The sequence below is a fragment of the Lactuca virosa genome, chromosome 4, assembly GCF_052849685.1.
Source record: "Lactuca virosa cultivar CGN04683 chromosome 4, Lactuca_virosa_CGN04683_v6, whole genome shotgun sequence".
Classification (NCBI taxonomy): domain Eukaryota; kingdom Viridiplantae; phylum Streptophyta; class Magnoliopsida; order Asterales; family Asteraceae; genus Lactuca; species Lactuca virosa.
In genome coordinates, this window is record NC_136429.1 from 327,840,662 (window position 1) to 327,912,750 (window position 72,089).

At 35.1% G+C, this 72,089-nt stretch overlaps 1 protein-coding gene, 2 long non-coding RNA genes and 1 pseudogene across 11 annotated transcripts; 1 reads left to right on the forward strand and 3 right to left on the reverse strand.

Annotated features, from left to right (window-relative positions):
- Nucleotides 1-2,246: 2,246 nt before the first annotated feature.
- On the reverse strand, nt 2,247-7,471 carry LOC145108541 (uncharacterized). Its single transcript, XM_079045578.1, has 13 exons — nt 7,050-7,471; nt 6,818-6,942; nt 5,653-5,956; nt 5,363-5,560; nt 5,048-5,290; nt 4,620-4,978; nt 3,841-4,098; nt 3,478-3,752; nt 3,243-3,413; nt 3,041-3,163; nt 2,724-2,819; nt 2,506-2,632; nt 2,247-2,409 (listed from the first exon to the last, which is right to left on the reverse strand). The coding sequence occupies exons 6-11, from the start codon at nt 4,722-4,724 to the stop codon at nt 2,795-2,797; spliced, it is 957 nt and encodes a 318-aa protein (XP_078901704.1). The 5' UTR covers nt 4,725-4,978; nt 5,048-5,290; nt 5,363-5,560; nt 5,653-5,956; nt 6,818-6,942; nt 7,050-7,471; the 3' UTR covers nt 2,247-2,409; nt 2,506-2,632; nt 2,724-2,794.
- Nucleotides 7,472-8,619: 1,148 nt separating this feature from the next.
- LOC145106114 (protein FAR1-RELATED SEQUENCE 5-like) lies at nt 8,620-12,654 on the forward strand (annotated as a pseudogene).
- A 38,734-nt stretch (nt 12,655-51,388) lies between these two features.
- On the reverse strand, nt 51,389-54,519 carry LOC145108542 (uncharacterized). 8 transcript variants are annotated; one of them, XR_013708377.1, is made up of 8 exons: nt 54,304-54,518; nt 53,961-54,169; nt 53,834-53,872; nt 53,498-53,610; nt 53,271-53,319; nt 52,379-53,073; nt 52,026-52,188; nt 51,392-51,635 (listed from the first exon to the last, which is right to left on the reverse strand). It is a non-coding gene; the product is annotated as an uncharacterized LOC145108542 (long non-coding RNA). The 8 variants fall into 8 exon arrangements; XR_013708376.1 differs by having other exon boundaries at nt 51,393-51,635; nt 52,026-52,431; nt 52,678-53,073; nt 54,304-54,517; XR_013708379.1 differs by having other exon boundaries at nt 51,389-51,635; nt 52,026-53,073; nt 53,258-53,322; nt 54,304-54,519.
- A 6,490-nt stretch (nt 54,520-61,009) lies between these two features.
- LOC145108543 (uncharacterized) lies at nt 61,010-63,922 on the reverse strand. Of its 2 annotated transcripts, XR_013708381.1 has the most exons (3): nt 63,583-63,922; nt 63,343-63,501; nt 61,010-62,417 (listed from the first exon to the last, which is right to left on the reverse strand). It is a non-coding gene; the product is annotated as an uncharacterized LOC145108543 (long non-coding RNA). The 2 variants fall into 2 exon arrangements; XR_013708380.1 differs by having other exon boundaries at nt 61,010-63,501.
- Nucleotides 63,923-72,089: the final 8,167 nt, after the last annotated feature.

A 72,089-nucleotide genomic window follows, 5' to 3' on the forward strand; every position in this document is an offset into this window, starting at 1 on the left:
ACTTAGATCTTCATAAAAACTATGAGAAAAGTATATTTTTTCATGTAAACTTGCAGATCTGAGGTTTAAACACTCAAAATAGCAAAAACAAGTGTTGTGTTCAAAAATCTATAACCTCAACTCAAAAATCTGCTTTTAACAGAAAGGTTTTGGTCTAGTTACGGACTGTTTTTACCACCTTGATGTTAATATTTTGCAAAACTGTTTTACATGCAAAACGTTCAGGTTTGTACCTTTAAAATGACTACGCTCACGCATTCATATGAGTTTTTCACAATTTTGGACGAGTTTTACAAAACTGGCTATCATTTCAGGAAGGATTTCGGACTAGTCTGTGAAGATGTACATTTTCACACTGGTTTGAGATAACCAAAAATTATGAAGAAAGTAGACTCATTTCCAAACTCTCAGAGTTTAAGGATCCAAATTTCGACTTACGATGATTTTCTATAATTTATCTAAAAATAGGGACAGAAAGGCCAAAAATCAGAAAATTGTTTTAACTTACTAAAAGTGCTTATACTTTTGTCAGATGCAAGTTTATATGACTTATACATACTTTTAAAAACATCTAGACATGTTAACTTATGTGTGTGTGTATATATATATATATATATATATATATATATATATATATATATATATATATATATATATATATCAAAAGTGGTCCTTCAAACACAATTTGGCAAATACTTGGTATAAAACGAACAAAACAATAAGAAACGGGTTAACCACGGCAATTACTTTCGTTTTAGACCTGAAAATAATATACAAGTTTAGTGGGCCTTAGTTGTGTCACACCCCGGTCGGCGGCGGAAACACCGGGCGATGCAATGTCATTTCTCGTATCACAGTTATAAAACATACATTGAATTGTACAAAAGAATTTCATGGAATACATACCTTTATTGATAGTTGAAAGTTACATTATCATAGTTTTCCTAGTATCTATTACATAATATCCGACTATGGCATACGTCTTAACGAACAAACAGATTAATAGTAAAACTTCTTCTATTCGATTAACATACCAGTTGGCCAAGTTCCTAAAAACACATGCATTTTAAAATACGTCAACATAAAGTTGGTGAGTTCACAGGTTTTGACTCCATATAATGTAACACTATTTCTCAAGTTCGAAAGTATAGTTTTGAAAGTTTCGTTGGACTCTCCAATATTAGATATAATAGTTTACTTATCAAATAAGTGATATTCCTAACAATATTTGAACCTAAGGTATAAGTATGGGGAAACTTATACTTAACATTAATACTTGTATAACGACAAAGTATAATGTTTCTAAGAAATTGCTACCATAAGTTTGTAACTGCTGCTTGACAACAAAACCTCTAACAGCCACTCATGCTATTCATGAGAATTTCCACACACATACACACAATATCGCGTACTTCATCGACGCCGGAACAATAACAAATAAAAGGAACGGATCGTCACCCGCTTATGTTTGGTTGTAATTAGCAACCACGAGTGGGGTTGTCAACCCGTATCTTACTCATACATGACTTCCTCGCTCACACGGGATTAACGGTTATAGGTCAGAGGACTTCCACTAAGATCCTTAATCTTAGATGATGAATACAGTAGCTCATGTAGACTTTGACGACGTTCTATAGTTCTAACAACAAAAGCATTTTCATGTCTAAAACCCTAAGTTACTAGACTACGCTTTTAAACATTACTCCTAATTTCATAACATTTAGGCAGTATAACAGCTATAACTTGAAGTAAGACCAGGTTTTATGTTGACAAAAAACCAACAATAATAACATATAACATACCAGGTTTATCTTGACATAAAACCATCAATAATCACATATAACATATTTAACAAATGATATATATATATAACTTCCAAGTATAACTTTGGGTCTATCACACCACATAGTATAAATAGAACCCCGAAGTATAACTCACAAGTTACATCACACACACACACACACACACACATATATATATATATATATATATATATATATATATATATATATGTTATAACATTGTGGGATTGAAATACCTATGTACTCACCAGGTTTTTCAAACCTGACCCACTCAGTTTTCTTTGTATCACAGGTAGTGGCACAAGAGCATAAGTTGGTTGACATGACAAGAGATTTTGGATTATAGATCAGTAGTTATAAATAGCTGTTGTAAGGTCTATTTTATACTGTTTATGCTTTTGGTCTGTATCGGAACATGACATCCCGAGATTTTGTTATTTAATGAAAATACATTTCTTTAAAGAAATGTTTTGATAAATTCTTATCACGTTTTGTTTTGGGAACAAATTCCACAACAGTTTTCTTTAAACGATTACTCTGATTTTAAAACAAAGCATAAACAAATCGGTCTTTTCTGACCTCGAATTTGGGGATGCACGTAATCTCACTGAAAAACAAACAAATGAAAGTAAAAAAGGTAAGAAGAACTCCAACAAAAAATAATTAAACTAAAATTAAGAAGTTTTAAAATTCAATAACTAACCATATATGCTTTTTTAGAGGACCACATCCTTCATATAGTTATTCAAAAACTCTCTAGACCAGGTAGCAACAGTTGCAAGCAACGCCTTTTCCTCAAAGGGACTTTTGTCATCCCAAATGCTACCAGACTATATTAAATATATAATTAAACATATTCATTAACAAAACACATATTTTGTTGCAATAGACAAAATGAACAAATATTAAAAAGGTACTTACTTTACTTGGAAATCCATGTTGTCTTGTCGTCAAGAAATCAAACATCCATCGCATTACATAATGCCCACTCTCTAAACCACCAAGTTGTTGGTTGCACTAAAAATTGTAGCAAAAAGTGAACATTAATCAAATAAATGAAACTACAACAATTATTTGTTTTCGTATATAACAAGATGAATTGCCTCAGCAAAAATCCATCCAATTGGAGTTGAAGTGTCTTTATCATACCTCATGAAAGCCTTTAAAAGAAATAAACAAGTGTTGTGTTCAAAATAATAAAAATAACTATATCTTTCTATAAGTAAGTAATTTCTTACATGTCCACATGCTTTTTGAGCAGGTAATGGTAGTCGGCAGAGTTTTCTATACGATCCTTAAGAGAATCTAAAATATAGACAATGCGATTGCGAAAGGAAATCACCAAGAGCACCCAATGCTTACTAGAAATGTTTAAACATTTAGCATAAATAATAAGCAAAAAAACAAAAGAATAATAATAAAGATAACAACTTATTGTACTTTTGCAAATATGGTGCAACGAGAAACAATTTTCCGTGGTGCAGACGAATGGAATCAACAAGATATCTAACAACACCCTCTGGGTTTTTCTGGCATGCCTCCCCTAGAATATTATAAGGGTTCAAGAAAGCACATTTGTTCATACGTGTCCGAACCATTGAATGAAGAATCCTACAAACAAGAAAACAAAAAATGTTATGGTCAACTAATAATAGCAAAAGTTTAATGGACTTACAGTTGCCAAGCAGTCAAGATGGAAGCATCGGTTGTTTGTTTTCTCAACAATCGAAAATATTCTTCACTTGTAACCGAAAAATCATATGTCCCGACTTCCAAGATCCCAGAATTGGCTACAATGTTAACCAATGGGTTGGTCTTCAAGCAATCACGAATATATTCAATCGGCCTTGCCTTGCTGGCTGTTTGGTTGGGTATGTTCTTGTTTGTACCAGCCCTTGCATTTGTTGGCACCAAACTTGTGGTTGGAATTTGTTTCTTAGTTCTTTGTTCCTACATTTTAATTCATTTTACTATCACATACCATTATAATTTGTTGTTTATATAGTAGCTTAAAAAGTAAAGGATAATGCATATGTACCTTTGCGAGAATAATTGCAATCTGGGGCCATTGAATTAAAGTGCCAACCGCCTTTTGTAGGTTAGCAACTTCTTTTGTCATCACAGGAACAGGAAAATTTTCATATCTACAATCGATGTCGTGTACCAGAACCTTCAGGTGATTTTCTCGTAAAGGCAATGTGTGTATTAACCCATTCCCATATGGAATGACCAATCCCTTGGCATATTTTTGGTCTAACTCCCCATAGGGTAACACCAATTCACAAGGGGTAGGCATCTATAAACAATTAAACATGTAGTAAAACATAAATAAGAATAAAAGATCTTTGAAGGATAATAAATAAAAAAAGTACATAATAATGTAATAACTATATTTGAATTTTTAACCTATATCCATTATAGTTCAAACCCTTATAACAAAACATTTTAATTAAAAGACTAGAGTCTTTTGTCTCAATTATACAACCAAAATGATGATATTAAGGTAAACTCAAACACAATTCTTACAATGTTGCATTTTCTAACACAAATATTATAATAAAATAATTTGTGCAAATATAAGAATAAACAAATAAATACAGTACCACTTCTGATGATATGGAATCAAACAATATTTAACATCCAAGAAAAAATATTAGTTAAATCAGTTAAACAAGTATATTATCACTAAAAAATGATTAGAAAAACACTAGTAATCAGTTTGGTTACTCATCCCTAGTTCTGAGCATAATTTCTCTACTAACAGGGTTAGTTTTTATTGTTTCTATATGTTACTGGAACATAAATACACTCATTTACCTTTATCGCATCCAAAGCATCTAATGTTGAATTCGAGCCACGATTAGTTTGTTGAACCCCTAAGCTTAAATCATCTGGGGCATGGTTCCTAGTCCCCTGCTGCATATGTCAAACTGTTCTTGTAGCTTTCCCAATTGGGAGCCCATCAGATCTATCGTTGCCTGCAGCTTATCAGTAGTTTCTTTTTCATGTTTTTTCCTCTTTTTTTTATCAGTCCCTTGCATCCCTTTTCTCAATCCAACATCATGACCAACAGCCCTGGTACGGCCCGGGTGCTCCGGTCCTATTACCTTTGTCAACAAGTCCTCTCCTGAACTGAGCTCCAAATCTCCTTCAGAGATTTGAGTCTGGACATCAACCTGTTAACGAAAACAACAAACCAGTGAGAGTAATTAATTAGATATAAATGATTAAAAGAATTTACTTACAAGCTTGTCCACTGTGGGTTGTGTGGTAGGCGGTATTATGTTTGACCCCAACTCATTTTTAGATCTTCTACCCATAACATAATGCAGTGAACACTCGCTTTTTATCTGATAAAATTGGGGTGTCAATTGACCAGATGCCATCTTTTGTTCCCACTCAGCTTTCTTGCCTTTGTAACCAAGTGATCCTACTCGGGCAGGATTCTTATTATGCATTGAACTCGCCCTCGCTTTCTCACTTATCTCCTGCAAATGAAATTAATTAACACAGTTAAAACAATAAGTAATATAATTATGTGCAATTAAAGTCCAACACACTTAGAACTCCTCTGATGATATTCTCTGTCAAAAGCTCTGCAATGTACTTCTTTCCAAATATGAGTAGGTCTCAAGTGGATCTCTTTGGTTATCACATTTCTTTTTAAGCCTTTTCTTGAAGACTCTCCACTGGCTGTTGCATGTTCTAAATACATCTTTTTTACGGTTGTCATTCAGAATACTCCAACGTTTCTGTTTCTGTTTTTGTTTTAGAATAAGGATACTAAGTATTAATAACATATCTTGATTAGATGAAACTACATGTAATGGGTCTTATGTAGATAAAGAACCTTAATTGTCGACCATAGCATATCTTCTTGAGCAATTGGCACTTTCTTCCAACTCGTATATTCAACAGAAATCATCGACCTCGTAATAACACCACACTCGTTAGCAAACTTACTTTGTTTCTTCCCAACATGCTGACCAATATTGTTGAAATCAACTTCTTGTGGCTCTTTATGGTCGATTGGTCTTGTGGTTGTTCTTTTTTTCCTCGGTTGTGGTTGTGGCTGTGGCTGTGGTTCTAGTTCTTGTTGTGGCTGTGGTTGTGGTTCTACTTCTTGTTGTGGCTGATCATTTATCATATTTATTCTGGAGGAAATATATAAAGAATAATATGAGACATCATAAATGTTACACTTCATGTGTTGTTACAGTAGTTGCTTTTTAGACAAGTGTCAAAATTTCAACTGTTCACATGGTGCTCCAAAATGCAGTTTTGAATCAGTTAGCAAATAAATCATATAAAGTTTAGAGTACAAACAAAGTGTTCATCTATATAAGCTCAAATAACATGTAGAAAATCACCTGTCACCTGATACAAATTCATAATCACAAGATATATGCATTTTACTTGTATTTCAATTCATACATATAACATATTTTGATTTTTATTTTTTAGCATCAAAAAAACAATTCACCAAACCTATGGATTCATTAAAAAAACATATAAAATTCTCTTAATACCTAAGAGATATAAAGACCCCTACTAGGTTTTTGTTTCAATTTCAAGTGACTTGAACTTAATAAAACCTTATACAAATCAGGGCAGAACCAGGATTTTTTGACGGGGGTAGCATATTTTTTTCCCGATAAAATATCAAAAGTAATACCAAATTAACAACAAGAAAATTCACTTGTCATATAAAGAGTAATATACAAAGAGGCTCAGTTGCATTCATATTACAAACTTTTGATCCTGAAAAGTTTATAATTTCCTCCATGAACATTAACAATTAAAAAATAGAAAAACAACATTGATCAAAAGGAAGTCACCTTGAAAGGAAAAATTTTATGTATGTTGTGTCCATCCACATCATATTTTAGATATAAGCCGGAAAACACTCAAATATTGTTAGTCGTGATCAAAGAGACACAATTTGTTTCGATCTAGTCCTTTAGGCATAACATCAAACACTTGGAAGGCATAATGAAATAACCCTTAACACTTACCAATTTCCAGCAATAAGGATTGCCCACATGGTTTGCTAGACAACATACAAATTACCATGTTAAGAAATATTTACCAAACATGTTTTGAGTTACCCAATTACTTTTGCACCTTTCTGATTCAGACGCTACAACAACATCATTCACATGTATTAGAAAAATCAACAACAAATCAAGGAAAATTATGATGGAAACCAAGGAAATCCAAAATAAAACATGTAAAAATTGATCTCACATCAGAGATAGAATGAATATTGAAATCCGATTAGGGCTTTTTGAAGCTACACAAATCAACAATAAACAAAAAGATGTTAGAATCAAAAAAGAAATAGAGAAATCACAGGTATGGAGAGGGAGAGAGATGATGGAAGTCATTGTTGTCTCTATAAACCAAAAACAAATTTGTAAAAAACAACCATGATGTGCTGTCTCGTAAGAATCCACATTTAAAAAAATAAAGATCCTGAATTGGTGAAAGAGTAAGAACTCGAGATGATGGTTGCATGATTCCTCCTACTCGAAAAATATGAAAACAAACACTCGATAAAAATTTTTTTGTAACCGGCAACAAACACAAAGAAAAATGAGAAGGAAACAAATAGGGTGGTGAGTGGTACATGATGGTGGTGCTAAGAAAAAAATGGCACGAATCCTAGATAAATCAAAACCATCGAACATATAAAATTTAGAAGCTCTAATGTAGGTTTTTGTTTCTCTAAAGCCCGTTTTCATCAGCAACAATTTTTTCTAGAATTAATATTTCATGTTTATTCAATATTTGTTTTTTTCACCGGAAACGGGCCCATTTTATGAGCAATAGCGACCATGCGATTTGTCGCCTATAATAACTTTAGTGGCACTTTATGCACGTGTGGCCGCTAAGTCGTTTTCTGTAGAATTCGTGTTTATTTATTTATTATTTTTTTTTAGAGTTGTAAGTATTGTTAAATATACGACACATATCTGTTTGTATTCATTTAGACGACTACAACTCTAAAAAATTAATGAGTGGTGAACACTTTTTCCATGTTCAATGACTTTTGCATGCGTAAAAAAGATTACGTTGAATAAGAACATTTATGAAATTACGTTAAAATCACATTAATTTTTTAAAACAATTACATTGTAACCTGTCGTTATAAAAATAAAATACTATAATTAAGATATAAATAAATTAGAAAACTAATACAAAGAACTCTATAGTACAATAAATAAAATCTAGTTCCTACAACTTGCTGTATGCAAGTCGATCTCCAATAAAAGATTAACTCGGAAAAATAGCTGAATAAATGGATGAACACTTTGAGTAATATTCTATAGTAGAAATATAAACTGGTAACTAATGTCCCTTTCCACCTGGACTTGGACCGGAGTTTTTGATCTCTCCAAGAATCTTATCATTGATGAAGTCGTGTCCCTTCCCTCCAGGACTAGGTCCCGAGTTCTTGATATTCCCAAAATAACCAGCATTGGGGTACTCATGTCCCTTTCCTCCTTCACTTGGACCTCCACCTATTTTAATAGATGCAAGACTAGATATGTCCATGTCATCCTCAGCGTAATCTATAGGCTTACCAATATTTATTGGTCGAGCAACTATTTTGAAGATTAATGAGGTGAGAAGGAGGAGAGAGATGGTGAAAACGTAGTTAATTCTGGCCATTGCTAAATTTGGTTTGGCAATCGATGTAGTTGCAAATAATTAGTTCCGAAAGGAGTTCTTAAATGGAGAATAGAAAACAGTGGTTTGATTGCAAACGGAGCTTCAGAGAGAAAGATGAAAGAATATCTGTGGTGGAATTACCATGAAGGTAATCGTATATATAATACTTATGCATGCATGTTAAAGTAACCAGAACGTGGAGCGAAGCAACCTTACCAGAGGAACCAAGAAAAAAGATTATATTACATCACGTGACAGAATAGAAATTTGAACGAAATTCTGCTGGGGGTTGAAGCCGCCGGTTTATAATCAGTGTAAGAACAATAGCATGCTTCAACCTCGTTTCAACTATAGAAAAGTTGATGGAATATCATATTTAATTAGTCAATCCCATTTCAAAAGAAACATTTGGAAGAAATACATAAAGTAATAATCTTTTGTAGAGTTTAGTTCTTTTGGTTTACAATTTCATGACATGTGAACCTGCGTCGTAGACCCAGTTTGAAAAAAAAAAAAGTTAAATAAATGATCCACTAAGAATATATGTGGCGTAGTTGCTTACGAAATATGTTTAATGTCCTTGGAAAGTTCCACATTTTCCCTATTCATATTCCAAGAATGATCCGAGAGGGTGGTATTGGACTGAAATTGTAGTAACGGTTGGAAACTCTTTTTTTTTATAACGACATTGGTCTACTATTCAATGAATCAATAAAAGTGCCAAATGATGAATCAAAAAGGTAATACCCACCATTAACTATATATATATATATATATATATATATATATATATATATATATATATATATATATATATATATATATATATATATATATATATATATATATATGGGAAAAGTGAATATACCCTTAAGGGTATATAAGGTTAGGTATCCAATGCTTAAAACTACGTAGTTTTGATTGGTGGTTTAATTTAATTGAAAAAAATAACAATTTCCTTAAACACTATTGTTTCCTTATTGAAAAAAAATAACAACTAAAAGTAAAAGTCGATCCCTATTGCTTCCATAATCGCCTATTACCTTTAGCCGGTTGTGAATTTTTTTCCCGTAGGTTGCCGTCATTCTTGCATCACAGGTTCGTGCTACTTCATTCATTATCTTTTTCTTTATTATAAAATTCAATTCATTGTTAATTAGTTATTGTTATCAATTTGAGTATTTAAGTTCTTGAATATAGTATTCTTAAATTCTCTCGCATGGTTCATCCAATGTATATATATATATATATATATATATATTGCAAGTGTTTTTTTATTCTTTTATTAGTTACATAAATCATTATCAAAAGGATTTAGTCATAAATTATGTAATTTACACCCTTCTAAATCTTTAACCAATTGATATAAAAAATTTATATTTTTATTGTGATGACGGTATTTAACTATTTAATGTAAAATTTCAGATTCTTCAAAAACGATTACAAAGAAATCGAAATTCATAGGCAAAACAATTTATAGATAAAATTTGGTGTTAATTTTTTGGTGTATCATATTAGTCGAAAAATTTTGGTGTTAATTTTCTCGTTCAAATTCATAGGCAAAGCAATTCACAATTTACCATTGATTTCACTTTTAAGTATTAATTTTGCATATGTTTTCTAGTTCCGATTGTTTATCAACGGAAATTTTTATTTAATATGTTCTATTATTATCCATGCTGTTTGATCAAATTTAGTATAATTTATTGCTTTTGATATAATGAAAATGTTAGACCATCTCTAAAAAGTTACTGGAATGGCATTAATAGGGTCAAGTTCTTATTGTCTTTTACGTGTGGTTTTGTGCAGGTTATGATGTTTGAAACAGAAGCATCTGATCAGGCTATAGAGCCGTATATAAATGAAAATGTTGATACAAATGATTTTGTAGAAGCAACATATGAATCTGAAGAACTTAACGATTTCGGAGTGAACATTGAATTTGACGAAGATGATGTTAATGATGAAAGGATACTGGGAAAAGTTTTTGATACACCCGATGATGCCTATACATTTTATAATGATTATTCTTTTTTGCATGGCTTTGGAATACGTAGAGATGACACAGTTAAAAATCCTAAAACAAATGAGCCTTTTCGGAAGATATATGTATGCAACAAAGAAGGTTTCAAACGGATGGACAAAAATGCTTCAAGTGAAAATGAGAAAAAAACGTCGTAGAGATGTTAGAACAGGATGCCAAGCAAAACTTCGAATAACAAGACAGGAGGATGGGAAGTGGTTGGTGGACTCGTTTAATGACACACACAATCACGACTTGACCATGACACCTATGAAGGTGATGAAGCATCGATCTCATAGCAATTTCCATCGTTCAATAGAAGGTAAATCTCTTATGGTGCAATTTGGTCAAGCAGGGTTGAAACCTTCTCAAATTAAAAAGGCTGTTAATACAATGAAAACCTCAAATGTAGCTGATGTAACTTCAAAGCAATGTGCTGATGTCTTATCTGAGCATCGAAAACAACATAGAGGAAAGGAGTTCTATGGACTTATAAAACATTTTCAAGATAAAACGTTAGTTGACAGTGACCAATATTTTGCCGTGGATTTGTCTGATGATGGGTATCCTAGAAATATCTTTTGGGTTGATGGTAGATCAAGAGATGCCTATACAAAATTCAAAGATGTTGTTGTGTTTGATGTCACTTATATGACTAACAAATTCAAGATGCCTTTTGCTCCTTTTACTGGGGTGAATCATCATGGACAATCTATACTTTTTGGTGGAGCATTGCTTGAAAACGAAAAGGAAGAGACATTTGAATGGTTATTTGAACATTTCCTCAAATGTATGTTTGGCAAGTATCCGAAGACAATTATTACCGATCAAGACAAAGTTATGGGCAATGCAATAAAAAAAGTGTTTCCAAAGACTCGACATCGTTTTTGTTCATGGCATATCAGGAAGCATGAAACTGAGCACCTTCGATCGTATGTTTCCCGTTACAGTGATTTTCAAGAAACACACAGACAATGGGTAAATAGTGACAGCATTGAACAATTTGAAGCAATATGGGAAGATATGCGTATTAAGTATGAACTGGAAAGCAATTGTTGGATTAGTGACATGTATAACCAACGTATACATTGGGCTAAACCCTTCTTGAAGGATATTTTCTTTGCTGGTATGACCACAACCGGGCGGAGTGAAAGTATCAATTCATTTTTTGATGGTTTTGTTAACTCGAGGACCATGTTGAATGAATTCGTTGTGCAATACGACAAGGCAATTGAGTCACGAAGGGCTGCCGAAGAAGATGAAGACTTCAAGACTATGAACTCGAGGCCGGTTCTTTCTTCAGTGCATCCAATCGAAGCAAAAGCAGGTCAATGTTATACTAGAAAGATGTTTGATACTTTCAAAAAAGAATGGACCGAAGCTATTACCAATTTGACTCATGAGACTCTAACAAAAACTACAGAAGAAAGCACATATAGAGTTGGGCAATTGGATGTTGATAAAAAATATTGGCGTATTGTTACCTTTCGTTCTTTAAATCAAGTCAGCGTCACATGTTCGTGTTGTATGTATGAGACAAATGGGATTTTATGCAAACATAGCTTATATGTGATGAAGAAGAAGCATGTTCAAGAACTGCCGAGTCACTATATTTTACCGCGATGGACCCTTGAAGCTAGGTACAAACTGGGTAGTGTTAGTATCGGACTCGGAGAAATAAATAATGAAAATGGAGTTAGTGCCTACACATTATTTTGTGTTCGTTCGAATTTTACTAAACTAATTGAACAAGCAAGGGACTCTCCTTCGGAGATACAAAAACTCAATACAATATTGATAAGTCTTTTAGATGATCAAGTCAATCGAAAAAAATCTATGCCTTTAGAGAATGCATCTCAAAGTTCTTGTATGGGAGTTTCGCAAGTAGATATGATGCCACAGTTATCTATCCGGGATCCTCTTGGTCCAACTACTACAAAAGGGCGTCCTAAACTTGCAAGCAGAATCAAGTCTTCTTTAGAAGCCCCTAAAAAACGAACATGCTCTTACTGTCAAGGATTGGGTCATTATGCTACTAGTTGTTCAAAAAGAAAGGTAATTATAATAATAATTTAATGATTAAAAAACGAACTCTAATGATTATATTAACAATTTTTTATTTTTTTCATATATCAGGCAGATGAATCGTTGTAAGAGACATAATGATGAGATGTGTTGTTTCTGTGGGCAAAAGAAAAACTAGATACTTCATAACATTTTTCTTGGTTAACTGCACCTTTTTCATGTTTTAGACACAAACAATGTATGAGTAATCTGGAAATTATTGATGTTTCTTAACAATTTTAATGTTTTCCAATGAAATTTGTTGATTGTTTATGATTTGTGTTATTATTGATGCTTCTTAATTATGTCTTTTCTGATTTTCTCACCCACATGGACCTCAATCATTGGCTGTTTGGCATGTTTTTTATAAGAAACTGGAAATTCATGATAAATGGTATTGAGTTTATCAGTTTGGGAAACATAAATATAACATTGCTTATTGTCTTTTAACAAATCATCAACTGAAATTGGTTGCATTTCTTCTACTTCTTTCCTCAACTTCTCAAACAAAACAGATGATAAATAGCTCTCTCCAAAACCTGCATGAATTGTCTGGAAAAATAAATGAATAAAAATCAGTACTTTTTTTTCATAAAAATCGCAATGTTTAATATCTTAATAGAAGTATGTAACTATTGATTGGATCTGTAACAGTAGCTGAGTAGCATGATTAAAATATTAAGTTTGTGTCTCAATGGAGCATGTCCAATAACCAGAGGTACAGCAAGAGGGCTATTTGGTAATTTACTACCTCCACCTGTTATGAAATAAAGAAATAGGACACAGTTGTTCTTGCTTGCCTGTATAAAATCAGTTTCACAACCAAGCATAATGAATTTGAAAATCAAAAGTGAAATTGAGTGTCAAGATTACCAGCACTGTGAACCAAATGGGCAAGCTCATGGTGTATAAAAACATGTTCCTGTTGTACGATTAAAAAACCAAATAATATAATTAGAAAAATACCAATTACAAGACAAAAATTAAAGTTAAACACATAAGAACAATCTTGCCTTGTTGGACGATTTTGCCCCTGTCCATGGCAGGGGACTACAATTGCTTAATTTATTGAGTTGATGAAGTTGAATTCATAGTTGATGTTACTGATCCTAACTTTCAACTATTACATGTGTTTGACTACATCAAACTCTAGTTTTAAAAAAAGGAAATAAAAAAAAAGATGGAGAAAGAATCGATCAAGCATTTGTAGAGCAAAGAGGACCAAAAATAAATAAACTGTGTTGATGTGCTTCTCAAATACGACTTCACAGAGAAAAAAAAGAAATAACTTTTATCCACAAATGAGTTAACTGTGAAAAGTGAGAACAAAAGACTCCATTACTTTGTATTCATCTTAATTACTTTGTATTCATCTTAATAAAGGCTATATATAGCCTAATATGCATACATCATGTGGGAGAAAAAATAAAACAATAAAATACTATTCAAATCCTAAAGTTATGACGGCAACCTACGGGAAAAAAATTCACAACCGGCTAAAGGTAATAGGCGATTATGGAAGCAATAGGGATCGACTTTTAGTTGTTATTTTTTTTCAATAAGGAAACAATAGTGTTTAAGGAAATTGTTATTTTTTTCAATTAAATTAAACCACCAATCAAAACTACGTAGTTTTAAGCATTGGGTATCTAACCTTATATACCCTTAAGGGTATATTCACTTTTCCCTATATACTAGGCGAATCCCCGTGTATATATACTAGGCGAATCCCCGTGCGTTGCGCGAGAATAGAATTATATAGTTAAAATAATAATTTTTACCAAATTATTATTTAATACTTATACTTTGAAACAAAATGTTAGTAGTAAAGCAAACATATAGTTAACATATTAGTTTTATTAAACATTAAAGTTTAATTTTTAAGTCATTCTGATATATACAATTATTTGATAATTTTATAAACCGTTTAAAATTGTGTAAATTATATATCAAATGAATCATAATATAACAGGTAACAAAACGTGTGAACAAAAATATGAACTGCAACTTTTAGTAACATAAAAATAGAAAAACATCTATTATAACATTTGTATTAAAAAAGATATACATACAACGAATAATAAAAAATATGAAAAATAAACACTATAACTTTTAATAACATAAAAACACTAAAACATCTATTATAACATTTATATTAACTCTTCATATTTAAATCACAAATCTCTTCAAATACATTAATGTTTTTAATGAGCAAAATTTTACAACCTTATAAAAGAAAGGAAAATAAAAAGTTATTAGTGATTACTAATTAATAATCATAAGTTAAAAACTCTTGAGTTGTAACTAATAAATATACATAAATTAGAAAACACTTGAGTTGTAGTGTGAGTTTCAAAGGAATTCGGTACTTGGAAATGTATATTTATTATATTTATTATTATTATTATTATTATTATTATTATTATATTCGTCTAAATAATTGGTTTTGATGCATCATTTTAATCCCTTCAATTATTAAACATAAAGATATTTAATTATAAATTTATAACATACATAGGTGCATATACATGTTAAAAAAATCACATATAATATATATATTTTCGTAAATGTCATATGTAATTCTTGTCGTAGTAATATGGATAAATTACTTTCATATGAAGAACATATCATGATAAGTCTATCATAATTACATATCAAATGTTCAAAATTATGTTATCTTTTAAATAGTCTTTTAAATATGTTGTGTAGGATAACCCAACAAAAAAATAATAGAAAATAAACATAATCAAAATAGAAAAACTATAATCAAATAAATAAGAGCATTTGGTGGTTGAATATATAAATAAAGATGTTACATAAACATACATTTAAATCAAAAGAAAAAACTAACATTCGTCAACTTTGCTCAAACAAAAAAACCTATATTCATTTTATGAATCTTCTTTCTTCATTTAACATCATTCAACCATAGAAACTTGATGACAATTCTTCACTGACCTGCAATCAAAATATTTTTCTTGAAAAAGAAGAATCAGAAAGATATTTCAAGCAAAACATTGATGTTTGGAGAGTTACATTCAAGATTGAGTAATACACACAAATCACATATAAAGATTAAATGAGAAACTCAATATAAAGAAATAATAGAAAAGCTTCATTTGTTTTGGTTGAAATAAAAAATCATATTACAATTACCATCGATGCGCCATAACCCATTTATTCAAATCATCATATTTGGATCGTGAATGCTTTAACTATATGAAAACTTTTGAATCACAATATCTTCAAATCCTTCTTACATGTAAGATTTTATATAACACAAAAGACACAAAAGATTGGCCTTTTATAGTAAACTTTTCACTAAATGGTAATTAAACATAATATAAGTTATAAAACTTTTGAGTGTTAAATCATAATTAAGAAAACTTTTGAGTTGCATTACTTAAAAAAGGGGGTTTCAAATGAATGTGGTTTGAGGAAGTTAAAAAAAGGGGTTTCAAATGCATGAGATTCAAGAAAAAATGCTAGCTTTATAAGTATGTATGATATATATATATATATATATATATATATATATATATATATATATATATATATATATATATATATATATATATATATATATAGACAGACTAGTTTATAACCCGTGAGAACCACGGTTATAAAAATAATTAAACATTCATATTAAAAATCAAAATTATTAATTAATTATTTTAAATAAATTATTACTTATGAGATATTTTTTTAGTTATATAAAATTATAATCAATGATTTAAATAAATAGTGAAGTTATATCATCTTATAATCTGTATTAATTTTATTTTTTTTATAATCTAATGTTACTAAATTAATATAATTAAAGTGAAAAAATTTAAAATGGAAAATCAATTATAAATTTAATAAAGTTAGAATGGAAATTTAAAATGTGAAATTTGAAATAGATAATTAATAGGTTGACAAGTGTCATTATAGATGGCATATAATATTAATGAAGAATTCCAATATTTTGACATTTGTCAATAGGAGAATAAACATATTCATTTATTAGAATAGGATATATATATATATATATATATATATATATATATATATATATATATATATATATAGAAAAGTAAATATGTGGCTATCATGTATGTAATATTAGGTATAGATCCATCAAAATTGACATCATTTTATTAAAAAACACAATTTTTTTTCTCACTGTTAGCTTCTTTCTATTGATTTTGAGATCATATTATTTCTGATTTCATAATTTACCCCCAACATTTATGTATTTCAAATGTGTTTTTTATATTAGACCTCTAGTAGGCTTCATAACTTTCTTTGACACCTACCATATGTATACTTGCATGGTTCTTTTTGATGTTTTATGGGAAGAAGTTTATTGAGTTTTTAATGAACAATTTCAATCTTTTACTATAGTTTTGTATATTAAATTTGAATATGAAGATTTATCGGTAGTTGATAATGTATTTTTATGCAAGGTTTGTGGTGCAAAATTAAATATTTAAAACTACCTAAAAATATGTAAAAAGCATATCATCTAGTCTAATAGAAGATACAAGAAACACTACAAACAAAATTACATTTAGTGGCACAAACTTTTAGTGGCACATTTGTTTTTGTGCCATTATATTAAGTTTTTAGTGGCACTTATTTTTATTTGCCGCTATATCTTATTAAAAGTTCTAATTTTGGTTGCACGCGGGTTAATTGCTTCTAATTTTCGTTGCCCGTTGTTAACACGCTGTCGCGCGTGTATTAAACAAGTAAATTATCACTGCTGGTTGCATTAAAAATATAGCACAGGGAAGCAGGGTCGAATCCTCAGGGACACAACCTAATGGTCAATGCTTTTTTACATCAGGCACATCTAGTCAAGAAGCAGAATATTAAAAAGGGGGGTTTGAATTAAACTAAAAACTAAAATTGCAGTGATATTAAACTAAACGGAAATCAAAGATAAAAATGGTTTCAGCTCTGCTGCGACTTTCCTAATCATGCAACTGATCCAGATCTGATTATTTGAGATGCGTTCTATATAACCTGGTACTGAGAAAAATTAACAAGCTCTAGTAATTTCTCTTTTACCTACACTAGTTAATCAAAACAAACTCTTCAATTAACCTAACTTTTTACTGTCTAATCAAATAAGCTCTTAATTAAGATGAGAAAAGTTGCATTAAGATCTATGTAAAATTCCCAGCAATACCCAATACTTCTCACAAGCTCGGAATCGTAAAGATATGATTTTTACAGTTTATATCAGAGTTTAATCCCAAAACGGAACCAATCTGATACTTGTTACTTAGTACCAGTTGACAAGAACAATTACGTATTCTATAACTGATTAACTGGAACGATAAAACCCTAGCTAGGTGATCAGACTAACAAAAATTAAAATCAAACATTCATTAAGAACAAAACTGAAGAATCTAGATAGAAACACAAATCAAAAATCAGATCAAATGATCAATCACATGAAAAGTACTTGTCTTTGCAGAACTGAAAACTATGGTTTAGCCAGACATGGCCAAAATCTGATAAAAATATATGAAAAGAGACATCAAACAACTAATCTTACTAATCTACTTGAAGGAGATGATCCATAGTCTTCAGATCTTCAGAGATTGTTGAAATCGGAGAAGAAACGCCTCCAAAATCGTATTTTCATCGTCTGGTACCTCTGGAATCGCCAACTTAGGTTACTGGAATGCAATCAGGGTCTATTTATACGTCCAGCAGCAAAAACGACGCGCATGCGATCGCATGTACACAACCTGCGATCGCAGGTTTTGAAGAAAACGCGTCTCCTGCATTTCTAATGAAGTAGGATACCATTTTAGCACTTTTTGGACAACCTGCGATCGCATGTACACAACCTGCGATCGCAGGTTTTCATTTTTCACTTCCGGATAAATTTCTGGCACTAAAAAACCTCGAATCCATGCTGCGACCAAACCTGCGATCGCATAAAGGCCCCATGCGATCGCATAAAGGCAACCTGCGATCGCATGTTGTGCCTAAGACGTCCGAAATTTTATCTACTTTCCAGATCATTTTGAATCGCGTCAATCAAAGTTACGGTTCTCGAGATATGGTCAAAATACTGACAGGGGGTCAAAGTTGCCAGCAACATCCTTTAACTTTAGATTGCATATTCTATCTTCGTGTGATCAATTTGATCGGATGTTTCTTGACCAAAGCATCTTCCAATCATTCCGCAACATACTCCATAAGTTCCAAGCTCTGTTTTAAACTCCAAACATGCATCCAACTGCTCCAAAAGCACTGCTCCACTCGAACTATCTTAAATTAACATAAAAACATGAGCAGTACGGGAATTCTAACAAAAGACATGAGTTGAACATTATTTAAACAAATGACATGAAAATGTACAAAATATGATGCTAAAATGATAATGAAACTATCCTAAAAGATGCATAAAATGACATCTAACACCCGCTCTTTATTCCCTCCATCATGAAAAGTGTTGCACTCACCCCTTTGTGCTCCTAAAATCAAAATCCCTAAAATCAAAATTCGGATCCCCTAAAATCAAAATCCCTTCCATTTTCTAAAACCCTCGTCACTCCTTGTAGGTTGAATCTCCGCATCTTGTCGGTTGATGCTTGTTCCAGATTAGATGCATCTCGATATGTCGTTTCAAGCTCTCAATATCTCATATTGAATTCCATCTTCTTCTCTGGCCTCAAACAGGTATGATTCTAGACTTTAATCGACTACATGTTGTCTTCGTTTGCTGCTTCATGTTTTTGTGGTTCCTGACTCTACTGTGTGGATCTGTATTTCAACTAGATCCAGAGATTGAAGGTGACAAACAAAAACAAGTGTACATGGGCTCGTAAGATGGAACAGTGGATGAAAGGGCATTAGAATACCATCGGTTGCCAATAGGATTGCACCGATAATCAAGATTACACTTTCTTGACACCATTCTTCACACCCTTAGTCAATTAATGATTCAACCTTTTAAGATTTCAGTGCAACTTAATGGTATTTCAACTTGCCTCATTTCTAATTTGTATTTGGCCTTTATAGTTTCAGTATAAATCAAAATCGACTTTTCTGATCATCTCTTCTCTTCTAATTCTCTATAATTTATATTTATGCTCATGACTTCTATTCTAACAATTTTGATTCTATGCTCTAAGGAATTGCTATTAGACTTTTCTCCTGTTACAAATTTGATTATTTAAGGTAATTTTTATTTTTTGTAATTTAATAGTGTAGTTCTATAAATTGTATGTGTTATCTAGTTTGGTGTGATTTTCATATAGTATTTGTGGTATGTATTTAATGTAGAGGGATGAATGATCAATAAGCATAAACCTTGAAGGGGCATATATTCTTGCTGTCTCTTGTGGTTCGGTTCAAAGGTAAATGAAAGTTGTGATCCTAACAATTTCATATACGCACATATCTATTGATTGTGTTATTACAGAAAGTTATGCTTGTAGATTATGCATTTTGTAGCAGGTAACTGTCAAAGGGACCATTTTTGTAACAATTTACTATCATAGGGACCATTTTTGTAACATTAAATTGTCACAAGGGCCATTTTGTAACAGTTTGCTATAGCAGGGACCATTTCTGTAACTTCTTGGTATAGTAGGGACCACATGAACCATTTATGTATTTGTAGAATTTACTAACAGTTAGCATTATACGTTAAATTACCAGGTCTGGTAATTTTTAAAAGTATAATGCTATTCTCATACACAAAAAAGAAATGGTCATTTTACAGTAAAAATGAGAAGTGATAAGTTTTTTTTTTATCAACATACACTCAGGTTAATATTTGGGAACTTTGGTATAAATGTGCAAAGAAAATAAGCTTCGACTGAAGCTTTTATAGGCTCAACTCATATTCAAATTCTTGTTAATCTAGTACTTAGAAATTGTAACTATATGGATGGGGTGGTGGTGATATCCAAAATGGGTTTTGATTAATGCATAAGGCATTAGTTTTTTTGTTATTCAAGTGCTTTTGGCGCATTAGACATCCAATTTCCTTTTTCTCTCTTTCTTTATATGTGATTCAACCAAACCTTTATAAACAATGACTAATAAATTTGATTCATCATTGCAGATGATATAATGGAACATGTTTCACCTCTTCAACGATTACCTAATTCACAAGGAATGTACAGTCATATATTGTAGAACTTGGATGAAGTTTTAACAAAACAAGCATAGAAGGATGCAAAAGAAGCACATTAGGCTATTTAGAATTGTCGAAAACGTTTGTATTTTAAGTATTGAGAATATTGCTGTTAAGCAAGTTATATTTTAATTTAAGCAATTATATTGTGTTTTTTCATTTACAATCTTAATTATCATTTTATTATTGTATAATTGATTTAAATTAAAAAAAAAAAAGCCATGCCTAGTTTATAAATATAAAATTTTAAATAGGAGGATAATTATATTTATTTTAGCAAATATATAATGGAATAAGAAGTACCATTAAAATCCAAAAGTCTTTTAGTGGCATAATGTAACACCGTAAATTTTCGAACAAAATTTTCATTTTTAAAATCATATAATTCTCATAACACTTATCACAAAAATCTCTTTTATTTAATTTATAAAACACAACTCCATAATTGTTTGATTAATAATCCTGTATCCTCAAAACATAACTCCTGCTCTGGTGTGTACAATCAAGCCGGTGCCTTCCCGCGATCCTGAGAAAACCTGAAACACATATCACATAACACGGTAAGCACGAAACTTAGTGAGTTCCCCAAAATACCACGCACAAATAATTAGCCACTCGAGGTTATAACTCTGTAAGACCCTCTGGTCAATGTGTCTCAGTGGGACCCTCCAGTCCCACTACTCTGATGGACCCTCCGGTCCAAACTCTGTGGACCCTCTGGTGATGAACAATCCCTATAAATGTTATTGCTACGCTCCGTGTAACAACCCGTTATTTCAGGTCAATGTAATGACTGAAAGTCAACTATTGTAATCTCTTTGTGAAGTAATAAAAATAGCGTCAAAAATGAAATGTTCAAAAAGCTTAGTTTGAGTATACTATGTGGTAGATATCGTAACCAGGTTTCCAAAAATATAAGGAACACTAAAATTCGAGTTATAACGAAGAAGTTATGACCAATCGAAGATCCGTAGCTATACCGGTAAAGCGCTGTTAAGCCTAAAACGCGAAGTCTCAATAAAGTACTTTTTGGCCTTAGGTATCTAAATGAAAGTCGTAGATATCCCTAAACCATGAATCTACATAAAAAGAACGCCCAAATCTGACTTCGTATGAGGAAGTTATGATTTTTCGAATTTTCGGATATAGCAGTAGACAGCTAAAAACTCGAATTAGAGATCGAGCGACTTTTGGCCAACACAATCTAAACGAGAGTCGAAGGTCTCGACAATAGTGATACAACGGTAAAAAGACAGACGAAAACGGACGTCGGATGAAGAAGTTATGGATTTTTAACGGACTTTTCCGGTCCCGGCCTGTTAAAAATATATTAATAAAAATAAAGTCAAAATTAGCCGACAAAGTCTAAACAAGAGTTGTAGAGCATTTTCTCGCCTACGCGTGGATATAAAGAACGTCGAAGTCGGAGCTCGTACGCAAAAGTTACGGATTTTACAAGAAAAGGGCACACTTCCCGAGGCTGGTCCGAATGGAACGCCCTGCGTTCCCTAAAGGAACGCCCAACGTTCGTCCTCGCAGACCTGTCCCTTCGCAATCCCATCCGAGGTTCGTAAGCGATGACGTATTTGGACTTCGGAACATGCTGCGTTCAAGGGAACGCCCTGCATAGGGGAAACGCCCAGCGTACCGAGCAGGAACGCCCCGCGTTCGCATCGTGTTCAGCCCCTATATAAAGGGTGCGAGGGTGACGGGCAAAGGTTGCTAATTCACCAGCTACGCTCCCGATTTTCGCACTTCTAACCTCTCGATACTATCCCGACTTTCCGGTTTCATATCCAAGCCCTGACGGAAGTTTTACGCTCCCGAGATTCCCGAGAAAACAACTTGTTCCAGTCGAAGTTCTGCTCGATTATTGTCTCACCTTCTTCAAAGCTACCACTTCAACCAAGTGAGTTCATACCCCTATAACTACGTTTTAAATACCTTTTTAAATGCTTTTAAGGGGGGGAATACAAGTAAACACATGGCACAAATCGTGTGAAACGTCAATCTTTGATGTACTTTTCATACTGTTGTTGCAACTATCTTATAAAGTTATCATCATGCAAAATATCGCTTAACACAACTTTACTCTCTTGGGAAAACAACATGCTTTATAAATGAAATATGTTTTGTTTATAAGATTGCATATTATATCATATCAAGAGTAAACATTTCAACTACAACATTGTGTATTCACAAGAACATATCAATCTTTATTATGCCTTTGTTAATATCGTTGAAAAGGATAATCATTTCATAAAACAAATGCATTCATTTTAATACGGGACTTAATTGAGAATTCGTGAGTCGTTCATCTTCACTATACCTTTTAAGGTACCGCTATAAGTCCTGTTTATAACCAGAATCTCCCGTCCGGAGAACGTGACAAGTGTGTATAGATCTATACGGGACTAATGATCCCGAATCCTGACTGTTAGCTACAGTCCTTTGGGTGACAAGTGTTATCTCATTTCGACGCCTAAAGAACGTTGCTACAGGAAAAATATGATAGTATGGTTATGAAAACTCACTGGATAGACAATTATTATGGTATTATGTTTCACGGGAAAAGTAACTTTTATAGTTCTTTTCACATACAAATACATTCTTCTTATAGTTTTGTTTTATAAATAAGACTATACATCATTCTTTTAAGCATGTCACTGTTGCTTACAGGTTACGGTCTTGGTCATTTGAGACTGCATTTCACATTTAGGAAAATAAGAGTTTTTCCTGTTTCAAATTCATACGGTTTATACAACGATCTTTCATACTCATTTCATTCATATAACGATTCATGATTTATTTTGTAAGAAAATATCGGATTTTATGGGAAACATACACGAACTTTCGAATGGCATACATTTTCTCAAAACACTACTTATGAACTCACCAACTTAATTGTTGCCACTTTTTCTTGAAATAACTTGTATTCTCAGGAAACCGCTAAGCCAGGTTTGCAACAACTTTTGGGGATTAACGCTCTGCCGTTAATAACATCTTTTGAAGCATGATTGTGTATTTAACTTTTGAAAATGTAACAGTTACAATCATGTAAACTTTTCAAATTATATAATATGGTGGCGTGTACTTTCCTTACTATGCAATTGTTATGATACTGAATATGACGTCCTCCGCCCCCGAACGTTTCCGCCGTTCAGGTTTGGGGGTATGACAGATTGGTATCAGAGCATTGTTTATAGTGAATTAAGTATATCAAAACCATTTTTGGTATACAACTATAAACACAACTGGGCAAAAACACTCCGATTGAGAGTCAAACTTGTAAAATAAAATTTTTATAAAGTATACATGCATTCTTTTCATAACGAAATCAGTATCATAATAGGAACGATATAGAAGTATTATAGATGAGTTGTGCAGTGCAGGTATGCCTTGGAACATATAATCGGAACTCGGATGAATATAGCCTAATCAACTATATTTGTCCGGGAGCCGACTAACATATACCAGGGAATGGCTGCACTGGACAACAAGTCAAAAACTTACCAAACGCATAATCTTCTTGAATCAAACATGACATTTAGAATACTATAGGAGTATTTGATAACATCAGTAGTTTAAACTCAATGCTAAATTTACGTGCTTTAGTTTATAGTCAATTCTTAACCCTATTCTCGTATAGTCGCAATGGCTGGATTCCATCTACCCGGAGACCCCTACTACCCCAATCAAGGTAACGGAGGATGGGTGGAAGACGACCCAGAAGAGGATGAGGAACCCATGGAAGAGGAGGAAGAGGAAGGCTCTGATGGGACAGATTCAGAGCCATAGGTAATCAATCCACCAGCCGTCCGACCTCCTACCCTTAGGATGGGTTTTCAGGGACCAACTCCCGTCTGGGGAAGCCACATCCACCATTGGAGCCAGCAACAAGGATTGCGTCCTCCCTACGACATGTGTCAGGACTTCTACAACATCAGTGGTGGAAGTTCAGCTGACCGAGCACTCCTAGTCGTTGTGGGAAAACTAGCCAACCAGTCCTACCAATCAGGGGTCCAAGCGAACCGGATTCGCGAAGTCAACGTGGAGGTACAAGGTAACGCAGCCGACATCCGTTGCCTTGACAGGTTACAGGAAAATGCCCAACTCCACACCGACACGCTTCAGGAGAAAATGATTGCAGCCCTCTCCGAGTTAAGAGAAATGAGGGAGCAGCAAGCCATCATTGATAGGCGTCTTATGGGAGCAAAACAATCAGACGCAGAGTCTAGCTCCAAGCGCAACCCGCGTCGCAAGTAGTACTTGCCCGACTCCCAAAATTTTGTTATAGAATAGGAACTCGGCTAAAAGTCTTACTTTTCTTTAACTTTTGTAATCGGAGACCTTTAGAGAGGTCGAATTTTTCCTAACTTCGGAATGTAACCAATATATGTTTAATATATAATGAAGTATTTCTTTTGTGTGTTAATCCTTTGCGTACCACTCAAATTCATAAGTTTATCTATTACTACAAAAATTTTTATGAATCAAGCTCAAAACCTTGTGTATGTCAATCTAATTCATGGATTGTTGAAAATAACTAACTCATTAACACACGACTTTCAATCAGCAAAGACTTATTGTCTTCATTGTTATTTCTTTGGCAGTACGATGCCGCCTCGCAGATCTGCTCTCAGAGTAAACAACACAACTCCAACACCACCGCCACCACCTCCCCAATATGACCCCAACATGGTGCAGGCTGCCATTACCGCAGCAGTAGCAGCTGCACTCTCACAAATAAACTCCAACGGAGCTGGAGGTAGCTGAGGTAGTACAAATGACCTAAACCATGGCACGGGCCATGGTCATGTCAGAGAATGCACCTACAAAGAGTTCTCAAACGCCAAGCCGAAAATGTTCAACGGCACTGGATGAGTCATTGCTCTTATGCAATGGTTCGAAAAGACCGAAACGGTCTTTGAAATCTGTTCATGCCAAGTGGCAAGCAAGGTCAAGTTTGTTGCTTGCACCTTCACAGACCGAGCCCTCTCATGGTGGAAGGGCCATGTGAAATCTGTATCTCTTCCGGTCGCCAACGCCATGAGCTGGGAGGACTTGAAAGTCCTACTGTTAGAGGAATACTGCCCGAGGGGCGAGGTTCAAAAACTGGAACAAGAACTCTGGAACCTAAAGATGACCGGGACTGACCGTTGCTGCCGACCCACCAAAGGAAATACAGGACCCAAGCAGACCTTGGAATAAGAGAAGGGGACAAACTCTGCAAGGGAACCCCAAGAAACAGCAAGTGGTGACGGCTCACGCCGTTACTGTCCCTACTGCCCTTGCACCAACAAGTTCATACAACAGCCAACTGCCAAAGTGCCCCAGGTGCAACTTTCATCACCACGGGCCTTGCCGTGACTTTCAGTGCACTCGGTGCAACAAGAAGGGACACATTGTCCGCTTCTGCAAGGAACCAGCCGCTCCAGCCACAAATACCGGAGTAGGCCGCACATGCTACGAGTGCGGAGCAACAGGGCACTACCGAAGGGACTGCCCGAAGGCAAACAACAGGAATGCCGGCGGGAGGGGCCGAGTATTCGCAATGGGCCAGGAGGAAGCCGTTGCAGACCCCACTGTTGTTATGGGTACGTTTCTCCTCGATAACTCATATGCATTCATTTTATTTGATAGTGGAGCGGAGAGGAGTTTCGTGAGCCATAGTTTTAAAAGCCTACTCAAACAAACACCTAAGTCATTAAGTGAAAGTTTTATAGTAGAAATGGCTAACGGGAAAACAGAAGGCGCTAAGGAAATATACTTAAACTGTACCCTAACACTAAACAATAATTCCTTTCCAATCAACCTCATGCCAGTCTCAATAAAAAGTTTCGACGTCATCATAGGCATGGATTGGCTAAGTTCGCCTTAATCTGCCAAATGGCGAAACCCTCGTTATTTATGGCGACAAACCCAGTACCACTCTTCGTATCATCTATTGCATCCAGGCTCAGAAGTATATGCGCAAGGATTGCCATGCGTTCTTAGCACATGTCGTTCATGTGAAACGAGAAGTACAAGACATCAAGAGCGTGCTTGACGTATGTGAATTTCCCGATGTCTTTCCTGAGGATCTTCTAGGAGTACCACCTGCAAGACAAGTCGAATTCAGAATCGACTTAATCCCTGGAGCTACCCCTATAGCCAAAGCATCGTATCGTTTAGCTCCAGCAAAGATGCAAGAACTGTCCAACCAACTGAATGAGCTGCTCAGCAAAGGATTCATCAGGCCAAGTTTCTCGCCTTGGGGAGCACCAGTATTGTTCGTGAAAAAGAAGGATGGATCGTTCAGAATGTGCATCGACTACCGAGAACTCAACAAGCTTACCATCAAGAACCGGTATCCCCTACCACGAATAGACGATTTGTTCAACCAACTCCAGGGAGCAAACTACTTTTCCAAGATCGATCTTAAATCGGGATATCACTAGCTGCGAGTCCTGGAGAGCGATATTCCTAAGACAGCTTTCCGAACAAGATACGGTCACTACGAATTTGTAGTGATTCCGTTCGGACTGACCAACGCCCCTGCCGTGTTCATGGACTTAATGAATCGGGTATGTCGTTCATTCCTGGACAAATTTGTGATAGTATTCATAGATGACATACTCATCTATTCAAAGAGTAAAGAAGAACATGGTCAGCATCTGAGACAGGTCTTAGAGACATTACGAGCTGAGAAGCTTTATGCAAATTTCTCAAAATGCGAGTTTTGGATTAGGAAGGTGGACTTCCTAGGTCACGTGGTCAGCGAAGAGGGAATCCACGTGGACCCTTCCAAGATCAAGGCTATCAAAAATTGGTCAGCGCCAACAACGCCAACCGAGATCCGCCAATTTCTAGGCCTTGCTGCCTACTACCGCAGGTTCATACAGAACTTCTCCATCATTGCAAAACCTCTTACCTCCTTAACTCAGAAAGGCATAGCCTACAACTGGGGAGAAAAACAAGATACTGCATTTCAGACCCTGAAGCAAGCCGTGTGCAGTGCACCCATTTTGTCTATTCCAGAGGGGACAGAAGACTTCGTAGTGTATTGCGATGCATCCAATCAAGAGTTGGGTTGTGTGCTAATGCAGCGAGGAAAGGTTATTGCGTACGCTTCGCGACAACTGAAAACACATGAGGTCAACTACACCACTCACGACTTAGAACTTGGAGCAGTGGTGTTCGCCCTAAAAATCTGGAGACACTACCTATACGGTACCAAGTGCACGATCTTCACAGACCACAAGAGCCTTCAACACATATTCGACCAGAGGGAGTTAAATATGAGGCAACGACGTTGGGTGGAGCTACTCAACGACTATGAATGTGAGATTCGTTATCATCCGGGCAAAGCCAATGTGGTGGCAAATGCTCTTAGTCGTAAGGATTACTCTGGTCGAAGAGTGAAATCATTAACCATGAGGATCCATTTACACCTGTCAACACAAATCAAGGAAGCTCAAATGGAAGCCTTGAAACCCGAAAACATGACAGGTGAAGCAATTAGAGGGATGGATAAGAATCTGGAGATCAAGAGTGACGGAGTTCGTTACCTCATGAACCGAATCTGGACACTGAAGTTCGGTGGGTTCAGAGAAACGGTCATGGACGAAGCACACAAGACCCCATACTCCGTGCACCCAGGATCAGATAAGATGTATCTGGATCTCAAACAACTCTACTGGTGGCCAAACATGAAAGCAGAAATTGCTACCTATGTGAGCAAGTGCTTGACTTGTGCCAAGATCAAAGTAGAACATCAGAAGCCCTTAGGTCTACTCCATCAGCCCGAAATACCTGAATGGAAGTGGGAGCAGATTTCCATGGACTTCAAAACCAAACTACCCAAGACACAGGGTGGTCACGATACCATATGGGTGATCGTCGACAGGTTAACCAAATCTGCCCACTTTTTGTCGATCAAAGAGACTGATAAGATGGAGAAACTAACAAGAACCTACATCCGAGAGATCGTGCGCCTTCATGGAGTGCCGATATCTATCATCTCGGACAGAGACAATAGATTCACTTCAAGGTTCTGGCAGACGCTGCAGAAAGCCTTGGGTACAAGGTTGGATATGAGTACAGCTTATCACCCACAAACTGATGGGCAGAGTGAGAGAACGATCCAAACACTAGAAGACATGTTGTGAGCATGTGTAATCGACTTTGGTAAAGCATGGGACATCCACTTACCATTACTTGAGTTCTCTTATCACAACAGTTATCATACTAGCATCAAGACTGCTCCATTTGAAGCCCTTTACGGTCGGAAGTGCAGATCACCTCTATGCTGGGCGGAAGTGGGCGATACGCAGTTGGCAAAAGGTCTAGTCCCTGATAGCACTCTCACTGGCCCGGAAATCATTAGAGAAACAACTGAAAAGATCGTTCAAATTCGAGAGCGGCTGAAAGCCTCGAGAGATAAACAAAAGAGCTATGCCGACAAAAGACGAAAACCCTTGGAATTCCAGGTTGGTGACTGCGTTCTATTGAAGGTCTCACCCTGGAAGGGCATGATACGCTTCGGGAAGCATGGAAAACTAAACCCAAGGTACATTGGAACTTTCGAAATTACTGCAAGGATTGGTCATGTAGCTTATAAACTTCAACTTCCAATCGAACTTAACAAAGTACATCCTGTGTTTCATGTGTCTAACCTGAAGAAGTGTCTATCCGACGAAACTCTTGTAATTCCACTCGAGGAAATCGAACTAAATGAAAATCTTAACTTTGTGGAAGACCCCGTCGAGATCATGGATAGGGAAATCAAACGAACTAAACAGAGTCGCATACCAATAGTGAAGGTTCGCTGGAATGCTAAGCGAGGACCTGAATTCACTTGGCAGCGAGAAGATCAGATGCAACAAAAGTACCCGCATCTCTTCCCTAGTCCTTAAACACTTATTTGTAATTAATTTCGGGACGAAATTCCCTTTAACAGGGGGATGATGTAACAACCCGTTATTTCAGGTCAATGTAATGACTGAAAGTCAACTATTGTAATCTCTTTGTGAAGTAATAAAAATAGCGTCAAAAATGAAATGTTCAAAAAACTCAGTTTGGGTATACTATGTGGTAGATATCGTAACCAGGTTTCCAAAAATATAAAGAACACTAAAATCCGAGTTATAACGAAGAAGTTATGACCAATCGAAGATCCGTAGCTATACCGGTAAAGCGCTGTTAAGCCTAAAACGTGAAGTCTCAATAAAGTACTTTTTGGCCTTAGGTATCTAAATGAAAGTCGTATATATCCCTAAACCGTGAACATACATAAAAAGAACGCCCAAATCTGACTTCGTATGAGGAAGTTATGATTATTCGAATTTTCGGATATAGCAGTAGACAGCTAAAAACTCGAATTAGAGATCGAGTGACTTTTTGCCAACACAATCTAAACGAGAGTCGAAGGTCTCGACAATAGTGATACAACGGTAAAAAGACAGATGAAAACAGACGTCGGATGAAGAAGTTATGGATTTTTAACGGACTTTTCCGGTCCCGGTCTGTTAAAAATATATTAATAAAAATAAAGTCAAAATTAGCCGACAAAGTCTAAACAAGAGTTATAGAGCATTTTCTCGCCTACGCGTGGATATAAAGAACGTCGAAGTCGGAGCTCGTACGCAAAAGTTACGGATTTTACAAGAAAAGGGCACACTTCCCGAGGCTGGTCCGAATGGAACGCCCAACGTTCGTACTCGCAGACATGTCCCTTCGCCATCCCATCCGAGGTTCGTAAGCGATGACGTATTTGGACTTCGGAACGTGCTGCGTTCAAGGGAACACCCTGCATAAGGGAAACGCCCAGCGTACTGAGCAGGAACGCCCCGCGTTCGCATCATGTTCAGCCCCTATATAAATAAAGGGTGCGAGGGTGACGGGCAAAGGTTGCTAATTCACCACCTACGCTCCCGATTTTTGCACTTCTAACCTCTCGAGACTATCCCGACTTTCCGGTTTCATATCCAAGCCCTGACGGAAGTTTTACGCTCCTGAGATTCCCGAGAAAACAACTTGTTCCAGTCGAAGTTCTGCTCGATTATTGTCTCACCTTCTTCAAAGCTACCACTTCAACCAAGTGAGTTCATACCCCTATAACTACGTTTTAAATACCTTTTTAAATGCTTTTAAGGGGGGGGGGGGGAATACAAGTAAACACACGGCACAAATCGTGTGAAACGTCAATCTTTGATATACTTTTCATACTGTTGTTGCAACTATCTTATAAAGTTATCATCATGCAAAATATCGCTTAACACAACTTTACTCTCTTGGGAAAACAACATGCTTTATAAATGAAATATGTTTTGTTTATAAGATTGCATATTATATCATATCAAGAGTAAACATTTCAACTACAACATTGTGTATTCACAAGAACATATCAATCTTTATTATGCCTTTGTTAATATCGTTGAAAAGGATAATCATTTCATAAAACAAATGCATTCATTTTAATACGGGACTTAATTGAGAATTCGTGAGTCGTTCATCTTCACTACACCTTTTAAGGTACCGCTATAAGTCCTGTTTATAACCAGAATCTCCTGTCCGGAGAACGTGACAAGTGTGTATAGATCTATACGGGACTAATGATCCCGCATCCTGACTGTTAGCTACAGTCCTTTGGGTGACAAGTGTCATCTCATTTCGACGCCTGAAGAACGTCGCTACAGGAAAACTATGATAGTATGGTTATGAAAACTCACTGGATAGACAATTATTATGGTATTATGTTTCACGGGAAAAGTAACTTTTATAGTTCTTTTCACATACAAATACATTCTTCTTATAGTTTTGTTTTATAAATAAGACTATACATCATTCTTTTAAGCATGTCACTGTTGCTTACAGGTTACGTTCTTGGTCATTTGAGATTGCATTTCACATTTAGGAAAATAAGAGTTTTTCCTGTTTCAAATTCATACGGTTTATACAATGATCTTTCATACTCATTTCATTCATATAACGATTCATGATTTATTTTGTAAGAAAATATCGGATTTTCTGGGAAACATACACGAACTTTCGAATGGCATACATTTTCTCAAAACACTACTTATGAACTCACCAACTTAATTGTTGCCACTTTTTCTTGAAATAACTTGTATTCTCAGGAAACCGCTAAGCCAGGTTTGCAACAACTTTTGGGGATTAACGCTCTGCCGTTAATAACATCTTTTGAAGCATGATTGTGTATTTAACTTTTGAACATGTAACAGTTACAATCATGTAAACTTTTCAAATTATATAATATGGTGGTGTGTACTTTCCTTACTATGCAATTGTTATGATACTGAATATGACGTCCTCCGCCCCCGAACGTTTCCGCCGTTCAGGCTTGGGGGTGTGACACACCGGCCTCTAACTTTGTGCCAAACCCACAATTCACCCAATTAGGAACTAAATCCAAAATCTCACTCATTAGGTACAAAGTTAGTCCACCAACTATCCCATCAACAACCTAAAACCCATTGGGCCCACCAAGGCCCAATTATAAATGGGCTCTCTTGAGGCCCAACTCTCCAATCTAAATGGCAAGCCCAAATCAAGGGCCCAAAACACACCTATACGTTATTCCTCTGGTCCGAAACTCTGATGCAAGAAGCCCAAACTCCAGGCCCAACACTCAAGGCCCAAAATGTGACTTAGCCCAAAAATCCACAGTGGGGTTATGCGGGGCGTACCTCCCTTGGTACGCTTAGCGTACTCTCGCATGCATTATACGGATCAGGGACACCAACCCAGTACGTGGGGCGTACTGGACCTTACACTGGGCATACGTTCAGATTTGCTCAAGTCCATTTCTTGGTCTTAACTCGTTAAGACCTTTACTCATTTCTCAGATCTGGACTCCCTAACCTCTATTACTCCATAAATTTAATGACTTTAGGCCTTTGCATGGCTGATTTGGTCATTAACACTCAAAAATCTCATTCTCTATCCTCATAAGGCTCATAACCCATGCATGACTTGACTCTAACGTCCAAGACCTCATTTTTATGAATCCTTTCCACTAGAAACACTCAAAAGGACAGGTAATAAGCTCTGGAGTGCAACAACTCATAAAGTCTCAAGCTGTGGGACCAAAAACCCTAAAATGGACCATATCATGCATAAAACAAAAAGGATGGGAAAGCTTGGAGCTTTATACCTTCAAGTGATGCTCCAACCCCAGAAAAGATTAGATCCAAATCCTGGACTCCAACTCTACTCTCTTCCATTCTCCTTCTTCACTCCAATAATCCCATAAGAACACTTAGAAGCTCACCATGGTCACATATAAGCTCAAGAACGAGGATTAGGTTATTGAGAGGGTTTATTAACTGAGGATGGTGGCCAGGAATACGACCATAACATTCTATATATAGGGTAACTCCCACATTTAGGGTTTCCATTCAGCGCCTAGTACGCCCAGCGTACTAGGTGACTCCAGCTTAAAAACGAAGTGCATTAGTATGCCAAGCGTACACATACGTACGCCCAGCCTACTCTGCTGCCACCTTTCTCAACTTAGGGACTTGTCTTGCCAAATCTTCAAACTGTCAAAGCTTTCTCGGTATAGCTCCAATTCCAATGAACTCCATACCCACGGAAAGGTGTCGAGATGCCATACACTTCTAGCAACTCGTCGCAACCCGGTACTTCTCGATCCCAGGTTACAGCCCGCAACCCTAGTCTCAGATGATCCGAAACAGGATGTTACAATTCTCCCCCACTTGAATTAAATTTCGCCCTCGAAATCGCTCTTTAGCAATGCATAAATCGGACTCAAAAACCCGAGAAGCACCATCGAAAGTACTGTTGGATTAATGTCTAAGTCCATAACTATATTTGGTATGTACTTGACCCGACCCGGCATGGTCCATTTGGGTTGCACTTCACCGGCACAATTTATATGGATAGCCTTTTGAGAATAGTATATTTATGATTTATATTAATATATTATAAGTTCTAATATATTGATATATAATCATATTATTTAACTAGTATTGATCAAGAATTAATTTATAATTAATTAAGTGATCAAAAGAAACTAATTAAATATGGACTCTTAGATATATATGTGTAGTGGGCCAAGTTCATTTAGGTTGGGCTAAGTCTTCATGGATAGTCCATGGAGCTTTAACCCATGGATCATAGGAAATGAAAGGTCATGGGTATTAGGGTTTAACCCTAATCCTCCACACTATATAAAGGGTCTTATGGTTCATGAAATTAGGCTAGTGGCTAGTGTGGATACACTAAAGAGGGCAATAACCGATTTCATAAGTGTGAGCCAAGTATCCATATTCTCTAAAGGTTTTCCAAGGTGTTTTGGTGATTTGTGATTCCACTTGAGGCTTCCACACTATTGGGGCTAAGCTCTTAAAGTTCAAGACTTCAAGCTTCATTAAAAGGTATGTATTCTAACTTGTTATATTACCCAAGTATCAAGGATTGTATACTAGATAGGGATTAACCTTGGAATATTCATATTTGCATGTATAATAGAGAAAACATAGATCCAAGGTATTTAGGGTTGCATGTACACTTAGGAGTGTTAGAATGCTCAAAACCCAACAAGTACCTCATATCATATATCAATCTCTTCCAAAGACACCTGATCCCAACCGGGATTCCCGACTCGCAGAAGGACAGACCCATTTGTCGTTGTGGTACACGATCTGACTCCCCAGAACTTGAAAACTCTAGTGTTTTGTCTCCCTGTCAGACCACCCTCGCAAAAATCATGTTAATCGCTCATCGATTAACAGACTCTAAGAACACTCTACCCAACTCTGATTCTCTAATCGGTCCCGGTCGAACTCAAGAGGGACAGAAAGGTCAAAACCCACTAAGTACCCACCGCCTGAACAACTATCAAAACTCTTCTGAAGGAATGATCCTTGAAACTCTGACCTCAAACACAAGAAAAGACCATGCTCGCTTGGAAGTATCCTCTGACATCTAAAGACACAGCTTCCTCTCAAATCTCCCTTCCAACACCGAGCATCGAGTCAACTCCCGACCTAAAAGATGAACCTCCAAAGATTATTCATTGCAAACCAAAACGTCTCACTGACTTCCTTCTCATGATCGCTTTCTCAACTCATCGCGACACACAAGTCACGAAGTTCGCTTTACCCCAACCGAATGCTACAACTCATCTGAAATCGTCTCACCTCCGACCTCTGTCATCTATCATCCACTGGTTCCCTGCATCTCGCGGTACTTCTCATATCGATGAAACTGATCCACTCCGGCCTAAGATATCAGATGGAGATCAATATTCCTCAAAATGAAACCCACTTACGAATCTGAAACCTCATCTCGCCTATTCAATTACACTAATGGATCCAGACTCGAGCTCGAGAGTCTGATTCAACAACATAATTGGAACTACTCATTTCCAATCTGGTACTCATTCTTGACCCAAAATTCGTGGATTATGCACACACCATCTCTCCAATTTCTTCCGATTACGATAATCCCAACTCAACCTGGGATATAACAATTCTCGACCGACACAGAGACCCTCGTCTCGCCCCTGGTTCTTGCAACCAGGATTCCGAAGACTCAAGTGGTAAGGCTACCCAAGCCTAAGAACTCCTCTGCGCCACACTATGACCAGTGAATACTACAGCTCCCGGCAGAAAAGTATTCATCCTTATCGACTGCTGAGTGCTACGGCCTCCCCCGTAGTCTTGCGATACTCTCTGACTTGTGAATGCTACGGCTCCCCGCAGTATCACACACACACACACACTCTCTCTCTCTCTAACCAGTGAATACTACGGCTCCCCGCAGTATCACGATACTCTCTCGCTGACTAGTGAATACCACGGCTCGCCGCAATATCACAGTCTTTTCCCACTATCCAGTGAATACTACGGCTCCCCGTAGTATCACGACACTCTATTTCGCTGACTCATGGATGCTACGGCTCCCCGTAGCCTTACAACACTTCTCTCGCTCATTGACTCACCATGGGCTCACTCCACAGTTTCTCCTGATAATCCCAAGCGAACACTCCCACCCGGATTCACTTGCTCTCTTATCACCTCATAACCTCATCATCAAGCATCACCACACTGAGTTCACCAACTCATGCTCCGTAGCTCAACATAGATAGGTGCTTACACACCCATCTAAAAATAAGCATCACTACTCCTGACGGCAACCGCCATGACAAAACTCCTTTTCTCGCTGTAATTCCCATTCTTAAATAATCTAGCTTGATGTCAATTAGCCGAAGGGCTCCCACCGGAACCATAGATACTTGCTACACCACTTGTCATCTCTTAACTCAAAACTCAAAATAATCCGAATTTAGGACATCATACTTGGATACCTCGGAGCACCATCACAGAACCTCATGATGTCTTGCCTTATCCACTGATCTCATACTCACGGCATCATACTCAGATACCACACTTCTCTTTCATAACCTCACAGCCGGTCTTCCTCTTGCACCACTTGTAACCTCGCAATATTCCATCTCCCAATTTGAAACATAGAGGCATCGTTAATGACTCAGAACACGTTGGCGAAAACCCAAAGTTCCATCCTCTACTGATCACTACCCATATGAAACTACTGTTGGGTTTTGAGCATTCTAACAATCCTATGGTGTACATGTAACCCTAAATACCTTGGATCTATGTTTTCTCTATTATACATGCAAATATCAATTTTCCAAGGTATTATCCTAACTAGCATATTATGAACAACATGTAATATAAAATCTAGTAGAATTACATACCTCTTTGTTGTACCTTGATTCCATGAAGCTTGAGAGCCTAGTGCCCCAAGTGTGACACCTCAAATGGTTCACAAAACATCATGAACACTTGGAATAACCATGAGAAGAAGATACTCATGCTCAAATCGGCTAGCCCTCATATATGTCTCACTAGTGTCAATTTCTTGAGCTAAAGGGATCCTTATACAGTGTGCACATTAGGGTTACACCATGTACCCATGATTTTACCCATTCCTTATGCTTCATGGGTTTTAACCTCCATGGAGTATCCATGGGTCACCACATGGGTTAAACCCAACATAAGGAATCATGGATCATAAGCCCACATATATAAGAATGAATGATTTACACAATCAATCCCCATATATTTAATTAGTCTCTTTTGATCACTAAATTAATTCCAAATTAATTCTTGATCAATACTAATTAAATAACATGATTTCATATTAATATATTAGAACATATAATATATTAATATGTCATAAAGTATCTTCTTCTCAGAAAAGGTCTACCCAAATGTTCCGATGCCATGCAACCCAAATGGACCATGCTGGGTCGGGTCAAGTATACACCAATTATAGTTATGGACTTAGACACTAATCCAACAGTCTCCCACTTGGATAAGTGTAAAACTATTATTGCAAGTATGACTTCATAACCCTACTAGCAATCGTAGCTCTCAAAAGCCGTTGTCGAACTCTGAACAAATCAATGACGCGTCCATTAGATAAGTAATCATATATTCCTCCATTCTAGATATCATATGGACTGAGACATGGATTATAATCATTCTCTCTATCCATCTGTTGTTTCCCGATTTCCGATTTATGACGACTGACTAATTGAACAAATCAAATCAGTCCAGGCCCGGCCGAGCACTTACGTTTTGTCATCACTAAATCATCGAGGGGCCCACAGATATCGCTTTTATCCCTTCAAGGGTAAAAGGAATGGATAAAATTCGACTCATATGCTTGTTCTACTACTTGTTGAATCATACACAAAGACATGTTTTATAACATCGAGTTACCAATGCGTTTTCGTGCAATCAATGTATAACCAACTCATAGTCAACAAGTCATATCTCTAGGTTTGAAGAATATTAGATATTATCGTCTCATGATTCACTCGTGATAAAATCCATGAAGTGATTCAAATGAGCATGGGTTTAATCCAATACTCGAATCTCATTCCAAGAGCACTCATGAATGTTGCAGCAACCTTTTGCTATGTCTAAACACTTTAGACATCTACAAACCCAATTCATGATAGTCTTGCCTTAATACCTACTTCCAACGTATTATCGACTGTGGATGGTTTGAATAACTTAGTTATTCGGGAAGAATGACCTAGTTATTCTGGAAGTCAAAACATGCAAAGTGAAACACAAGAATAATACTAATCCTATATGGCCCCAACACTTTGAGTGTAAATAAAAACACCTTTTATCTAAGCACCATATTGATTACTCATTATTCATGTAATGTTTCGATTTACCAACTTAATACTTGAATTAAAAACAACAGTCATGCCATGTGCCAAGCATGCATACTATGTTTTTCCAAACAATAGTTATGCTATACTCCAAGTATGCACACTATGTTTGTCTTTGATCTTTACTTTGTGAAATAGATCGACTGACATTATTTCAATGATGCTCATTTCACAATCCCAATCCTTATTGTAAATGTAAGAATACCAAACTCTTGCCATTTACTGTAATCTGTTAGATTCTAAACTTATATGCAATAACCCTCTTGTAATGACTATGCCCAAGTCACAAAGACTTGGCAACAAACATTACAGAGTATTCCAATGGAGAGTAATTCCATGGAAACGAAGTCTCACATTCAAAGTACATTCCTTTGAACATCTTTCTTTGCATTAAGTTTTCTAACCTTACACAGATTCAAAGAATAATTTCCACCTATGGAAACAATTCTATATTACCATTTTAGCTATCACTTCTGAACAAGAGTTGCCTCTTTTCAGAATATGTGAATATTGTCCTAACTATATACTTCCAATTGTCCATAAGCAACCAATCTTTGGTAAACCTCAGATTGTCCTTGACAATTACTTAATCATTTTAGTCATATCCAGTTCTATTCCTTTTTCCCTCTTAATGCCTTAGGCATTTGGAAAATTTTAGAATGGATAAATATTATAGCACATGTGATCAATCCTATACCCGAAGCATATGGGATACGATTCATGCTAAAATTTTTTTTTCCATGTCCTCACAATTCGAACTATGAAGAGGTATCCGTAATCATAATCGAATTTTTGAGAACACAACATATATAGAATTTCCTTATGTTGAACCATTCCAACATAACATTTATATATGACTTTGACTAAAGTTGATTAAAATCTCAATCTAAGCTTGTAGAATTGGACTGAAGGACTGAAGTATAAAATCCTCTCCCTTAATTATAGCAAAACAACTTTTTCAAAGCGAATTGAAACTTCTGTTTTCTATAATTAACATTGCTAACTTGCAACACTTAAGATAATAATCATGCTCCCACTAGCATAATGATTATTATCTTACTAGCATAACACTTATGCTCCCACTAGCTTTGACATGTACCCAGAAATCAACTGGACTTCTAGAAATCAATACTTTATTGACTTTCTTACCAAAGTTCAGATTTCTGATACGAGATTGCTTTGATAAGACTTTATCAAAATCATACACCCTTCCTTAGATAGCTCACATGTGTGTCTAAACAATTATGAAGAGGGATGTCGTAATCATAATGTTTAGACCTTTTGCCATTCTCACAAGTCCATGTTAGTGTGCCGATTAACCACACACGCTCCACTAATGACTTTGAGAATGCAAAAACTACAATTACTATCTACTTAAAATCTACTTAGTGAAAGCGTTTCCTCACCATCATTTTCATGAATCGGAGAGAAACCTTATGACACTTAGATTTTTATGGTGCATGTGTTCCTATCCATATGACTTTGTCATAACCATAATCACAAGACAAGGTTAGTGACAAATCCAAATTCATATGGACTGAACTTGTTCAATCTTAATTTCTTGCCACTTGGTAGCACAAAGGGCCTACCATTGCTTCCAAGTTGTTATGCAAACAATTGAGAACACTTAGAACTCACATACATTGACAACTTTAACTGGAATGGTCACAAAAATAAGAATGTGTCAACACGATAGGTTACAAAACTTAAGTCGTGGGCTAGTGATTAACAATAGGTTGATTAGTTCTTGAAACCATCTCAAGATCTTTTAAGACTCCCACTGTCCTCTTGACATATAGGATTCTCTTGTGAAGAACCATTCCTTGACAAAACCAATATTCAAGAGTTGATTCTTATTAAGTTAAACACTTCACACAATTGGTCTTAGTTGGTCTTTGTTTTATCCAAAACATCACAACTTACCAGATTCAAATGTACAAGAGTAAGCAACATTTTACTCTACATTTGATAAGTGTTATAAACCTTTCTTAAGATTATGTCACTCAAGGCTCAATCTTGGAGTATGACTCTAAGGCTTGATTTTGGAACGAAGTATGATTTATCTTTTGATTTAACCATTTCAACAATTCACGATTCCTCTCCTTAGCCAAACAAATGAACTAAGGTGTCCTTAGAGGATCAATTGTGACATGGTTTTCATAAGCACTAAGATAATCATAAAACAAGATACCCAAGTACTCTCCCATCTTTTCAGATTGAAGAAACTTTTATCTTTCTGCCTAACTTTTATTCTTCTTATTCGTTCTGTCATACATTGAAACTTTTCCAATGTTTCAGAATTACACTTAAACTTGTAAGCACAACCATATTTACTAAACTTTAGTAAATCATGACGAATAATCTTATCGACCTTTGTGGTGGTTTTGACCAATGCACAACCTAGTGTACCCGATCCCTTAGTCCTTTACTTGATTCACATATACATGTGAACAAGGACTTAGTCTTAATTTCCCAAAAATGAAAATTATCATTCATCATGCAATACAACTTGCATGATTCCAAGTTTCTATCCAACTGAAACTTGGGTGATGAGAATCTTTCCTTATTTGGTAAATTATGACACTACCACAAATGAAAGAATCAAATCCATCTTCCAATATTGCTTATCAATGGAAACATATAAACAACAATTTTCATAAATGCCATTGTAAGGATACTTAAAATAAATAAATCAAAACTTTTTTTTCTTTTATTTAAAACTTGCGGAAAAATCTTATCCTTACAATGCAAATACATATGAAAACTGTGTTGTTATCTATTCCTAAGAAATATATCATAACTCTTAAGCATTTGCTCAAAATTCTGATCATCGAACCATGCGATCGAAATCCATCTTCGCGATCAGAATCAACACACTCTTTCTTTAAGCTTCCTTTGATTCTTCCAAAACATCAAAATGTAATTAGATTACATTATGTCTTAAGAATCTCCAAAAGATGCTTAATAGAGTTAGATAATGGACTTTAACCTGAAGCAAAGTCAAACTTTTTTGACTTTTACCATCCTTATGAACTTTCAGGTAAATTCGGCAGCTTCGCAACCAATGCCCCTTCTTTTGGCAAAAGAAACATATGGACTCTTTTGGAAATGGTACACGATACTATCTCAGACTTAGCCTTTCTCTTTACCTTTGGTCAAATGACTTGACCATGGCCGATCCCTTTCCATTGGAAAGAGAAAGCTTTTCTGGACTTCTAATGTCACCATTGTCAATGTCTAAATGGGTTTGGGAAGTAGATCTTCCAATCTAATTTGCTTTACCAATGCCCCAAATCATTGTTGATTTAGCATCATCTAGCAAATAGATAAGATCACTAAGGTTCATGTCGTGATCTGTCATCAGGGAGTGACTGAAGAACCAAGTCAACAGCCAGCTATCTCGAGACTTCGACACCCGACTCTCCCGGCTTGCCAATAGAGATTGAGTGACCTTGAACTTTTTCAAGTATTTGAACTTGTGGGATAGGTAGAATAATATGAGGAGGTGGAGAAATTGAAGAATGATTTCCAGTCCCATTAATGCACAACAAAGGGATTGATCTTTCACCATGATTGCCATTTGGGATATCATCTTCATTAGGAAAGCTTGTTCCTAAGGATTTGGGAAGACCATAGATGTCTTAACTAGACATCTATAATGGGAGAAATTCAAGTTTAGTTGATTTAAAGTCCTTAATATAACACCCAACATGAAATATTAAGGCTAGGACCCAACAACCTACTTATAACTGGAAGAGGGATGCCGTAATCCAAGTTATAAAATAGTTGAAGGTAGGTAAATGACGATTTACCAATTTCCACCAAGAAAATGAAATATAATTAAGTTTTAATTGGATTTGAAACTCCTAGATCCTTTTTGAGATACATTGAACTTTCAATGGCATGTTTGAATCTCGATTGTGCCCTCTCAAGTTTGTGACTGGGATGCCGAGGATCACAAACAAGGTGTGAATAACCATGCAAATATACTTGGTACCCTTAATATTTATCACCTAATCGATGTGCCGGTTAGCCACATACGCTCCACCGATCTATGATAAACTTAAGTTACCCTTTTCCACACTTGGCCAGTCCCAGGTTAGTGTGCCGGTTAACCACACATGCTCCACTAACGACTTAACAAGGGTGCAAAGTGCAATTTCATGGGTTAGCACCATTTCACATTTTCCTAAGTAACTAAGATTGGGAATTTATAAGTGTTTAGTTACTTAGTATTTATCATTATACTTTTACTGAAGGGAGAATTATAGTTCTATCCTACCCGTTCGGCTAACGACCCTCCACCAGTCAAGGAAGCGGTGGGTGAGAGTGGACACCCATTAAACTGCCATTTTATAGGCAGTAACCTTATACCCCCCTTAGAGACTGACTTCGTGAATGAGGCCTACTAATGGTAAGACTGACTTTTAACTTATACAGATCTACATAATTAAAATTATAATAATAGTATAAGGGTTGAATTTTAAACTATTAAAATTCTAAGGTTTGATTTGAAATTAAAGCATTCATAAGTAAATCTTTACAAATTCCAAAACTTGAGGGCAAGTTTTGAAACTATTCAAAACTCTTGGATTTTCATAACTTATGAGTTTAATTAAAGTTTAAAAAAAAAACTTAAATGAAGAGACTCTTGAACATCCATAACTTGAGGACAAGTTATGGAGTTCATAAAACTATTTATGAGAAAAGACTCTTCATTTTTGTAACCTATGGCCTTTTTTATGAGCTTTAAGAATCATAAATGTGTCTTTTCATATAACTTGAGGACAAGTTACAAAAACACATTTTATGAACAATTTGTAGATTAATTTGGATTGAAAACAACTAACACATAAGTTTTTTTCATTAATCTAAATTAACTCATAAAACAAGGTAACACATAAAACTTTTGGTAATCCATAACTTGAGGACAAGTTATGGAGTCCATACAATTTCATTAAGATCAAGAATTACACTAACAAACAATTTGCATATAATTCCTATGATATACCAAAACTCATAAGCACGAACAATCCATGTCAACAATTTTCAAGAATTATATAAACATATATAAAACTTGAAACTATGATTATAACTTTGAAATTGGTTTAGCATAATCATTACCACATCAAAAACAGGTTTTATAAGTCCAAAACAGTTAAAGGTAATGATTCTAGACCAATTTCAGCACCAAAACTGAAAAAACTACACTCAGGAGCACCAACTCGTCGAGTTCATGAACTGACTCGGCGAGTTGGTTGAAGGTGTACATGAACTCGTCGAGTTCCTTCATGGACTCGGCGAGTCCACTGTCCAGTGAGCAGTTTTTCGACATTTTTCAGCAAACAACATCAAGTATAATTGAAAAAAAGCCTAGTATCTGATACCACTGTTGGGTTTTGAGCATTCTAACACTCCTATGGTGTACATGCAACCCTAAATACCTTGGATCTATGTTTTCTCTATTATACATGCAAATATCAATTTTCCAAGGTATTATCCTAACTAGCATATTATGAACAACATGTAATATAAAATCTAGTAGAATTACATACCTCTTTGTTGTACCTTGATTCCATGAAGCTTGAGAGCCTAGTGCCCCAAGTGTGACACCTCAAATGGTTCACACAACATCATGAACACTTGGAATAATCATGAGAAGAAGATACTCATGCTCAAATCGGCTAGCCCTCATATATGTCTCACTAGTGCCAATTTCTTGAGCTAAAGGGATCCTTATATAGTGTGCACATTAGGGTTACACCATGTAACCCATGATTTTACCCATTCCTTATGCTCCATGAGTTTTAACCTCCATGGAGTATCCATGGGTCACCACATGGGTTAAACCCAACATAAGGAATCATGGATCATAAGCCCACATATATAAGAATGAATGATTTACACAATCAATCCACATATATTTAATTAGTCTCTTTTGATCACTAAATTAATTCCAAATTAATTCTTGATCAATACTAATTAAATAACATGATTTCATATTGATATATTAGAACTTATAATATATTAATATGTCATAAAGTATCTTTTTCTCACAAAAGGTCTACCCAAATGTTCCGATGCCATGCAACCCAAAATGGACCATGCCGGGTTGGGTCAAGTATATACCAATTATAGTTATGGACTTAGACACTAATCCAACAACTACTCATACCGACTCCGAAATTGGTTGACAAATCAACTGCTGCCCCTCCTGGAGTATAGATCACATTCTATACATATACCCGCAAATCTCTGCTATTGCACCTTGAACTCAGTGACCCAACCGCCTCGAACTCAACATTTGCAAACCCGAAAAATCCCTAGCCACAATAACTTTTCTGACCAACGGACACCTGTCGCGGATTCACACATCCTTTCTTAAACACATACTCATAAATCTTCCTGTCTTGCACCTCGCCTCATCTACCAATAACCCAGGTCTCATGTGTCCGCACCGTAGACCTCCATAACCAGTTCTTTAACCGCACTTAAACGGATCGCTAATCCTCTCAATAGAACACCCAGTTCTCCTCCACTCGGGGTCCGAACCATCACCAATTGGCATACCAACAGTCTACTCCACAGACTGTTTCTCCAGGTACATCACCCTTGACTCTTGGAACGTACCACATAATCATTCAATAATCTTCCTAATAGAAACTAAGCGACTCCAAATATCCCATAGCTCAGATAAGAATCTCAGAATCCTCCCAACTTGACTACCTCTGGTCGTCTCGAAATCTCAGGCTAACACACCGCCGGATACCTCAATTGTTCTGAAATAACCCTGTCCCTCAGTCCGGAAATAATGCACTATCACACACTTTGTCTCTGACCCCTCGACCCGCGTCCCAACACGGGAATCATCATCAAGGCACAAGACCTCACTCTCACAACCGATACACAACATAACAGCGAGGGCCACCCCCCCTCCCGATATATTCCTCTTAACTACCTGAAACTGCTGCTAAATGCATGCCATACTCAAAAGGCACCTTCCTGGGTCTCTTCCATCTCAGCCTCCACCAATGACTCCATGGCACAAGAAAATACCTCACAGCAGACAAACCGCTCAAATACTCTGATGAAAAGGTCACCACCAATGCTACCCCACAGGGCCTACCTCCAAACTCTAAAACCGGAATCTCGATAGCTCTTTCACTTTTCCAGGAACGGGAACAACGCAACTCTTGCCATAGAAAGTGATGACTCATCTATCAATCGATTGCTCAACTCATCCCTGAGTCTTGCGACTCCAACTGGCATCTCACCAAAATCTCTCGGAAACTAACTCGATTTCCTTCTCAAGGTATGCTCCATTGAAACTCACTTGACATGGCCCTCTGGTCCCACACTCTATCACATCTGATCTCAATGTAATCAATCACAACGGAATAACTGGTAAAACCAGAAGCACTAACCGCCACGAATCATGGTACCCGAACCACGTGATCACCTCTCAGTTTGGTACTTAGAACCTCTGGAATTTTCCTTGTTTCGAGTATGGGTCCTCTGCTTTCAGTAGTACGGGCCCATACTACCTACCACATCTACCCATACTTTCCACACGGATCATCCTAGATTTCCTAAGTGGCTGCTCATCCTCCTCAATCACCAATCACGTCATACCTGGTCACTCTCCTGCGAATACTCTCCTTTATCAGCGTACTCATCTGATAAAGGTCACTCCCTAGGCTCTTTCTAAGTTCTCACACTTCTCTGCCATCAGCTGCTGAAGAACTCCTTATGATACCAGCCATCTACCTCTTGAATATCGTCATATTCATTTAGTAGCTGACTCCCATTATCAAGAGTTCCACAAAGCACGAAGCAAACAGCATTCGTGCATCAAATAATTTCCACCAGCACGCAGAACCACTCTAGGTTGCCACTCCACTTGCTCTACTCTCACTCAAAAGGTATCACTGAACTCAAGCATCCCTACCCCTCACGGGTATCTAACTACTCCCTCAGTAGACTCCTCCAATGCTCATCTAGGTATCTCTCCTAGATTACTCCTCTACTCAAAGCTCTCTCTAAAAGATTCCTGCCGGATACTCTTACTCCGCACATACTCAAAGCACATCACAGATAACAACAACTCCTAGGCTAAGGCATCACAAATCAGGCAACCCTAGCCCTAATATATGAAATACCTAGCCTATCTTCTAGCATGCATCTCTAATATCTCAATAATAACTCATAACACAATTAAGTAAGGGTATTCACAAATAAGTAAGGGTATTTTGGGAAATCACCGTTCGGGATCTGGCTGATTGTAGACACTGCTCCTTCTCGTTTTCTCTTAGAAACTCTTGCTCATTTTAGAAAAACCATTTCCTTTGAAAACTTTTCTCAAATCCCCAGTTTGAGTCCAGACATACCCGAAGGTGCATCCGAATCCCTCAAACCAAGGCTCTGATACCAACTTGTAACACCGTAAATTTTCGAACAAAATTTTCATTTTTAAAATCATATAATTCTCATAACACTTATCACAAAAAATCTCTTTTATTTAATTTATAAAACACAACTCCATAATTGCTTGATTAATAATCCAGGATCCTCAACACATAACTCCTTCTCTGGTGTGTACAATCAAGCCGGTGCCTTCCCGCGATCCTGAGAAAACCTGAAACACATATCACATAACACGGTAAGCACGAAACTAAGTGAGTTCCCCAAAATACTACGCACAAATAATTAGCCACTCGAGGCTATAACTCTATAACACCCTCCGGTCAATGTGTCTCAGTGGGACCCTCCAGTCCCACTACTCTGATCGACCCTCCGGTCCTAACTCTGTAAGCTCAGAATATAGCATATACATATCACATAGACAAAATGCATCATATCACATAACTCATGTAAGCACATAAGACCCTCTGGTCACACATAATTACCACTCTAGGTAAGGTATAGTAAGAAGACTCACCTCGGATGATGAACAATCCCTATAAATGCTGTTGCTACACACCGGCCTCTAACTCTGTGCCAAACCCACAATTCACCCAATTAGGAACTAAATCCAAACTCTCGCTCATTAGGTACAAAGGTAGTCCACCAACTATCCCATCAATAACCTAAAACCCATTGGGCCCACCAAGGCCCAATTATAAATGGGCTCTCTTGAGGCCCAACTCTCAAATCTAAATGGCAAGCCCAACTCAAGGGCCCAAAACACACCTATACGTTATTCCTCTGGTCCGAAACTCTGATGCAAGAAGCCCAAACTCCAGGCCCAACACTCAAGGCCCAAAATGTGACTTAGTCCAAAAATCCACAGTGGGGTTATGCGGGGCGTACGTCCCTTGGTACTCTCAACGTACTCTCGCATGCATTATACGGATCAGGGACACCAACCCAGTACGCGGGGCGTACTGGACCTTACGCTGGGCATACGCTCAGATTTGCTCAAGTCCATTTCTTGGTCTTAACTCGTTAAGACCTTTACTCATTTCTCAGATCTGGACTCCCTAACCTCTATTACTCCATAAAGTCAATGACTTTAGGCCTTTGTATGGCTGATTTGGTCATTAACACTCAAAATCTCATTCTCTTTCCTCATAAGGCTCATAACCCATGCATGACTTGATTCTAACGTCCAAGACCTCATTTTTATGAATCCTTTCCACTAGAAACACTCAAAAGGACAGGTAATAAGCTCTGGAGGGAAACAACTCATAAAGTCTCAAGCTTTGGGACCAAAAACCCTAAAATGGACAATATCATGTTTAAAACAAAAAGGATGGGAAAGCTTGGAGCTTTATACCTTCAAGTGATGCTCCAACCCCAGAAAAGCTTAGATCCAAAGCCTGGACTCCAACTCTACTCTCTTCGATGCTCCTTCTTCACTCCAATAATCCCACAAGAACACTTAGAAGCTCACAATGGTCACATATAAGCTCAAGAACGAGGATTAGGGTATTGAGAGGGTTTATTAACTGAGGATGGTGGCCAGGAATAAGACCATAACATTCTATATATAGGGTCACTCCCTCATTTAGGGTTTCCATTCCATGCCTAGTACGCCCATCGTATCCACTGGTACACCCAGCGTACTAGGTGCCTCCAGCTTAAAAACCAAGCACATTAGTATGCCCAACGTACTCTGCTGCCACCTTTCTCAACTTAGGGACTTGTCTTGCCAAATCTTCAAACTGTCAAAGTTTTCTCGTTATTGCTCCAATTCCAATGAACTCCATACCCACGGAAAGGTGTCGAGATGCCCTACACTTCTAGCAACTCGTCGCAACCCCGATACTTCTCGATCCCAGGTTACAGCTCGCAATCCTAATCTCAGATGATCTGAAACAGGATGTTACACATAAAAAAGTGCCACTAAATCCAATAAGGCTGCAGCGACACAATTAAAAAGTTCCACTAAAGGCCTTTAGTGGCACTTTTTTTTGTGCCGCTGAATGACAAAGGTGTATTTAGTGGCACTTTTTTTTAGTAACTCTTTTTTATGCCACTAAATGTCATTTTATTTGTAGTGAAAGATGGTAAAGAGATTTTGATTGTATTTTGTAGAAAATACGTAGTTGTATACCTAATATTAGGTATATAGCAACCACATATTCCCCAAGCCCTATATATATATATATATATATATATATATATATATATATATATATATATATATATATATATATAGAGAGAGAGAGAGAATAAGTCATCCCTTTAATGTTAATGAAATATTTAGTTTAGGTGGACAAGACACGATTAATTCCATGTTATTTAAGGTTAACTGATATGACATTTGACTCGTTGAATTTGAACTTCCTACACTCCATGATGAAAAACTCGTAGTCAATAAGCTCATTGGTTGCCTTTATAAAGCTCTTGAAAGATTCTTAGTCAACAGACTCAAGTTGGTTATTAGTTTGGTGGTTAGTGAGGTTCAATCGTCTTTCATTGTTAGTCGGAATATCCCTGACGACCCCCTTAACATTAATGAAATATGTAGTTAGGTGAAAAACGTGATGCTTAATTCCATGTTAATTAAGGTTGACTGACATGATATTTGACTCGTTGAATTTGAACTTCCTACACTCCATGATGAAAAACTCATAGCAAATAAACTCTTAGAAAATTATATATAAAACAAATATCAATAATATTAAATATAGGTCTTATTTAGATGTATAGACTATATATATTTCTTTTTATGATGTAGTGTCTTTTTTACTTTATTATATATTTTTGATAATTAAACTAACGGGTAGTGATTTGTACATAACATTTTTTAATTATATATAATAATTTATACATTAGATGGTTGTACTATATAATTACGTAAAACATAAATTGTTATGTATGGTTAAAAAAATATTATGGAGTGATCACCACCTAATATATTAAGTTGCATAGGAGAAAAAAATGAAAAATTAAAATAAAAAACATGTAAGGCTATAAGGAGTATTTTGGAGATTCTTAGGCATAATGCCCACCAAAGACATGGCCACATCATCCAAACAACCTCCCATATGATTCTCAACAAGATTAAGAAATAATGTATAGTAGTAACAAAGTAGTAAGTTTAGAGAGAGAGAGAGAGAGAGAGAGAGAGAGAGAGAGAGAGAGAGAGAGAGAGAGAGAGAGAGAGAGAGAAGGATAGTAGCCTAACTCAGGGAGCATCATAATTCAAAAGGTTGGAGGTGGTGTCCGGATGCGAAGTCACTTTAAGTGTGAAAAATCTAGGCTACTATGTGCTATATGGTAAATTGGGGTGTCATTTTAACCAACCCAAAATCTAATACGCTCCTTATAGCCTAATATGTGTTGTATATGCAAAAGATTAGGGGGTATAGCGCTGAAAACATAAATTCAATTTCCCTAAATATTTGCTAGACGATACAAACCCGTTTGTCCCACGACCGCTTCTTGCCATGTATGGACCATTTTTTTTTTATGAAACTTTTCAATATTACCATAATGGATATTTATGCCTCTACCAAATTAAAACTAGTGTTATACCCGTCCGGTGGACAGGTTGACAAGTGTAAAAACAATAGATTGATTTTACTTTCTTGTATAACATCATTCTTTCATTGTTTCTCACAATTCTTTTGTCTAATTTGTTGAGATACGATGTAAAAAAAAAGGTTAAATGTATACACATCATAACCCGTTTATTATATGCACTACTTGTCAAGAATGTGTTGCTTTTAATGGTTAAAAATAAGACATCATTATTATTGGCTACATTGACAGTATTGGATATAAAGAGAAATATCATGCTATTACCGGTTAAAAAGTTAAATGTGTTGCTATTATTTGTTAAAAGGATAAGTATGTTGCTATTCTAGATTAAAAAGATATTTAAATTGTTATTATATGTTAAAACAAAACTTATGATTTTTATGTATCTATTTCTTATTAGGTAAAATAATATTAGTACATTGCTATAACCGTTTAAATTGGTTAAACAATATAGGTAGAGTTCTAAGAGCACACATTCACATTCATAATTAATTGAAACATAAATGTTAAAAAAATCACTAACAAAAATAGAAAAATGGCCATTTAGAGACTATTACAATAGCAAGAATTGTAAAAAAAACACTAACAAAAGCTTCATAAAATGGTTATATTTCGTTCTTCATTTAGCAGACCATTTAGGAAAATAGTGTAACCTACCTACAGCAAGCCATTTAAGAGCCTACAATGCTAATTATTAGCAGCCCGCCTTGCAGCCAAAAATATGTAAAAAGCAGCAGCCTACATTTGTGTCTTGTTTCTGCCAAAATTAACCACTTTTTCAACAACATTTATGCCCATATAAAATGTAATCTCATTAACAGCCACCACAACATCTTTTAGTTTCTCATGTGATCTTGAGACCTCTGGTGCACCATCTATGGCTGCCTCTGATGCGTACGGTTTGTTTATTGTATATACTTTGTGGTGTACATGGGTTGATATGGGTAGAGTTAAGACGTTAGAAAACTTTTTGTGTTTTTTGAAGCTTTTAGAGATCTCAAGAGTTCGTTATCTTTGATTTCATTGGTTGTGTCCATTTCTTATATTTTTGTCTGACAACTATAAAAAGTTAGATTATTTATTCAAAAAGATTGGAAAATGAACAAGATAATTTTTCTAACTTCTCTTTGGCTTTTTCAAGCTTTTTACGTGCACACACTTCATCTCTCCCCAAAGTGTTGCGCTTCATAAGACCCTAGTCATTAATCCAGAAAAAAGTCAAAACTGAAAGAAAAAAAAAATTGTAAACTGGAGGTTTGTTTCTTCTAGTTACAACTTTAATGCCGCCAGTTCTTTGGCTAAAGCTATATTCCTCTCCTGCAATTTAAGGCGCTCCAGGTCTGATTTATTAAGTTTCTATCACATGCTTAAATGTGAGAGACACACCCTCCTTAGACAATGATTATATGCAAGAAATAATAATGTTCTTTCATTGATTTTTTTATCATAGCATCCCACTTTCATTTCTTCCTATAACATCTTTTTACTTTGAAAATCTTGCAATCATAGCAATGTCATTCAAATACAAATGAATTTTCACTAACATAATTAAGTAGACTTTCAAAGAATGATGTCCTAATAAGAAAAAGTTAAAACTACAATACATTAAAAGGAATTCTACTTTAATTGATGCAGAAAATGATACAAAATTGAAAGTTGCAAACTTGATAATAATCGCCTGATTTACACCATCTGCATGCAGCATAAAAATAGAGTAAAATTACAATCACATCATTGTAATTTGGATATATTTCCCAAAGTACAATCCTATGATTGGAGTCGTTTGGTAATCCAAGCATCTTTTTACTTATGTCAAATTATCAATATGTAAGTTGAAAAAGCAACATGTGAGAATCATTCATAAACATCAAAAGTGAAGTTGTTTATAGAATAAACATATTTTTTCCAATTCATAGCATTTGCATACCAGAAGTCAATTTTAGATATTACAACTTTCTATCTACTTCATGTTCAGACAAATGCCACAATGAAAAACACAAAGTCATCAACTTAATGCTCCAATTAAACAGTTGCCAACATGATATGTATGGAATATAGAAAATTAAGCAAATAAAGTCTCACCAAAGTGATGATCCTGGGCAATTATCATAAATGACCATCCTCTCTTCCCCTACTGATACTGATCTTGCAAGTAAAACACAACTATTATGTAATAAATTTCCTTGTAAAAAGAATTAATCTGCAACTTCCATCAAAATTATTCATCAGCTTTCTTGATGCAATGCTATAAATGAGAAACATAAAACATAGTTAGTGCTCCCTGCATGGATCATTGAAAACTTCTTCCAGTCTAATACTCATCCTACTAGTACCCTCATTTTGATACCTATTAACTATATATAATTATAACAACAAAAAACCCTAAGAATATATAAAAATGCAGATTCACAATAATAGAACACCAAAACCATTACCTTCACTTGTTAAGAAGCGACTCTTGATCATGAGTCAAGTCCATTTCATGTATCTAAAACAACACATGGACTATTAACGAACAGAAGCGGGAAAAAAAACAATTAGGGTCCTAAGATTTTACTATAGCTTCAACATAAGAAAAGTAAGGTATTTCACCATCATTATCAGAGTTGATCTGATACATGACAATCATTCATTGATTCTGGATCAATCAGTTTAGCAATGCCAACAATATATATATAAAGTTATAAATTGGTAATAATCATGATAAGAAATTATGGAACACGAAAAACATTACCTTCAGCACGCTGCATAACGGAATCTATAATCCGATTCCTTTGATTGTGTCAAAAATTAGAAGAAAAACAGAAAATGGTGGGTTTCATGGGAAATAGGCAACCTAGTTCCTTAATCCGACTCTTCAATGTTCTGTTCATAAATGTATTGAGATACATAAACGAAAATTGAAACTTTTTGAAATTTACCAGAGAAGATGAGAATTGAGTGCAAAAGGGAAATTGATAAAGGTTGTGCCCAAAGTTCACTCTCGAGTTCAAGGAATTGAGAGAGCCGATATGTGGGATGGAGTTGTTGATAATTAGGTATGAGTGCTATGTTTATATAAAGAGAGGTCTGATAGAGTAGTCTGGTGGACAGGTTGACTAATTTCATTTTTGGACTCATCATTACCATCCTGCAAGTAAATAGAAAAATTATGTTATTTATATACACAGAAAAAAAAAAAAAAAGCACTGATTGATTCATCACAATTTACTTTCAGTTTCATGCACCAATTGAGAAGAACTACTAAGAATCATCCTACAAGTAAAGCGGAAATCATATAGATACCTACAAAGATGAAAAGAGCGCTAGATTACTTTAAATGTTTACCATATAAGCCCTTGATCAGTAGTTGTCCTCATCTACTGTCATGCCCAAACTACTTTTAAGAAAAAAAAATCAACATGGATTAGATGAATCGGTGGCAATAAACACATATATATATATATATATATATATATATATATATATATATATATATATATATATATATATATATATATATATATATACTAAATGAACAAAAATCAACATGGATCAGATGAATTGGTTGCTACCAAGAGACTCGGATGCTTGATGGTTATCTTGAACATGGTCTGAACCCTAGAAATCTTTAGCCCCAGCTTCACCGGAGCTCCAAAAAACATCATGTCACAGCCATTTCTTGTTCCTATTTACATGTGAGAAAGATGTGCTTTTAGCATTAAAGCAATAGCTTCTTCTACTGGGAGGTAACAAACTGGATCCATAAACAGGAAAAAACAAAGGAATAACTCATATATCCCAAGAAATCATTAAACCATAACGACCACTAAAAACCAGAGATAAAGTTTAAAAAAAAATTGGTGAAATCATTATGTAATTAAACAGTTGAACGACTACAATTATCTTACATTCTTCTATTCATCATCTTGTTCCAGATCATAAGTAAACTGCAATAGAAAAATAAAAAGTGAGATAACAATAAGGAACGTATTAGATATGAGCAGAGATTATTTGAGAATAAGATGGTTCTGAAACCTGGATGAGGCTGGCAATCATAATCATCAATGTAAATAACACAATTAAGTTCAGGGCATTCTCTGAATAGCTTCAATTGCACACCATAAACTCTCTCTCTCTCAGGCTCCACCGTTGTTGGTGTAATGGTGAAAGAACCCACGAAACCATCCTTTATTGTAGCACATTTGGCGGGTACTAATTTGATTATGTGTCGATGAGGGTAACAACTTAATGAGAAAGAAAACAAAATTTGGGTGAAAATCAAGAACGCACCAGATATCATTCTCAAACTTCTTTTGTCGGCTGATATTAATTTGAGAGAAGAAAGCAGGAGATAGACAATTCATGTTGAATAACTTACCTGAAGTGGATTTCGAGACTCTTTCCATGCCAAGTTTTGAGATTACGCCTGACTTTTGTTGCTGATTAATCGAATTGAGCCCTAGGTTTTTGTTCCGCCTGAAGGTGAACACTTTTGATACGAAATTGGAACCTACCTCCGTATCGTGGTTGGTTGAATGAGGACTACATGTCTTGGAAGGAACTTGAAAATCGATTGAACTTGGGAGGAGAAAACGATCGACTGAAGCAACTATTTAAATTTAATTCCTTATTAGTTTCTCGATATTTTATTAAGTTATTAATAAAATAATTTTTGTTATAGTATTTTTAAAAACAATTTATTTGACCATTACGCACCAAAAACACATAAAACCTCATAAACCCTAAAATCCATAATCTTTTGCATCAAGAAAACTAATGGGAAAACGAGGAAGAGATCGTTCTCCAAACGTTACAATCTTCAATCAAGATCCCGAGTTCTTTGAAATCTTCCTTCCAAATCGTATATCACACCAACTGGTACTCTCTCTTCTCGAACGCCTTCTTATTCAGAAACTTCTGTAATCGACATTCATGATGCAGCGAAAATCAAACGCCACCAAAACTTTTATTCCATTGATATCCATCGGTTTAGATTGATCACTTTTCATTTGATGAATTTTTATGTCTTTAATCAATAGCAAGATAACTATGATCATCATGTTTGTCTTTCCGAAGTGAAATTTGTGGCAACTTGAACTCAAAATTTCTCGAAATCTGGACTTATTCTTCTTGGTTGATGAATTTCATGTTTAATGTTTGAATCTGCAGCGGATACCACCGGATTTTATCAAGCATTTTGATCAAAAGATACCGGAGAAGATCGTTCTTAAAGATGTTTCAGGAAGAGTCTGGCATGTGGATGTGAATCGAGAGAAAACTGGTGTTTTTTTGAAGAATGGTTGGAATAGATTTGTGAAGGAAAAGAGCCTAGAGCTTGGCCAATTCATGGTGTTCAGATACAAGAGAAGATCATCATCATTCACTGTTCGACTTTTTGGTAAGAATGCATGCATGGATGAAGATCAAGACTCTAGAAAACCCTTGATCAATAGTGTGAAAGATGAACAAGAATCTGATATGGAATCAACCCCGATGCCTAAAACTAAAACAAAGTACTGCAGAAAATCACCAAATTTTGCCTAAGAGGTTTCCTGATTAAAATTTTGCGATGATAATGAGTTCAATTTTCCATTCTTTCACCTTTTCTTTATGAAAAAGGCTTTAATATTGTTGGTATTTTAGTTTATTATTCTTTTAGATATGTTCCAAACAAGCAATTGTAAAGATTTAGAAAAAAAAAAGTCGTATGCGAAGTAGTTTGAAGAAAAAAGATGATTTCCTATATTCAAGATTCTTTATGATTATTGATCAATGATCAATTATGTGTTTGTATTTTTTAGGATTTATAAATTTGATACCGGATGCATGCAACTTATGTTTCAATAATTTATATACATACGTCCATGGATTTTAGGAATTTGAATGTGGTTGTGAATTTTTTAGGGCATAAAAAGAAAATCACTTTCAACTGTAATGTTCCATTGGCAAGCTGTAGATCGCATTGGTTCCAAAACTTAAATTCACCAAAACCACCATCAAGGAATGAAGATCCACTGCCATTGAAAATGAAAACACAATTTGTAAGGGCCTTAAAGATAGAACGAACAGTCTGAAACTTGAACAAAATGGACTGGAAAAAAAAAAAAACCAAATGGGTTGTGGAGGGAAATGAAAAGTTATGTTTTTTACATGGGCTCGTTAAAAAACAACATGAGTTGTGGAAGAATAATAGGCTAACAATCGATAATAATCAAGGAGGGAGTTTGGAGATTCTTCTTATCAAAATCTTAAAAATCCACACAATCGATAATAATCAAGGAGGGAGTCTGTTTAATACTTGATTCATTTATCCTTGTTTACAAGGAAAATATCTGTGAGAGTCATTTGACTTTCTCCTGTGGGGGTATCAAGGTTATAAATGACTATGAATATTCTTCTAAAGGACGAAAGAAGCCTAAAGTTGTAGACTCAGAAACTATCTTATTTTTAACCAAGATAGAATTTCTGCCTCCCTCCCACTTGTAGAAACCATTTTAAACCAATCATGGTTGGAAGACATCTTGTGCAGAATTTGGTGAAATTACAGATGAGACCTTGAAAGATCCCTTGATTCTCTTTGAGATGAAGCATTTTTTGACAGATGAGGGGGAGAGTAGCTTGAGTCATCGATTTACAAAATGTTGTTTGGCAGTGGGACAATTGGATTTCTTTTTGGGATATTCATCAGCATTATCATTAACTCTACTTCTTAGGCAGATGCAGAATGCTTTCAGTTGGGAGAAAGTACAAACTTCTACTCCATTAGTGAGAGTCTGGGATTGCTGAAATGGAAAAGGAACTGCATAAAGTAATACCAGAAAAGCTTATTGAAGTTGGAGTATGACTGAGAAAGGATAGTTTGCATAAAGCAGTTGATGATATTCACCTTTCTTTTGATTGTAAAAACATTCTACTCTTGGTGTCACCGAATCTTTTAAATGATTCAGCAACAGAGTGCATGCATATGATGGAGCTTCAAGTAACACATCTACTTGTAGAAATTCTAATTATTTTCCATGATTGCTTATAACAACTTTGATTATTTTCTCTGAATTGAATAGAAATTTTTGTTCACTCACTCGATGTTTTTTGTGTGACAGGTGGTTAATAGTTTGATCTTTGCTCTATCAAACACATTGATCACAAGCAACACATCTACTTGTAGAAATTCTAATTATTTTGATACACAAGAGATGTTGCATGTTAGTTCTGGAAATGAGATATTGCTGATGAGTTCAATTACTGGAATGCCCTTGGTCTTTCTGACCACTCTCTATATTCTTAAATGCACATCAGTGGATATAATCATTCACAAGTCAAGGAAAGTCAATGCCATAGAGAATCAAGTCACAATCTCCGAATCCTTTATGAGCCAGAATCTGTGTGCAAACTTGTTGCCTGATAATGGAATTCAGAAAATGCATATGATGTTCTCATACAAAAAGAACCAAGGGAAAATACAAGGGCTTGTTGATCTCCATAATCGGTTAGAGGATATATATATGTGAATCATCAGTTTCCAATTGCAAATTGAATTTATCTTTGACAAATCTTCCCAATGAATCATCATTATCCCACAGAGCAATTGCAATTGGTAGTTCTACTTGTATATCAAATACTTGTTTTAAAGCAGAAATTTCCTCCACTGAACTTCATGTGGTAGGATGCAATGTAATAAATGGAAAACATGAGTCAAGTAAGCTTGAGATATCACTTTCTGTTGAGGGTGGTTTTCAGAAAAGCATCTCTTGCCATTCTCATGACTTACATCTATCGTTTTCTCTCACATTTGACTTTTGTTGGAATTTTTTTTCCTACTATGTTGATTGAAGTGGGATGTGTTAGTATATATGACAAAATGGAATCATGATCTTGCTGACATGGACTTGACAGGGTGGCATTATCTTCCTTGAAACCACATCAGCTGTGATGTGGAGATTCATACATACGTCGTATCAAACATCTATTTCTAATTTCCCATAATACTACAAATATCACTACACTTGAAGCCTCTCCAATCCAAGAGACACAAACTGCAGGCATACCACCATGCATCTCTCTCTCTCTCTCTCATGTTTTCATATTTTACAAAAATATGGTTAACATGTTATGGTGATGGATGTTGTGCAGGAAGACTTGAAGAGCTTCTGTTTAGTGCTGACATGAAATTGGACCTTAAAGTTGTGAATATGAAGAAAAAGTTATCATTTCGTCTTCCCCAATTGTCAATACTTTCTCGACTTCTTCAAGACTCTATCAAACATCAAAATAGTAGACTTCAGATTCCTCTTAGGTCTTCTAGCACAGATCCATCTATCATTCAAGCAGCATTAATTAGTTCCAACAGATGATCTTCCTTCTGTAGCAAATATACAACTATCCAGTGAAGATTCTCATCAATATTCTGAAAACTACATTTTGAGACAATTAACTTGTTTCATAGCAGCTGAAGAGCCTGTAGCTTCTGATACATCAAAATCAAGTCAATCTTGGATTGGCAGTGGTTCTATTTCAGGTTTTGATGTGACAATATCATTCAGGTGAGATTTATATTTTATACATGATGCTTATTTTAAAAAATTAGACAAGTTACAGTAGTCTAAGTTGATGCTTATATGACATATATATGCTATTATGTCTCCAGATGTTGCTGAAATTTCTGGGGTCTCCACCAAAGAGTGCAGCAAAGGCAATTGCATAATGAAGAGGAACCTGGGAGAAATGATCCAAGATGGTATTTTTTTTCTTTTTCTTATTGTCAAGTTTATTAGTTATTACCACAAACTCCATTGACAACTTTTGTGCTTCATACATTATAGGCATATGTACATTGTGGCAGAAGGTGAAGATAGAAATTATCGTTTGTCTGGTTCAATGCATTATTCACTTGCACCACAGATGGCTCTTTTCAAGGTTTGTAGTTGACTAATTATGTCATGAACAAGTTAATAGCATCATTCTGTTGATAAAAAATTGAACCCTTTTTCATTTAGGTAAAGTATCATTACATCATACCAATGGTTTTCATTAACCTCATTGTATGCCAAATATTAATGCAATTAAACAAATTTTGTTGAGCTTTCCAGCTCAAGTAACAGTGGAACATCACTTTGGAGATCAAATCTGCAAGTTTTGAAGATGATAGTGAGCTGGAGTCTGAAAAAAACCTATTTTACTTGATCGATCAACAAGAAGAACAATTCTTCTATAGCTTTTGTTGAAGGAGTTGTAGAGTTTGTAAGCATACCTTGAAATCCATTCAAGTTTAAAGTATTTCAGGATCTTTCCCTTGCCCATGATCCATTATTGCTGCTTTATTGATATCAAGATTGACAAACTTTCTGTGACAATATATCTTCAACTTTCAGATTCAACCGAAAGGGTCCCACTTCTCCAGATGTCTATGGTTGTTCCTGAATTTATAATCACGTGCTAAAACCAGAGTGATAACCAAACTTGTAACTGAGCTATACTCATTTGATGCAAAGAGGAACTTATGGTATGTGTTTATATTATTTTTTTTTAACAACTTTTTTCTTATTTAGCATTCGAATACAGGAACATGTTTCTGCATCCAGTTGAAGTAAACATTTTCTGGAGATCTTCAAACCCATGGTGTTTATGGAGTGCCTGTTCATTTCTATGCTAGAGTTAAAGAGGTAAGCATAATAATCACATAATAATTTGCATCCAGTTTTGTTTGTTATTGTGAATGGTATACTGAGTTATTATCATATTATGGATCAACAGTTTCGTGTATCAATAATCGAGCTTTCACTTCTGTTTGTGATTGGAAAACTGGAATTCAAAGCTCTGTGATTCTGGGAAATTCCTGCAAGGTGTATAATATTTACACATGTTTCTCTCTCTTTATATATATATATATATATATATATATATATATATATATATATATATATATATATATATATATCCAAACATGCATTTTATGGTATGAGATCTTTAACATGAAATTATGTTGCTTTCTAATTGTCAGACCTAGTCCTCCTTTGTCAATTTCCAGATAAACAGTATGCTAGAATAGCCAGAAAACAGTCCACAACTGTTTTCTTAAGGTACTTTTACTGATTAATTAATTACATTGATATGGAAAGAAAAGAATATATATATATATATATATATATATATATATATATATATATATATATATATATATATTACACACTTTCTAACACTGGAAAGAAGAGAAGATGGATACCACTTACATGTGTGAATGATAATAAGGAAATAGAGATAGATTCATAGAATGCTATTCTATATATTATGTGTTAATGGGCTTATATAAAATCACATATATTTTGACTATCACTATTCACTACAAAGTTATTCTATTACCAATTTACCCTCATATAACATTATTTATGTTGTATATTCTCAGAAACTTAGCCTCCAGAATCAGAAGCATCAAGTGTCTCAATCCAAGTTGCAGAGAGAGGAGACTTTTTGACATTTCCAATTAAGTTTTCACTCTTAAAATCTGGAACATTTGCTTGGAGAACACGCATTGTTTCTAAAACTACTAAAAAAAGATGTGGAGTGTCAGTAGTAAACAGAGAAAAGCCTTACGACTTTGCAACAAAACTACTAAAAAAAGGGAAACTATTTATTTATTTTTCATCAAACTTCTTCACATGAAGGACTCAATCTCAATCATGACTAATGTTTTCACTTTTCAGGGTTCAACAGAAGTAGAAACTTTGGGATCTGGAAAGCAAGTTAATTATGTCTGGAATGATTTATCTCTTCCTCATAAGCTAGTCATCCAAATAAGTGGTAATTTCTTCTTTCTCATTTCGTGTAACACCCTACTATAAAATACATTTTTATAATATAATAAGTTAGATTAAACAACCATATTTACATTCCATCATTACCCTTTAAAGTTGACATAATCCACAATATTCATGACTTAATGTTTTATAGTACCATTTATGGTTAGATATTCATCATATAGCTCTAATTTATGGTTAAATACATTTCCATACCATCTTGTTCTTTTAACTTAAGAATATGTAGCTTTTAATTGTGAAACTGGATTCATATTTAACTTTAATCCAACATAATGTTATAATTTCTAACAGGAATTTACTCATGCATCAAGCTATCAAGTTAGCCCCAAATGGGTATAAAATAAACCCTAACTTGACATTACAATTAGTTTCATACATTGAAGGAGGAATCTTCCCTTTAAATCTTGTTATCCTTGCTAATAACCAACATTTACATCTTAATTACAAACATACATCAAGAATCATCTTCATTTTTCAATCTCCAACATTTACCCCAATTTCAACAATGAAGTTTAAATGTAGAAGAGTGATTTAGATTCTTCAAGAATTTGCTCCCAAGATAGACATCCAAAATTTTAATGACACAAGATTCTTCTTCATTACTCAAGCTCCATAAACCCTAATTTCACCAATCAATGTTCTTTCTTGAATATCATCATCTTTCTTACCCTTGTCAAGGCGCGAGAATGGAAACCCTTGTATAAAGTCAGTCAACGTAGAGCATTAGGGTTAAATTTCCCTTTGGATAAGAAGAAGACAGGAGAAAAGGGTAAATTGTCAAACTTGAGTCACGTAAATGAGATGGATATGGTGAATTTGGGGTATGGATGGAGTTTATGCACATGGCCTCACTAGAGTTCTTAGAATTTGTGAACGTAAAGACAGCAGAAAACTAAATAGACAATTCTACCCTGGTGCTAAAATTACATTAATAAAAAAGCAATTTAAATCTCAAAAATAAAAAACCTTAATATGCCTAAAAGCAAAAGAGTAATAACAGCAAATAAGAATATTTTAAGGTAGAAAATGTTAGAGGACCATTATATAAGTTGCGCTTAAATTAATAGTAATTTTTTTTTTCAATTTTGGTCATTATTTGAGATATATGTGATGTTTTTGTTCATGTTTTACGCAAAATGACTATATTACCCTTTTATTTATAACAAAACAGAAAAGGGTAATTATTTGAGATATTTGTGATGTTTTTGTTCATGTTTTAAGCAATTGACAATATTACCCTTTGATTTAAAATAAAAAAAAAAAACCAGAAAAGGGTAATGCAGCCATTTTACTTGGAACATGACCAAAACCATTACAAAAAAGAAAAACTTTTGTAATTTATTTTTAAATTAGAAAAAAAAAACAGAAAAGAGCACGTGGTTAACAGTCGGCTTCAAATGTGATAAACTTACAAAAGTTTAAGCAGACCCCTTTTCATAATCCAACTGCTGCAAAGAGAACAACAGGTGGGTGGTCTTCAGTCAAGAAACATAAAAATTGAAGTTCACTGTAGAAATTGATTTTGCAGTTTTTCAATTCGATTAAGGTATATCAATTTCTTCAGTTTTTATGGATTTTTTTCTATTGCGTTGGAATTTTTACATGGGATTTTTGGAGAGCCACTGGTAATTATTCTTATAAGGGCATATGTCGATGCAAAAAATCAAAATATGTATATCACCTACAAAATACAAACAAAAAAAGAACATGACAACACAAAGTACATCATAATAGAAGTAGAGAATAGACAAATACAAACTTCACAATCGAAGGTAATCAAAGCAGAAGATACATAATCATTAAAAAAGAATGCGACAACATGAAGTATGCAATAGAAGAGCAGATAATAGAGAAATGCGAAGGTAACAATCAAAGGTAATAGAAAGCTGAAGGAATATTGGAAAAAGGGAGAATATGATAATATGACTTTCAGTAGTTGACAGAATCTGACTATAATTTTTCTTACATCATCCATTGCATTCATCAAATAACCATGAACGTCAGTTGAAAAACATAAAAATATAATCTTTTTCTAAATTCCAAAATGAAGAATCGCCAAAAGTTACAAATCTTGAATAATTACACACGTTAAATGACATAAATTAGTCTTTAAAATAATCAATCAGTTCACTTTATGATACAAAATCTTAAAGAAATTTGACCAACAATAAGTTTGTGATTTGAAAAAAAGAACATCCCGTGATTGATTTAATTAACTGAAACTTCTAAACTAAAACACCATGAATTATCAATGATTAAAAAGCTAACTTCTTTTACTTAATTTTCAAGAAGGAGAGATCAAACAATTGACTTCTTTCACCTAATTTTCAAGAAAATTGATCAACACAAAGTTGTTGAAGAAAAAAGTCTGTAATACTGAAAATTTAAAAAAAAAAAAATTAAGAACAAACTTCAATTGGGTGATTGATCAAAATAACCAAAATTTTAAAGCAAACAACGTCATACTAAATTTGGAAGATCAGACAGTTTTTGACCGAACTTTCAAGAATATCGATCAGCAAAATGTTCCTAATTTTGAAAAAAAAAAGATAGAAAGATGTTTATGTGTGCAAGAAACCAACATTTACACAAATTTAAGAACAAACCTCAATTCGGGGTCTGGAATACATTAAATGACTGAAGAATCGGACGTTTATTTCTGATCGGAAAATCTTGTCTTCATCGAAACTGTATCAAATTGGAATCACGGTAATAGAATCAACACATACACACACCTGGCCCGAAAGCATGTTCTTGGGAAGGACCTGCAACCCACAGTGAGGGGAGTAATCCGAAAATTAAAAACAACAAAACACAAATTAGAAAAAATTAGGGCTCAAACCTACCTGAATCAGGTTCATAATCTCCGGTAATAACTTAACAGAGGCTTTTGCCGGAGGCATTATCCTGCCGGAGCGATGAAGTTGTAGGCCGACGAAATCCGATGAATCAAAGAGATGAACGGTGAAGACGGTGGATGAAGAAAAAACGCATGGTGTAAAGAATTTAGTGGAATAGTGAGGATCTGGAAGGATGAATCAAAAGGCGATTGGAAGAAACTGGATCAATCGTTGGGTTAAGAAGCGGTTGGGTTCTTTGAAGAAGGAAGCAAGATGTCAGTCAGTGTAAAAGGGTAGGTATCGGAGGAACGGTGACGTTGTATTCAAGGAGATCCACCCCGGAACAGTACCCGACCCGCCTAACTTTCATTACTTTATATATATATATATATATATATATATATATATATATATATATATATATATATATATTATAAAAATCAAGGTTTTATGAATAATATATAGGTTTGATTCTTTCATTTGTGGTAGTGTCATAATTTACCAAATAAGGAAAGATTCTCATTACCCAAGTTTCAGTTGGATACAAACTTGGAATCATGCAACGTGTATTGTATGATGAATGAGATTTTTCATCTTTGGGAAATTAAGACTAAGTCCTTGTTCACATGTATGTGTGAATCAAGTGAAGGACTGAAGGATTGGGTACACTAGGTGTTGTGCTGGTCAGATCCACCACAAAGGTTAATAAGATTATTCGTCATGATTTACTAAAGTTTAGCAAATATAGTTATGCTTACAAGTTTAAGTGTAATTCTGAAACATTGGAAAAGTTTTCAATGATTAGCGGAATGAATAAGAAGAATCAAATTAGGCAGAAAGATAAAAGTTTCTCTAATCTGAAGAGATGGGAGAGTACTTGAGTATCTTGTTTTATGATTATATTAGTGATTATAAAACCATATCACAATTGATCCTCTAAGGACACCTTAGTGCATTTGTTGGCTAAAGAGAGGAATCGTGAATTGTGGAAATGATTAAATCAAAAGATAAATCATACTTCGTTCCAAAATAAAATCTTAGAGTCATACTCCAAGATTGTAACTTGAGTGACATAATCTTTAGAAAGTTTATAACACTTGTCAAATGTAGAGTAAAATGTTTTCTACTCTTGTACATTTGAAATTGGTAAGTTGTGATGTCTTGGATAAGACAGAGACCAACTAAGGCCAATTGTGTGAAGTGTTCGTCTTGATAAGAATCCGCACTATCCCTTGAATATTTGGTTCTTGACAAAGAGAATCTTATATGTCAAGAGGTCAGTGGGAGTCTTAAAAGATCTTGAGATAGTTTCAAGAACTAATCAAGAGTATTGTTAATCACTAGCCCACGACTTGAGGTTTGTAACCTGGAAGCAATGGTAGGCCCTTGTGCTGCCGGGTTGCAAGAAATTAAGATTGAACTAGTTTAGTCCATATGAGTTTGGATTTGTCACTGACCGTGTCTTGTGATTATGGTTATGACAAATTCACATGGATAGGAACACATACACCATAAAAAAATCTAAGTGTCATAAGGTTTCTCTTCGATTCATGAAAATGATGGTGAGGAAACGCTTTCACTAAATGGATTTTAAGCAGATAGCAGTTGTGATATTTGCATTCTCATGTCGTTGGTGGAGCGTGTGTGGTTAACCGGCACACTAACTAGTGAGAATGGAAAAAGGTATAGACAAACATGTGACCTATCTAAGGAAAGGTGTATGATTTTGATAAAGTCTTATCAAAGCAATCTCGTATCAGGAATCTGAACTTTGGTAAGAAAGTCAATAAAGTATTGATTTCTAGAAGTCCAGTTGTTTTCTGGATACATGTCAAAGCTAGTGGGAGCATAAGTGTTATGCTAGTAAGATAATAATCATTATGCTAGTGGGAGCATGATGATTATGTTGCAAGTTAGCAATATTAATTATAGAAAACAAAAGTTTCAATTTGCTTTGAAATATTATTTTGCTATAATTAAGGGAGAGAAATTTATACTACATTCCAATTCTACAAGCTTAGATTGAGACTTTGATCAACTTTAGTCAAGAATATATATGAATGTTATGCTGGAATGGTTCAACATAAGGAAATTCTATATATGTTGCATTCTCACAATTCGATTATGATTACGGCATACCTCTTCATAGTTCAAATTATGAGAACATGGCAAATAAAAAATTTATAGCATGAGTCGTGTTCCATATGCTTCGGGTATAGGTTCGATTACATGTGCTATAATATTTATCGATTCTTAAATTTTCCAAATGCCAAGAGCATTAAGAGGGAAAAAAGGAATAGAACTGGATATGACTAAAATGATTAAGCAATTGTCGAGGACAATCTAAGGTTTACCAAAGATTGGTTGCTCATGGACAATTGGAAGTATAGAGTAAGGACCATATTGACATATTTTGAAAAGAGGCAACTCTTGTTCAGAAATGATGGTCAAAATGGGAATATGGAATTGTTTCCATAGGGGGAAGTTATTCTTTAAATCTGTGTAAGATTAAAGAACTTAATGCAAAGAAGAATGTTCAAAGGAATGTACTTTGAATTTGAGACTTCATTCCCATGGAATTGTCTTCCATTGGAATACTCTGTAATGTTTGTTGCCAAGTCTTTGTGACTTGTGTGCATATTCATTACAAGAGGATCATTGTGTATAAGTTTAGAATCTAACAAGATTACGGTAAATGACAATAATTTGGTGTTCTTACATTTATTGTAAAGGATTTGGGATTGTGAAATGAGCATCATTGAAATATTGTCAATCGATCTGCTTCACAAAGAGAGGACCATATGTAAACATAGTGTGCATGCTTGGAGTATGGCATAGCTATTGTTTAGACAAACATAGTGTGCATGCTTGGAGCATGGCATCACTACTGTTTTAATTCAAGTATTAAGTTGTTGTAGGCCGACGAAATCCGATGAATCAAAGAGATGAACGGTGAAGACGGTGGATGAAGAAAAAACGCATGGTGTAAAGAATTTAGTGGAATAGTGAGGATCTGGAAGGATGAATCAAAAGGCGATTGGAAGAAACTGGATCAATCGTTAGGTTAAGAAGCGGTTGGGTTCTTTGAAGAAGGAAGCAAGATGTCAGTCAGTGTAAAAGGGTAGGTATCGGAGGAACGGTGACGTTGTACTCAAGGAGATCCACCCCGGAACAGTACCCGACCCGCCTAACTTTCATTACTTTAATATATATATATATATATATATATATATATATATATATATATATATATATATATATATATATATATATATTATAAAAATCAAGGTTTTATGAATAATATATAGGTTAAGGTGCATATTTTATAAAAAAATCATAATTTTATAAAAAATATGAAATTTATAAAAATGGAAGAGAGGGAAACCCTCTCTCATCCCTTAAAATTCGTTCTCTCTCTCTCTCTCTCTCTCCCACTATCTCTTTTTCCAAATTAGAAATCATTTAAAACAATTCTTACACTCTACCTCTTCTTTTCTCTTCCACTCTCCTCTCTCTCATAGTCCACCACCACTATTTTCTCTTCCTCTCTCCATCAACCACGAAATTTTCCAGAAAATATAATCTCATAACACTCAAAACTTTCATCATCAAGTGTTGTTCTTGAGGTAATCACAAAACCTTCATTCTCCTTTCACTTTTTCCTTCATAACTTTGTGTTTTCATGCACATTCTCTACTTCTACACCATTCTATGGATGGATTATGAACCATATGTTCATAACCACGATTTTTATGATGACGGTGCTAGTATTTCACCCAAAAACCAACATGCAAGTGATGATCTTCAAGCTTAGATGCTAGATTATCAAAGTATGTTGTTAAAAAACTTTCAAATATGGCATAAAAAAGATTTATTCACAAATAAATATCTAAAACTTCTTTTCTGATCAAATCCGATTTTTCCTAGAATCTAGACAACAAATCAAGATGATCTGGAAATTTTCAGAAAGTAAATCATTTTTCTTGATTTATTGTTATTTTTGCAATAAAATAGAGCAATAATTCATATAAAACACATTTGATGGTCAATAAATTCTGGTAAATTTCCTATATCACCTATGAACTGATTAAAGATTTTTCATGTAGTTGCATGCATTTATAAGTCTGTTTTCTGTTGATTTCAAATTTATTTTTGTTGAAGAGAAATAAATAGAAAAATACAGTTATGTATGTCCAAAACAATATTTGATAATTTTCACATCTTCTAGACATCATAAAACCTCCATGAACAATTTTTCAGATTTTTCCAAGACATCATAAAACCTCCATGAACAATTTTTCAGATTTTTCCAAGACAATTTCATATTTTCCCGATTTAATGAATGTTTAAGGGATTAAATTGGTAATAAACACCTACACAAGTCCAAAAATTACAAGCATTTACCAGAACATCTTATATGACATTAAGATGATATATAAAAAGTTTTATGATTTTTATCTTCTGTATTCTATTTTGTTTCTATTTTCCTAAGATTAAATACACATAAATCCACAAAATCAGACTTCATTATATAAAAATCACCTTTTATTTTTTTCCCAGATTATGTACACTGTGTATGAATTTTACAAAAGGTTTTGTAATTTACCTAAACTGTTTAATAATTATTCACAAATTAATTATTATTTAAGTGAATAAAACAATGAAAAATAGCTAAACCGATTGAAAAATAACTTTTATATTTTTCAAAGCTTATATATGTTTAATAACACTGGTACAAAAAGTTAGAAGAATTTTGGAAACTGTTTTCTATTTATCTCCATTTTTGTTAGAATATATACACAAAAATCCAAAAAATCATGTTAAACTGTTTGAAAATCAGTTTTTATATTTTTCCCAGATTGAATATGTTTTATAACAGTAGTGTACAAAGTTTGGAGAATTTTCTTAACTGATTGCTATTTTTCATGATTTCTTATCTATTTAGAGAATTAAATATAAGAAAAATGGCTATACATATCTATAATCCATGAAAATTGATCTGGAAGTCTTTTAATACAGTTAGAACCAAAATCATAAGCTTGGTAATTTTTATTAACTATTTAGTATTTTTTTCATGATTTTATGATTATTCAAGAAGTTAAAATGGTGAAAAATAGTTAGACAAATCAAAAATGCAAGAAAACTTATCTTAAGGTCTTTGACTTCAATTAAAACTGAAATGCAAAGTTTGAGAAATTTTGGAACTAAATTGACTTAGTTTTTAAAAATTTAATCATTGGAACACCTCATAAAATGTTAAATTTTAACATTTCAATAATGAGAAATTCCACTTGAATTTGTTATACAGTAAATTAATTCATAGAAATCTAGATTTCACAGAAACATGTTTCTAACTTAACAATATTAAATTTTGACACAATATTGGCATAATTCTATTGTAATAGTAAGTATACTAGTGTTAGATTTCAATTAGAGACTCATTAGTGTGTAATATCGTTGTAGGAATCGATAGTGGTAAAAGTGGAGCGTAGTTCAAGGCACCGTTTGTATTATATCAAAGCATTGTGAGTATTCACGACTCCCCCTATTTTCAGTTTTAAATGTTTTGGGGTGGAAAAGCATGTCATAAACTATTTATGTCGTTGTATTTATTTTGACTCGTATGAAACTTGTTTGCTATATTTCGTATGTATGTGTATGTTACTTTAATTCATGAGGACTGTATCGCGGTTAAGTCCCTGGAATCTTTAGGCACAACTCATTAACTCTTTTTAGCCTATGGTTATTATGGATAGTGCTATCAGGAGGTAGCCAACTCTTCACTCGCACGATTCGCTTGAATGCATTTTACCATTTTATTCTCTATGTTTGCGATACACATAGTAGTCAATACGGCACGATTTGGTCATTAGGCTTGGGTTGTGAACTCATCAATGGAAACTTGATGCACATATGAATCTTACATCGCATTTTAGCAACGAAACTTGTATACGTATGTTAGCAACGAAACTTGTATACTCATTTTAGTAACGAAACTTGTATACTCATTTTATCAACGAAACTTGTTTACTCATTTTAGCGATGAAACTTGTATACTTATTTTATCAATGAAACTTGTACACTCATTTTAGCAACGAATCTTACATCGTGTAACACCCGATTCCTGGTACGCATTTAATTCCAAGTAGTTTATGATTTTCTCTGGGACTTGACGAGTTGGAGGCCCAACTCGTCGAGTAGAGTCGGGACCCACGTACATTTTAAGTGACCTACTCGACGAGTCGGTAGACTGACTCGGCGAGTAGGTGCTGGCGAGTGAAACCCTAAATCCGAGGGTTTGCACCCTATTTAAACATCTTATCTCAGCCTCCATCGTCCCTTATGCTCCCAGAAGACCTCATATCGAAACCCTAGCCGTTTTTAGTGTGTTCTTGAGCTTTGTGGTGTTATTTTATGCTTTTGAAGCGTGAAGAAGAAGAAGGAAAAGCTTGAGGAGCCAAAAGGAGACCAGAAGATTCCAAGTTTGTGCAACATCTACAGTTCTTAGGAGGTATAAAGCTTATACCTTGTTCATTCATGTTCTAGATCCCATTTTGAAGTGAATTAGGGCTTTTAGGAGCCATTTTTGGTAACCAATCATGAGTGCAAGTATGGTTGGGGGTGAAGGCTCCAGATCTGAGTTTTTGGAGGGGTCTCATGGCATAAAGGTGCCAACTTTATGGTCATGAGAGCCCCATGCACATTTTAGAGCACTTTTTATGGATTTTTTAGCAAGAAACGCCATGCATGTGCACCAAGTTTGAGACTTTACGTGTAAAATGGACATTAGGAGGCCAGATCTATGGTTTTGATGTGTTAAGACCCATTTAAATGGCTTTATAGTAAGAGTCAAGGAGAGACTTGACGAGTTGTTCTTGGAACTCGGCGAGTCGGTGTGTTTTGACCACCAAATCCATTCTGTGAATGGACCAGTTGTTAGGAAGGAAAGTCCCAGGGATGTTTGGATGCGAAAAAGGACCTGAGACTCATGGGACTCGACGAGTTGTTCTTGAGGCTCGGCGAGTCCAAGGCAATCTCCCAACCGTTGAAGATGAACTCGATGAGTTGTTCATACAACTCGTCGAGTCATAGACTGGACACGTTCTTATGAAGGGAAGAACTCGACGAGTTGTTCATACAACTCGGCGAGTCGGATGAAGATGGTCCCGATGGTTTGAATGAAGAAGAACTCGACGAGTTCTTGTTAGAATCGACGAGTGGAGTCGGGGTTGGATCTGGTTAGTGGAGCATGGACTCGACGAGTTGGTAGGCCAACTCGACGAGTCAGGTCAACTAGGAGTTGTCTTTGACCAATGTTGACTTTTTCTGGTTATAGTAATGACCCTGGTTTGGGTCATATGTTCTATTTGATGACTGAAGGATTGTCGTGCAGGGGTTGAGGAGTCGAGGAGGGTCGATCTTTGCACAGAGGACGGTTCAGGCACTACACGACATCGAGGTAAGTTACCTTCCAGTAGGGGTGGGTGTAAGGCCACAATGCCGGCCCACCAACAGGGGTATTTAGTAGATAATTGTCTTTGTGATAAAATTTATTACATTAACATTTACCCTTAATTTATAAGTCAAAATCAAGGTTTTATGAATAATATATAGGTTAAGGTGCATATTTTATAAAAAATTCATAATTTTATAAAAGATATGAAGTTTATAAAAATGGAAGAGCGGGAAACCCTCTCTCATCCCCTAAAATTCGTTCTCTCTCTCTCCCACTATCTTTTTTTCAAAATTAGAAATCATTTAAAACAATTCTTACACTCCACCTCTTCATTTCTCTTCCACTCTCCTCTCTCTCAGAGTCTACCACCACTATTTTCTCTTCCTCTCTCCATCAACCACGAAATTTTCCAGAAAATATAATCACATAACACTCAAAACTTTCATCATCAAGTGTTGTTCTTGAGGTAATCACAAAACCTTCATTCTCCTTTCACTTTTTCCTTCATAACTTTGTGTTTTCATGCACATTCTTTACTTCTACACCATTCTATGGATGAATTATGAACCATATGTTCATAACCACGAATTTTATGATGATGGTGGTAGTATTTCACCCAAAAACCAACATGCATGTGATGATCTTCAAGCTTAGATGCTAGATGATCAAAGTATGTTGTTAAAAAGCTTTCAAATATGTCATAAAAGATTTATTCACAAATAAATATCTAAACCTTGTTTTCTGATCAAATCCGATTTTTCCTAGAATCTAGACAACAAATCAAGATGATCTGGAAATTTTCAGAAAGTAAATCATTTTTCTCGATTTATTGTTATTTTTGCAATAAAATAGAGCAATAATTCATATAAAATACATTTGATGGTCAATAAATTCTGGTAAATTTCCTATAACACCTATGAACTGATTAAAGATTTTTCATATAGTTGCATGCATTTATAAATCTGTTTTCTTTTGATTTCAAATTTATTTTTGTTGAAGAGAAATAAATAGAAAAATACAGTTATGTATGTCTAAAACAATATTTGATAATTTTCAC

What these genes read in the sequence shown, in the direction of transcription:
- LOC145108541 (XM_079045578.1), bottom strand. Translation starts at nt 4,724, where the DNA reads ATGCAGCAGGGGACTAGGAACCATGCCCCAGATGATTTAAGCTTAGGG. An exon ending in ATGCTTTGGATGCGATAAAG is followed by an intron (nt 4,099 to 4,619) that starts GTAAATGAGTGT and finishes AATTGTTTATAG; the next exon opens with ATGCCTACCCCTTGTGAATT. An exon ending in CTCAAAAAGCATGTGGACAT is followed by an intron (nt 2,820 to 3,040) that starts GTAAGAAATTAC and finishes TACAATTTTTAG; the next exon opens with TGCAACCAACAACTTGGTGG.